The sequence below is a fragment of the Hypanus sabinus genome, chromosome 2 (genome assembly GCF_030144855.1).
Source record: "Hypanus sabinus isolate sHypSab1 chromosome 2, sHypSab1.hap1, whole genome shotgun sequence".
Classification (NCBI taxonomy): domain Eukaryota; kingdom Metazoa; phylum Chordata; class Chondrichthyes; order Myliobatiformes; family Dasyatidae; genus Hypanus; species Hypanus sabinus.
This window is the reverse complement of record NC_082707.1, coordinates 52728119-52800207: the sequence shown is the minus strand read 5'-3', so window position 1 is coordinate 52800207 and position 72089 is coordinate 52728119. Positions and strand designations below refer to the sequence as shown.

At 41.5% G+C, this 72089-nt stretch overlaps 1 long non-coding RNA gene across 4 annotated transcripts; it reads left to right on the top strand.

Moving 5' to 3' along the window:
• The first annotated feature begins 45542 nt into the window (after nt 1-45542).
• Nucleotides 45543-71770, top strand: LOC132378829 (uncharacterized). Of its 4 annotated transcripts, none has more exons than XR_009507206.1 (3): nt 45543-45667; nt 57220-57329; nt 65009-71770. It is a non-coding gene; the product is annotated as an uncharacterized LOC132378829 (long non-coding RNA). The 4 variants fall into 4 exon arrangements; XR_009507204.1 differs by lacking the exon at nt 45543-45667 and adding an exon at nt 45703-45921; XR_009507205.1 differs by lacking the exons at nt 45543-45667; nt 65009-71770 and adding exons at nt 45703-45921; nt 62545-62635.
• Nucleotides 71771-72089: the final 319 nt, after the last annotated feature.

Below are 72089 nucleotides of genomic sequence, written 5' to 3'. Positions count from 1 at the left end.
CCATCATAGTTGATCTTGGATCCCACTCAACCCCATACACCTGCCTTCTCAACATACCCTTTGATGCCCTGACCAATTAGGAAACTATCAATTTCTGCTTTAAATATGCCCATGGACTTGGCCTTCACTGTAGTCTGTGGCAGAGCATTCCACAGATTCCCTACACTCTGGCTAAAAAAATTCCTTCTTACCTCTGTTCTAAAAGGTCGCCCCTCACTTTTGAGGCTGTATCCTCTAGTTTTGGATAACCCCACAATAGGAAACATCTTCTCCACATCCACCTTATCTAAACTTATCTAATCCTTTCAACATTTGGTAGGTTTTAATGAGATCCTCCCCCCCCCCCCCCACATTCTTCTCAATTCCAGTGGGTATTGGCCCAAAGCTGCTAAATGCTCCTCATATGTTAACTCCTTCATTCCCTGAATCAACCTTATGAACCTCCCTAGGACTCTCTCCAATGACAACACATCCTTTCTGAGATATGGAGCACAAAACTGTTGATAATATTCCAAGTGTGGCCTGACTAGTGTCTTATAAACACTCAGCATTATCTCCTTGCTTTTATATTCTATTCCCCTTGAAATAAATGCCAACATTGCATTTGCCTTCTTTACCACAGATGCAACCTGTGAATTAACCTTCTGGGAGTCTTGCATAAGGAAACCTAAGTCCCTTTGCACTTCTGATGTTTGAATTTTCTCCCCATTTAGATAATAATCTGCCCCATTATTCCCTTTACCAAAATGCATTTTGCAACATTGTATTCCATCTGCCACTTTTTTTTCCAATTCTTCTAATTTGTCTAAGTCCTGCTACAATCACATAGCTTCCTCAGCACTACCTATCCCTCCATCTATCTTTGTATCATCCACAAACTTTGCCACAAAGCCATCAATTCCATTATCTAAATCATTGACAAACAATGAGAAAAGTAGCAGTCCTAATATTGACCCGAGGATCACCAACCAGCCAACCAGAAAAGGCCCTCTTTTATGCCCACTCACTGCCTCCTGCCTGTTACTCATTCCTCTATGCATGACAGACAGACAGACGTACTTTATTGATCTCAAGGGAAATTGGGTTTTGTTACAGCCTCGCCGACCAAGAATAATGTAGAAACATAACAACATAAAACCATAAATAATTGAATAATAATAAGTTAATCATGCCAAGTGGAAATGTCCAGGACCGGCCTATTGGCACAGGGTGTCTGACACTCCGAGGGAGGAGTTGTAAAGTTTGATGGCCACAGGTAGGAATGACCTCCTATGACGCTCAGTGTTGCATCTCGGTGGAATGAGTCTCTGGCTGAACGTACTCCTGTGCCTAACCAGTACATTATGGAGTGGATGGGAGTCATTGTCCAAGATGGCATGCAACTTGGACAGCATCCTCTTTTCAGACACCACCATCAGAGAGTCCAGTTCCATCCCCACAACATCACTGGCCTTACGAATGAGTTTGTTGATTCTGTTGGTGTCTGTTACCCTCAGCCTGCTGCCCCAGCACACAACAGCAAATATGATAGTACTGGCCACCACAGCCTTGTAGAACATCCTCAGCATTGTTCTCAGCATGCCAGTATCTTTACTGTAATGCCATAGGATCTTATCTTGTTAGGCAGCCTCATGTGTGGCATCATATGAAATGCCTTCTGAAAGTCCAAGTAAATGGCATCCGTTGCCTCTCCTTTGTTCAGCCTGCTTGTTACTTCCTCAAAGTCCTCTGACAGATTTGTCAGGCAAGATTTCCCTTGACAGAAACCATGCTGACTTTGACTTATTTGTCTCCAGTTCTGGTGATTAATGATCTATGATTCTGACCCCTTCCGTGCCCTCTCCCAAGCTCCCACATCCTTCCTTTTTGAACAATTTGAGATCCATCACTGTTTAAATTGTGAATTTAAAAAAAAAGATAATCAACTTCAATTTATCTTTAATTGGCTTCATTGTGTCTCTAGCAGCATAGCCTCTAATTAATGAATCCAGCTAATAGCAACTACATTGTCAGTCATATAGGGGTTGACTAGACCACTCTACCTCATCAGAGGAGGAGACATCCAAGGTGTTGGGTGAGCTCCTCTCCTTTCTGATAATTGCCCAACTTTCTCTAAGAAATAACATGGTGAATCGGTTCCTGATTTACTGAAATACAGTGTGAAACTTCACATAGCAATACAGTGTAGCTGTGAGACTGCAGGCTATTGATGCTCTGCTTTGTTGATGTCACAACATCTCCATCAGAAATCCCAGAGTGGCAAATTTAATAGTATTTGTTACTCTTGGCAAACAACAAAAAAAATTCCCATTTTTATGTCTGGTGAATTTCTGGAAATCTGCCAATGTTTATTTTGTTAGATAGACTACCATGCAGGATACTTTGATTAGTTGCAGCACTGACGATTTGCAGTAATTCAAACATTTATGTGTGGTCAAATGTTTATTCAGCTTTTGTGGGTAACTAATTGAGTTTTCTGTGCACTTTGACATACTTAGTACATTTTATTAAATTATGGTTTTAATTAATGGTGGAATATATCTCATTTGTGCGTCAAATTTGGCTAATTTAATAGATCAATGTAAGCCATCTGCTGTTCTGAATATTTAATTTCTTTTACACATTACAGACCATGTTGTGGTGAGTTTATGTTACTACAGCATGTTAAGTGTAGAAGATTTTCATCTAAGTGGCATAATTTTACATCATTAGTTCAACCTATTTGGAATAGGATATAGACTGATATCTCTCCCCTTTGTGACCGTGTCTCAAAAAATGGCACCCCAGTTACAGCACTTTTCCCCTTGGCACAGACCGCTTCAAAAACTAAGCAGCAATCATAATACTAACCAGCTACGGACTACCTAGCTGCTATAAAAATAATAGCAGTCAGGTAGCCTCCAGATTGGAGAAACCTCTGGAGATCTTTAATACAATCAATACGATGTACTTTATTGATTTTTTTTTTGTCCGCTGACCCATTCTGATTATCAAGGTGCAGTGAAGCAAAGCAAGAGGTTCAGCCAAAAAAACTTGATTGCTAGTACGTTTGTGTTTCTATTTGGTTAACAGGGAGCAAAGTGAAGTCTCACGAGGTGCTCTGTCTGATTTCCATCATCTGCTTCGGAAAAAAGCACTCTGTCTTGTCTGAAACCACCTCCGCTTCCGCCCACGCTAAGTTACTATAAAAGGTACATGGAGTCTTAACATCTATGTATCAGTTCCTTTTTACTTCTATTGGGAGTAAAGATACCTCACCACACAAAGAGCAAAATCTGATGCTGTTTTGCCATTTCTTGTCATACTTATAAATTTCACTGGAACAAAAGGCACAAGTAATCATTAATCAGGAGATTAATACAACAATGATACTAGTAATGAATACCAATGAAAAATCCAGGTCTGCAGCTATTTTGGCATCTTCTTGATAGAATGATTATTTTTCTGACAGTCATGGCAATTGCCCAACCCACTAATCCATTAGAGTGCTAACCTCTGAGCAACCTTCAGCTGCTAATTGAAGGGTCATAGGAGTCTTGAATTGCCAAAAAGCAGGACTTCAGGAACTGTGAAGGGTATTGTTGCTGGAGGGTAACACAGACAAAATGCTGGAAGAACTCAGCGGTCAGGTAGTATCTATGGAAAGGAATAAACAATCAATATTTAGGGCTGAGACCCTTTGTCAGGACTGTTGAAGGAAGTATAGTGCCAGTATACTTAGTTGAATTCTTAATTGTATCATATATATGACCACAGAGCCTAGACAAGTGAACCTCTAGGGTTCTAAAAATAAAAACTGCTGACAGACATTTCGCAAAGAACAGTTAAGATTTCAGTCAAAAAATGTGTAATTTTAAAATCACTGACAAATCTCCAAGAGAGATTAATTGGATAGGATCATAGAAGACGTACTGGACCAGAGCAGACATTATTGTATTGGGTTATTTAATTTCTGAATGTTCACTCTCCTGGCACATAAAGCACATCACATCACAGTTCAGGTGTTCAGCCAGTACTAACTGCAGTGGATTATTGCATGAGAACACATGTACAGAGTACATTTTTGCATCTGTCTTCTGCTGGTTGAGGGTAGAATTGATTGAAACTTTGCCTGCACCTCAAAGCTCATTGCCTGCATCTGCTAGTGGAAGTCATCTTACAGATTGTGACATCTGCTGAAAGCCACGTCAGGATAGAGCACACTCTGATTTTCAGAAATGCTCTGAGTGACTTGACTCTTGAGCAAAGAGAAGAGGCGCCTCAATGTGCAGAGACCAGAACATCATACCGGCAGTGGTGAAGAAATAACAGAAAGTGATTGCACTCAAAGTCATCACCATAAGTAAAGCTCTAAGGACCTCCATGCAATGCAACACAAGTTTCACAAGCATGGTAAAGGTCAGAAATGATACCAAAAGTTTCATCTCAGTAGGACTTTCTTAGAAACCTAGAGCCCAAGTTGTGAATGTCACACTCTCTTCAACAGTTGTACATGTAACTACAGGCTGTGAATGATGGATGAAGTCTCAGCTCAGGCAGAAGGCAGCCAATAGATTAATTTTCCAAATCATATTTGTAATTGTGGATATTGGCATATAAATGAAGTTTTTAAGGTATCACAGGGCATCAGGAATCTTCCAGTAAGTCACTAGGATTGTTCAGGAACTACCTCAGAGCTTCTGTGATTTAGTAGAAGACAGGTCTGTTGTTCTTGCTCAGGAATGACAGAAATGACAGAATGACAGAAATCTTCACCAGTGCTGTTGCTTAGATAACTGATACTTGTGGCAAGACACTGAAATTCAAAGCTGGGTTCCATGGTCAGATACGTTAAATGATAATCTTCAACTTTCTAGGCTGTGTAGCTTCATCCAATAGGAATCCACTCTTGGCTACCTCTACTGGGGTGCATTGCACAGGCATGATGGGTCAGCAAAGATGATAGAAGGCAAGCAGAAAGAGTATGAGTAGGGCAAATTGATCAACTAGTGCATGACTTCTTTGGATATTTGGACTAATGCTTTGGCTGCACTTGGTCTTCACAAATTATGGTCAAGTTGACTCCAGATGGTCAGCAACACTTTATTAAGACAACTGCAGTGAGACATTCAAAATTTTAAAAAATGCAGCGAGGAAAAACAATCCATCACTTGCAGAGACTGTCGAGCTGAAAAAAAGCAACACAGCGCTTGTTCTTTGGAAGGGAGACATAATTGATTTTAGAAAAGTTAAAAAATGGAAGAATTCATGGGTTCATAAAGAATGAGTACCATGTGATAATAATCGTAAGAGCAGAAAAGACATGGCTGACTACATCAGAAAGACTGATATGTTTGATTGCACAACAGACAACTGGATTTTATATACCGAACAGATTGAACAGTATTTTGAAGCAAATAAAATAGCTAATGAGAAACAAATGCCAATTTTGCTAAGTTCATTGGGTTTAATGGCATACAGTTTGCTTCAAAGTTTGACAGCTCCAAATCAGCAGAAATGAACTTACCGATATTGTAAACGTGATGCAGGAACTCTTAGAAACAACACCATTTTTGATAGCAAAACTCTTTAAGTTTCATAAGTGAAATAAAAAAGAATGATAGTCCATTTAAGAGTATCTGGCTGAATTGAAGAGATTGTTTGAGATTGTCAGTTTGTATTGGGCTCAATGTTACACTAAGAGATTGTTTAGTTTGTGGAATCCTACAAGAAAGCATTCAAAAACAGCCCCTGACTGAAGCACTACTTGCATTTAAACAAACAACTGCAATGGAAGCTGCAGACGCAATTGAGTTGCAGTCAGAAATGAAATTGAATGTGAAGAAAATAGCAACACCTAAAGAAGAAACATGCCTGGCTGAACAAACTGTGGCAGGGGCTCACATACACCAAACAAATGCAGGTTTAACGGTGAAACTTGCAAAAACTATATCAAAGTAGGACTCATACAAAGAGCATGCCAGACAGACTGCTTTGAAAAGAGAAAAATAGAAAACAAAATCAAGTTTCAAAAAGAGCAGTAATCTGCATGCTGTTGATGAAAAACCTGAAAAATGATGAGAGTGACACAGGACTGTAGCCTTGAGAATGAAAATTCTAGTTCTGTTCCACGTTGCTTTTGGGCTCTGCACACTATTAAGTCTATATTCCAAGGAATGGGCGTTGCCACCTTAGGGTTGGGAATTATAGTTGAAGAACCCATTTGGTGCTTCAGACTGTCGAGAGAGGGTGTTCGGTGTTTGTTGTTTTTTTGATCCTGAATGGTAATAATGAGGACATTGAACCCGTTAATGTAGAAGCTTCCTGTAGAAGTAGTAGAGGCCAGTTCAGTTGTGTCATTTAAGGTAAAATTGGATAGGTATATGGACAGGAAAGGAGTGGAGGGTTATGGGCTGAGTGCGGGTAGGTGGGTCTAGGTGAGATTAAGAGTTCGGCACGGACTAGGAGGGCTGAGATGGCCTGTTTCTGTGCTGTGATTATTATATGGTTATATGGTTAAAGAATAGGGACCAACATGCCTGCCTGGAATTCAGCATCTTTGCATCCTGGCTAAGTTTTTGTGGTTGGTCCATCCCACAAATTTTGATGTTTGGACCTCTCCAACCAGTGCCTCCCCACTTCCCTGGTGTCAGTTTAATGGCCAACAATTCCTGATGTCATAGTTTGTTACTGTGGGGGAAAGATGTCTTGAGAAGGCACAGGGATGCAGTTTTGGCCTGAGGCAGGTCAAGATGACCCCTACTCCCACTGCTGATGTGTTGACCTTCACCACGAAAGGTAAGTCCTGTAGAACTAGAATAGGTGCAGACATGAACCTTTGTTTGAACTCCACAAAAGCTGCCTTGGCCTCTGGAGTCCAGTGGAACGGCCCAGTAGATTACCCGAGTAAGTTGGTGAGTGGCACAGCCACTGAACTGAAACTGCGGATGAACCACCTGTAAAAGTTAGCAAAACCGAGAAACTGCTGGAGTTGTTTCATAGCGGGGGATTGCAGTCAACTCAACACAGCCTGGGTCTTATTGGGGTCCATTTGTATGTTGCCATTAGATATAAAAAGCACAAGGAACGAAACTGTGGCTATGGGGAATTCCTCTTCTCAAGCAGGATGGATAGCGGATTCTCACAAAACCGTTGTAGAACCTTCTGGACGTCTTGGATGTGTTCCTGAGTGGACCAGCAGAAAATGAGTATATTGTCTATGTAAACAAAGACAAAGTTGCTTAGCATCTCCTGGAACAGATCGTTGATAAAGGCTTATGATACTGCTGGAGCGCTTGCCAACCCAAAAAGGAGTGACCTGGTGTGTTGAATGCTGTTTTCCATTCGTCTTCCTCACAAATGCTGATTAAGTTATAAGCACTATGGAGGTCCAGTATGGTAAATATTATGAGGGTCTCTTCAGAATAAACCCCAGTCTCACCAACATAATTATCATCAATCAAGATGTGGGAGGGTTGCCTATCATTTTTCCTGTGATTAAATTCCAACTTGCCCATGTGCAATTGCCACTTCAAGATGGGGGAACCTGTCAGTAATGTGTTGGACAACCTGTTCCACATATTCCACGTGGCTGCACGGTGTTTGCACAAGCAAGTGCACTTTCCATTCTACTAAGAGCACAAATAGTGACTATGAATTGCAATCAGAACGTTAAACAATACAGCATAGGAACAGACCCTTCAGCCCACGATGTTGTGCTGAACTGATTAAATGAATAATTAAATCCCTAACTAAACTAATTCCTTCTTGCTACACAATGTCCATATTCTTCCATTCTCTGCAAATTTATATGTCCAAGAGCCTTCCAAGAAATTGGAAATAAATTAGTTACAGCGGTGCTGAGAAACTGAGCCCATTTTCATAGCCCAAAATCTTAGTAAATTTGCTTAAGATCATGCCATGCTCTAAATTCCTGCATTTCAAATTACATGTAAATGCAATAAATTTACCTTCTCTAATCTTTGACATGAGGCATAGTACTATTAATGAACTGAAATGGTTTTGGCACAGGTTATCTTGGCAGAAGTCCAGGTGAAAGAAATTTGCATGAAGTAAGGCAAAAATCAGTTGATTGTTGTGCTTGAATATTTTCTCATATCATAAATCAGGCCATTCCAGTGTAGGCATGTGTGTTGCCTCTAAAGAACCCAGAGCTGTCCCGGAATTTCCATTCTGCTCATTTTTAATAGTGTGTTACACAATGTCACGTCTGCAAAGAAGACTGAAGAACAATTCATTTAACAATTCATAAACACAAGTCCTGATGAAGGATCTCAGCCCAAAACATTGACTGTTTACTCTTTTACATAGATGCTAACTGATCTGCTGTGCTCTTCCAGCATTTTGTGTGTTCATTTTTCTGTTGCTGGATAAATTCTGGCAGAATGGAACAAAATATTCACAAGCAATGTTGCACGCATAGATCTGGTTCAAAAAAAGGCTTTCTCTTTTTTTCTGGATGCGCCTCCTACCTCTATTAAAATCATGCAGGTATTTGGAGGCTTTACCCAGCAGTGTCCAATTGTTATCATCTCCCAGAGCAAAAAAAAGAGTAACGTTTATGAAAATGGATTAAAATTTTAATTGATTTTGCATTTGCTGAAATCTTTAAACTTAATAACTCATCTACTTCTGAACAAGATCCTGCGTTACCTCAGAATTGGGAATTTATTTGAGATTATGTTGGACAATCCACAGCAGGGAGTGCGTTAAGAGAGCTACCTTTTAATTAGGACAGCGACTGAGATTTTAAAGGCAGAGTTTCATAGCAATTTACAAAAAAGAGCTTTGACCAGTGACCAATCGGCATTTGGGATTGATTTAGCAGGAACAAATTAAAGGAAGGCAGTGGTAGTGCGATGGCTATCGTTTGAGTGGACAGTCAGAATGGTCATTTTGAGGCTTTAGTTCTTCGAGGCCTCGGCGAAGAGAGGCTTCAGTCAGAGAAAGCAAAAGAAAGAAAAACTCAAGGTTAATTTTTCTTACCCTTCCCTTCTTTATATCTGTTCAGCTAAGACAGTAGAGATGCCAGGCAGGATAGTTGAATGCTCCTCTTCCAGGATGTGGGAAGGCAGGGAGACCTCCAGTATCCATGACAACTGCACCTGTGAGAAGTGCATCCAGCTGCAACTTCCAGCAATCCGTGTCAAGGAGTTGGAGCTGGAACTGGGTGAACTCCAGATCATTGGGAGGCGGGTGACAGATAGGACATATAGAGAGGTAGTTACACCCAAGGTGCAGGACACAGGAGACTGGGTGACAGTCAAGAAGGGGAAAGGGGTTAAGGAGCCAGTGTAGAGTACCCCTGTGGCCATCCCCCTCAACAACAGGTATATCACTTTGGATACTGTCGGGGTGGGGGGGGGGGATGACGTAAGAAAGGAAAGTTACAATGGTCGGGTCTCTGACACTGACTGCCTCTGTGACTCAGAAGGGAAGGAGGAAGAAGAGGCACGTTGTGGTGATAGGGGATTCGTTAGTTAGGGGAATGGACAGGAGGTTCTGTGGGCGAGAATGAGATTCCTGGATGGTATGTTGCCTCCCAACTTCCAGGGTCTGGGCTATTTCGGATCGAGTCCTCAACTTTCTTAAGTGGGAGGGTAAACAGCCAGAAGTCATAGTCTATGCAGGTACCAATGACATAGGTAGGATGAGTGATGATGTTCTGCTTAGAGAGTTCATGGAGTTAGGTGCTAAATTAAAGGTCAGGACCTCCAGGGTTGTGATCTCAGGATTGCTACCTGTGCCATGTACTAACGAGGTCAGAAGTATAAAGTTATACAGTTTAATATGTGGCTAAGGAATAGTTGTAGGAGAAAGGGTATAAGATTTTTGGATCATTAGGCCTTATTGTAGAGAAGGAGGGACCTGTACGGAAGCAACAGTTTTATGTCTGAACTGGAGGGGACTAATATCCTGACGGGAAGACTTGTTAATGCTGCACAGTGGGGTTTAAACTAGAGTTGCAGGAGGATGGGAACCAGAGTGTCAGAACATTTAGTGGAGAGGTTGTGGAGGCAGATGTTGGAAGACAAAGTTAGGAATCAAAATGTTGAGCATGGTGTGACTGGTGTCCTGAGCTGTGCAGGAAGTATCATAGCAAAGGCAGATAATAGTGCCGAGGATGAGGGAGCTGGTTTACATGCAGAGGCAATGTGTAGTGAGGAGAGGCTGTTGACAGGGCAAAACTGCAGTCAACAGGATGAGGTGCAAAGTAAAGGTGAACAGAATTGAAAAGGGTGAATACAGGACTGAAGGTACTATATTTGAAGGTATGCAATATATGGAATAACATAAATGATCCTTAAGCAAAGTTGCAGATCGGCAGGTATGATGTTGTAGGCATTACTGAATCATGGCTGAAAGAAGATTATAGCTGAGAGCTTAATGTCCAAGGATACACGTTGTATTGAAAGGCTAGGCAATAAGGCAGAGGTGGGGGGTGTTGCTCTGTTAGTAAAAAATGAAATCAAAAAGAGGTGACAGAGGGTCAGAAGATGTTGAATCTTTGTGTATAGAGCTAAGGAACTGCAAGGGTAAAAAGACCCTGATGGGAGATTTATTCAGATCCCCAAACAGTAATGAGGATGTGGTCTACAAATTACAATGAGATAGAAAATGCATGCTGAAATGGCAATATTACAATAGTTACAGGGGATTGCAGTATACAGGTAGATTGAGAAAATCAGGTTGGTGCAGGATTCCAGGAGGGAAAAAATTCACCCTGAAATTTGATGAGAAGCTAAAGTCAGATGTATCAGTATTACAGCGGAGTAAAGGGAATGACAGAAGCATGAGAGAGCAGTTGGCCAGAATTGATTGGAAACGAACACTAGCAGGGATGACGGCAGAGCGGGAATTTCTGGAAGCAATTCAAAAGGAACAGGATATATGCATCCCAAAGAGGAGGAAGTATCTTAAAGGAAAGGTAGCACAACTACGGCTAACAGGAGAAGTCAAGACCAACATAAAAGCCAAAGAGAGGGCATATAATGGAGCAAGAATTAGTGGGATGCTTTCAAATATCAACAGAAGGCAATTAAAAAGTCATTAAGAAGGTAAAAACGGAATACAAAAGTAAGCTAGCCAATAATATTAAAGAGGATACTAAAAGTTTCTTCAAATATATAAAGTGTAAAACTTAGGTGAGAGCGGATATCAGATCACTGGAAAACGATGCTGTAGAGGTAGTAATGGGGGACAACGAAATAGCAGACGAACTGAATAAGTATTTTGCATCAACCTTCACTGTGGAAGACACTAGCAGTATGGAGCAAGTTCCAGGTGTCAGGGGTCATGAAGTGTGCTTGGGAAACTGAAAGGACTGAAGTTAGATAATTCACCTGGAACAGATGGTGTACACACCAGTGTTCAGAAAGAGGTAGCTTAAGAGATAGTGGAGGCCATAAAAACAGAGGTGCAAAGGGACTTGGGAGTCCTTGTGCAGGATTCCTTAAAGGTTAATTTGCAGGTTGAGTCTGTGGTGAGGAAGGCAAAGGCAATGTTAGACTTCATTTCAAGAGGACCAGAATATAAAACCAAGGATGTAATGTTGAAAGTTTATAGAGCACTGGTGAGGTCTCACTTGGAGTATTGTGAGCAGTTTTGGGCTTCTTATCTTAGAAAGGATGTGTTGAAACTGAAGAGGATTCAAAAGAGATTCATGAAAATGATTGCTGGATTGAATGTCTTGTCATATGAAGAGCTCTGGGTCTGTACTCACTAGAATTCAGGAGAAGGAGAGGTGACTTCATCAAAATCTATCAGATGGTGAAAGGCCTTGATAGAGTGGTGGGAGAGTCTAAGAGCAGAGAACACAAAATCAGAATAGAGGGGCATTCTTCTAAAACAGAGATGAGGAGGAATTTCTTTAGCCAGAGCATGGTAAATCTATGGAATTCTTTGCCAGAGGCAACTGTGCAGCCCAAGTCTTTATATACAGGTATATTTAAGGCAGAGGTTGATAGATTCTTGATTGGTCAGGTCCTGAAGAGATGCGGGGAGAAGACAGGAGATTGGGGCTGAGAGGAATCTTGGATCAGCGATTATGAAATGGTGGAGCAGATTCAATGGGCCAAATGGCCGAATTCTGCTGCTATGTACTGTGGTCCTATGGTCTTAGTTGAGACATTGCCAAGAATCTGCCTCATTAAAAAGAATCTCAGATTGCTAGTCTAGAAAGCCATGCAGAGAGCTCAGATGGAAATTTGGTATTTATACCATTTTTCAATTTACTGCTTTGGTCAGTCACATAAATTGAGTTCTGGAGCATGCCATTATTCACATAGCTGACTCTTTATGCATTGTGCTTTTACAGATTCATTAACTACTGACGCTCTTCCTAAAACTTGAATGTGCTTTCTTTTGTGACTCCAGATGAATGTCATCCACAAAAGATAAAAGGGAAAGATACTAAATTAGCAAATAGTTAGCATAATTTGAAATTATTTCCTTTGGTGTACTGTGGCTTTAAATAATTTTTTTCAGGAACAGCTTAATATTTTTCTGCATCAAGGGATTTGCATCTTAGTCTTATTCTTTTTTGGCTTGGGTAATAGTCCACCCATCATTTTTTAATTAAGTTGTCAAATATGTGATGTTTTCCCCAGGCATTGTAACAGTCTTCTGAAATCTTCCAACTTCTCCACCTTCTTTAAAATTGACCTCTGAGGATGAAGTTTATCTTCCCTGCCCTGGCATTTCTGTTCTTGCTCCAGAGTTAAACTATGACTGATTACACATTTGCGAAGAATTCTAAGATGTCAACAAATGCAAGGTGTTATGAAAATACATGCAGTGCTCAATTCAACCCAATGCCATTTCCTATCCCAGTGCAACTGAAACTTCAAACTTCAGCCATCACTATACTCCACGGATCAAGCCAGGATTGCCTTTGTTATCTCTCTCTTGACCTGACCCACTGCTAAATGGGACAATAAAACTACCATTTGCAATAAGTATGAGGAATTCACTGTTGGGTTTCCGACCACCTGGGAAGTGGAAGGGGGTAAGAGCATTAGATACTTCGCCTGCCTCAAGGCTCAGGCTCCGTGGCAAATTACGCTGTGGAATTTAGGACATTCACAGCGGAGTGTGGCTGGAATGTGGAAACACTGGTGGCCTACTCCCATCGGGGCCCCAGTTCCATTCTCAGAGCCATTTCAGGCTGCAGAGCCCTCATAAACCAATGCCTCCAGAACTCACACAGTTAGGGACCCCCAAGAGCACAAGTGTCAGTGGAAAAATAACGTATGCTTGCTGCGGAGTTGCCAATCACCCATGCATCAAATGTCCAGAGAGACCTGGAAAATGGCCCTGCCAGGAAGAAATGATGGGCTTGTATCTGGTAAGCTTATCCCCACCCTGGTCCCTCGACCCAGCACCATAGCCTAACTCACTCTCTCTGTTCTCCTCCACACTCTGTTGGCTCTGCGCACCCAGAAGGCTCTGGTGGATTCTGGTTCAGCAGGTAACTTTCTGGAGTGGACTCTGTGTGTGCAGCTTGGACTCCCTACTGAGTGCAGCTCTCACCCTTTCTGCATGATGGCCATTGACAGATGTCCCTAGGGGCCTGGGATGGTCAGAGCACACACGGAACCTGCGTACATAAACATCAGTGAGCATCACGTGTCCATCCAATTCCTTCTGATCCGCTCACCCAAGACTCCGCTCATCCCGGGTTACCCTGGCTCCCAACTCACGATCCTCACTTTGTCTAGTCTCACAAATTACATGACTGTGTGATTGTCCTCCTCCCAGGCATCACCCCTTCCCAAAGTAGTCTGTTCTCCCTCTCTCCTCCTGAGACCCAAGCCATGAATAACTATATTGCCAAAGTGCTACAGCATGGCTTCATTCCAACATCCCAGTCCCCAGTTGGTGCAGGATTCTTCTTTGTCTAAAAGAAACATGGCAGCCTTTGTCCCTGCATTGACTACTGTGGACACAACAAAATCATCCTTAAGAGTTGTGACCCTCTCCCCTTGAATGCTAGAACATTCAAAACACCCCATAGGGCCTAGATATTCACCAAACTAAATCTATGGATCACGTACAACCTAATCCGCACGTGCCAGGGATGAGTGGGAGACGGAATTCATAACACCCAGTGGCTACTATGTATACCTGGTGTTGCCTTTCAGACTTTCCAACTGTCCAGCCATTTTCCAAGCTTTCATCAATGAGATCATCGGAGAAATACTACACAGGTATGTGCTCCTCTACCTTGATGACATCCTCTTCTCCAAGGACCCCAAAGACCATGTCTGTCATGTCCATACAGTTCAGCATTTTGTCAAAAACCAAATGTATTGTAAGTTAGAAAAATGCCAGTTCCACACCCCAGTAATTTCCTTTCTGGGTTACCATAGATCCAGAGAAAGTGTGTGCCATCGTTGAATGGCCCCGTCTCCACTTCCTCAAACAGCCACAGTATTTCTTCGGTTTCTCCAGCCTCTACAGGGGTTCATCAGTGATCACAACCAAATCACTTCTGGGGAGCTCCAAAGAGGCTTTGCCTCCATCTGAACCCCTCTGGACTTTTGTGGTCGAGGTGAACGCATCTGACTGGATGCTGGGGCCATCCTCTCTCAGAGAGGATTAGATAGGAAGACCCAGCCTTATACTTTCTCCTCACACAAGTTCAATTCCACACCGTGCAGTTATGCAATAGATGACAGGGAGCTAGCTACTCAACATCAAATGGGCCTTGGAGGAATGGAGGCATTGGCTGATGGGAAACACAGTGCCCTTCCTGATCAGGACTGACCACCAGAACTTCCTATGTATTCAATTCAACCCACGTTAAGCTTGTTGGAACTCTTCTTCAAGTAGTTAACTTCACCATCTCCAACCGACTCAGCTCCAAGAACACTAAAGCAGACGCTCTGTCATGGAAGTTTGACCCAGCTGAGACAGTGATCAACCATTCCACCTTCACTGATACTTGCTGGATAATCTGGGATCTTGAGAACCTGATCCCTCAGGCCCTACAGCCCAATCTTGCTCCGGCCAACACTCCTGACAACTGCATGTACGTGCTGGCAGCTGTGCACTCTGAGGCCTTCCAGTGGGCCCATCTCCTCACTGTCTCTCTGAACATCCAGGCACACAGCCGTCTTATCACCCACCATGATCACAGATGTACATCAGTTCATTGCTGCCTGTCCTCAATGTGCCTCAGTCCAACTCCTCCAACCAGTGTCCAGTCTCTTGACATCCATGGTCCCACATCGTCATGGATTTTATCACAGGTTTGCCACACTCCAATGGGACTATGGTGTCTATGACAGTGACGGACCAGCTCTCCAAGGCAGCCTACTTCGTCGGTCACCTAAGCTTCCATCAGCCACTGAGACTCATTAATGGGGTGTGCCATAAATGGTCAGCTGGGAAGGGAATGACTAAGTGAAGAGATCTTGGATGCCATCTGGTTACATCTTGGATCCATTGATCAGACCGCACTTGGATATTGTGAGCAGTTTTGGGCCACTTATCTAAGAAAGGACATCCTGGCATTGGAGATGGTCCAGAGGAGGTTCATAAGAATGAACCCAGGAATGAAGGGGTAAACATATGAGGAGCTATTGATGGCTCTGGACCTGTACTTGCTGGAGTTTAGAAGAATGAGGGAGGATGTCATTGAAACCTATCGTTCTGGATATAGTGGATATAGACAGGATTGTTCCTATAGTGGGGAAGTCTAGGGCCAGAGGGCACAGCCTCAGAACTTCAGACATCCATTTACAAGAGGGATGAAGAAAAAATTTCTTTAGCCATAACATGGTGAATCTATGGAATCCCTTGCCAAAGATGGCTGTGCAGGCCAAGCAACTGGATATATTTAAAGTAAAGGTTGATAGATTCTTGATTAGTAAGGGCACCAAAGGCAAGAAGCCAGGAACGAGGGGTTGAGAAGGATAATTAACTAGCCATGATGGGATGGCAGAGCAGACTTGCTTGAATGGATGAAAGGTCTAATTCTGTTCCTATGTCTTATGGTCTTCTTATAGTCTTTCTCACCTTCAGCCTATTTAAATCCAGCTCTCATCTACAATCTGAGTTCTCTGAGCCAGCTTCAACTAATTGCTCCAAGCCTTCAGTTACCTTGTTGCCTTGTTGTGTTATGTATCTGTTTTCTCTTGTCTTGTGGCCCCTCATGGGTTGTTATTTTGCAGTCAATTATTACAGTTATTCCTCACCGCTAAGTCTTCCCTGCTGCTCTGCATTTGCTTCAGGCCTCCATTACATTTCCTATTGTACAGGTTTCCACTTCCTCCTCAATTGCTTTCAATTCAAAATATTGTTCGGCCCTGAAGCTTTCCATTAAACACACTGACTTCTGGTTAAAATGGTGCTACCAAACATATGTGACAGCTTCCTGGTAGTCAAAAAGCTAAGAAATTGGACTAAAAGCATCACTAAAGATACATTTTCTAAAGTAAATTGTGTTGAATTATTGCTGCAAACAGTGAAGGGGCGAGTGGTAGAGAGGTGAGTTTGGGGGATGAATTGATGCAGATGGAGTTCTGATGTTTATTCAGCTGACCCTGGGAGCAAAGTTGGATTTCTCTGGGCACCTTAAGGAGAAGTCAGGGCCCCAGGCAGAGGAGATTCAATTTCAATGCTTAGACAATTGGCCAGGGAGTGAGGTTGGATGCTCTGGGTGCCGAGCTGATTTGAAGAGCTTGAGAGTGGCTTTGGACTGGATGATGAAACCTGGGCCTAGAGAGAGTCACTGAGCCATGTGGTTTAGGCCTGGGGCCTAGAGTGAGGTACAATGCACTGTTTAGACAATTTAAACACCAGCCCAGATCGGAGGCAAGAGCTGAGTTTGCTTGCTTTCTGTGATCTTCACCCCTCTCTCTAGGGTATGGAGCTTTTCGCTGTTCCATTGTCAATTTAAATGCTGGCCCTGATAGACTGAAAAGACAGGGTGTCAGTCGGGACGAGAGCTGATTGCACTTGTTCTCTATGATAGTCATCTCCATGACACTGAGGCTATGAAGACTGCCCCAGCTGCTGTGCTCTGTACCCACTAATATGATGAACTGGTAAGCAAGGCTTTGGGCCTACTCCAGGGTTCGGATCTGAGGATTCAGTTTGCTGTTATTTGCTTCAATTGTTTGCATGATTTTGTATATTTTTTTCTTTCTCTTGCGAGAGTTGGTCTTTCATTTTTATTTTTATTCTTGTTTTTCTTTAAATTGAGTTCTTTCAGGTTTCTTGCTTTGTGGCTATATGTGAGCAAGTGAATCTCAAGTGTATAATTTATATATTCTTTGATAATAAAGGTTCTTGAACTTGAAATATTGCTAGACCCTGTGATTCGGCAATTTCCACACCCAGTCTAGTGAATTTATCTCTTGGAACGCTTTGTGTAAATCTTGGAACGTTTATACAACGCGTTTAGTCTAATCAAAATTTTACTTCTAAAAACTTATATATCTTTGCAGTTCATCAAGTACACCAATTCAAAATATCAAAAATAGTCAGTAAGCCTGTGTATCAGGATGCACCCCATTACCTTTCTGGAGCTAATGATCTTTTCATAAAACTTCTTGTTCAAGAGATGATCCTGCTTCTTTGAAAATAGTTTTGGCGGGGCTCTGGGAAAGTGGAGAAAATGCTGAAATAACTACTTAATGAATGGGTGGAGCTTAGGATGATGATGCCTAACGGCGACTACAGTCGGCCCTCCTTATCCGCGAGTTCCGCACGCGCGAATTCAAGCAACCGTGAATCAAGAAAACCCAGAAGTGCTCTTCTAGCACTCATTGTTCAAGCATGTACAGACTTTTTTACTTGTCATTATTCCCTAAACAATGCAGTATAACTACTATTTACATAGCATTTACATCATATTAGGTATTTTGTAATGTAGAGATGATTTAAAGTATATGGGTGGAAGTGCGTAGGCTATCGTGGATCGGGATCGAAAAGAATGAGAAGTTCTCTTACTAAGTAAGTCGGAACAGCTACATCCAGTATTATTTAGCGTCAGTTGGTCAAATGTTTGTCTTCGAAAATAGTATATATTTTACCTTTCTTTGCATATAAAACACTTAAGAAATGTATGTATTTCAATTATTAAATCACTGTGTTGCTTAGTAATAATTGTAGCTTCCATCAGGGCAGGGCCTTTCTCACTTTATTCTTTAAAATTGTTCCAATCGTTGACCGATTGTAGCCCAACGCTTTTCCAATGACCGATGGCATTTCACCTCTTTCTGATTGCTTTATTATTTCCACTTTATTTTCAATCGTGATCATGATTATTTTCATGAACAGAAACACTGCAGATTCAGAGCTCCGCCAGGTCCTAAAGACCACCGCTTTGAGACAGGTTAAATAAGGTCAGGAGTCCCGCTGGGTCCTAAAGTCCACCGCACTGATATAGGTTAAATTAGGGACTTGAGCATCCGCGTTTTTTGGTATCCACAAGGGGCCCCGGAACGAATCCCTCGCAGATAAGGAGGGCTGACTGTACTTTGCTTACATCTTTGGAAACAGCTCTATTTTTGTCTTTGATACCTCTTTTTTTTCTCTTTCAAGGTTCTTTTGAAGCCCCTGACCTGAAATTACACACTGATTTTGGTTCTTTGCAGAAATGTGACTTGCTCTCAGGGCCTCATGACTGGCCGCCTTCTGATATGCCAAGGACACAGCCTGGAAGACTAGTGCGCCTTCAGGGTGGCTCTAGAGGCGGACAGATTCAAGGTTGATGCCAGCCACTGACGTGTCACGGGAGTACATGGAAGATCAGAAGCAGTGAGCTGGCTGCTGGCTGTGTGCCCAGAGACCCGAGTTCTTCGGGCACAGAGCTCAGAAAAAGCAACGCAGCAAACTTTTAACACCATAAATTAGCAAGTTGTTTTGTTATGTCTCCCCTCTCGCTGTGAAACGGGAACACCTCTTTTTCCCTATTAGGGAGAGAGAGAGCCTGTGGTGTGCCGAATTACCGGGTGAACGAGTAGTCTTTGGGGTACTGCAAGTCTGTGTTTTTATTGATGCTTTGCTGCACGCTTGAGTGCTTGGTGGAGGGCACTGATGCTTTTTTGCTAGTGGGGGGTTGTTGCTTTGCTGTTGCTTATGTGTGGGAGGGGGGAGTTGGGGGGCCTTTGGGGTTCTAACATTTAACTGTCATTCATTCTTTGGGGCACTCCTCTGTTTTTGTGGATGGTTGCAACAAAAAAGAATTTCAGGATGTATATTGTATACATTTCTCTGACATTAAATGTACCTTTGAAACTTATTAATGTTTCTTTGGAAAATTCTGCAGATTCTGTAAATTGCTGTTAAGAATGAATTAATTTTCCCATTAACTTCAGACAATGCTTAATGTGAAGAAAACATTGATTGCATTCTTGAAAGTGTTGTCAGAAGCCCCAATATAGCATCCTTGTTATAGGTGAACTTTTGCATTGGTCTGCCTTCTTTTAGATTTGCAGGTGTGTAATCTGGATCATTTATGGTTTCTGCCTTCCATTCCAGGTTAAATAGTATTTTTCAAAGTGATGTAGCCAGAATTGCATCTAATATATATCAATGCTTGTACAGCTCCATCATTAATTCTTGGCTTTTGCATTCAAATGTTCTGCTCAGAATTTTCAAATACATTTCTCCTAGCACATGGGCATGAGCAAGATTTAAGTCTTGCTCTATGGGCCTTGAGAGCTGTGACAGAGACCTTGTTTATCAATGCCAGTACCTTACACCCTGACTTAGATGGCTTTCCTTTGTTTTCCTTAGTAAACCAAGATTTATATAAAATTACTTTCAGATATGAGCAATATTTTAAAGTTGAGTCCAGAAATAATTTGGAGGAATTGGTGAACGACCCAACAGAAGTAGGTCAACATAGAAGAATCCAGACTTCAGTTCTTTAATTTGTCAAAATGGCGGAGAAGGAAAATGCAATTTCAGGGAGCCATTTACTTTTACTGTTATTTGTGAAATAACAGTTCTGTCACATTCTGTCAACATACAGTGATTGCAGACCATAATTGAATTCGTTCACTTCTTCCTCTGAATGTGATCCTCTTTATTTTGTGTTCTTGTGCCTTTAGCAGGCAGCTTCAAATGGACGAATAAATAACCTGATTGGTGTGTTTTGATCTTTCCTTTGTGAGTTTCGAAGAAGCTTTATGGCAAGCACAGTACAAGAGGCACAATACAATACACTCATTTTTTGTTACATAATTTACAATATGTATTTTTTCTTCTATGTGATCCATATTTATTTAAAAAATAAAGAAAAATAATATTTGGACAGTTAAACAGATGACAATTCTGGTCTTTTTAACCCATTTGCCTCAGGTGAACAAATAAGTCAATGACATTTCCTCTAAACACAGTACCATCTACAGGGTGGTCATTTAAAACAAAATTTTAAAAGTAATTTTAGTTGCTATCATGTAGATCTGGAAGGAGAATATCGCTCCAATTTACCTACCACAGTTCCACAGCAGATGCCATCTCATTGGCTTTTCACTCAACCTGAGTGAAACATCTGGACAGCAAAGATACCTCCATTAGGATGTTGTTAATCGCTATAGCTTGGCATTCTACACTATCTTCCCCTCAAAACTAATCAATAAGCTTCAAGGTCTTGGCCTCAATATCCCCTTGTGTAATTGGATCCTCAATTTCCTCCCTTGCAGACCCTAGTGAGTTTGGATTCGTAATGACATCTCTTCTACAATTCCCATCGGCACAGATGCACCTCAAGGCTGTGTGCTTAGACTCCTCCTCTACTCACTTTGCGGTGTGGCTAAGCACAGCGTCAATATCACATTCAAGTTTGCTGATGACACTGCAGTTATAGGCCAAATTAAAGGTAATGACAAATCAGCATATTGGAGAGGTATTGAAAATCTGATTGAGTGGTGCAATAACAGTAACATCTCACTCAATGTCAGCAAGGCCAAGGAGCTGATTATTGACTTTCAGGAGGAGGAAACCAGAGGTCCATGAGCCAGTCCTCATTGGAGAATCAGAGGTGGAGTGGGTCAGTAACATTAAGTTCCTCAGTGTTATTATTTTGGAGGAACTGTCCAAGGCCCAGCACAAAAGTGTAAATACAAAGAAAACACAACAGTTCTCTATTTCCTGAGGAGTTTGCAAAGGCTCAGTTGGCATCTAAAACTTTGACAAACATCTATAGATGTATGGTGGAGAGTATATTGACTGGCTGCACCATAGCCAGGTATGGAAACACCAATGCCTTTAAAAGGAAAATCCTACGAAAAAATATTGGCCAGGGCCCAGTCCATCATGGGTAAAGCCCTCCCCACCACTGAACATATATAGATGAAGCAATGTTGTAGGAAAGCAGCATCCACCATCAAGAAACCCCAGCTTCCATGATTTGTACTCTTCTCACTCCTGCCACCAGGATGAAGGTTCAGGAGTAGTTACTACCTCTCAACCATCAGGCTTTTGAACCAAAGGGGATAATTTCACTCAACTTCACTTGCCCCATCGTGAAATGTTTCCACAACCAATGGACTCACTTTCGAGGACTTTTCATCTCATGTTCATGTTACTTATTGCTTATTTATTATTATTCTTTCTTTTTTTTTGTACTTGCTCATTTTGGTGTCATTCACAGGTTGAACACCTAGATTAATGCTGTCTTTCATTGATTCTATTATGGTTATTTTTCTAATGTGGATTTATTGAGTATGCCTACAAGAAAATGAATCTCAGGCTTGTATATGGTGATATATATGTACATTGATAATAAAAATTGGCTGCAGTTTTCTGAAGAACAATGCATTCAGAAGGCAGGACTGTCAGAGATGACAGAATAGGGGTGAAACACATTTTATAAGAATACCCAGAGTATTCTTATTATCAACAGCTAGTCTTGTTGCTAATAATAATTTAGATAATAAGGATGCTATTGGTTTTTTGTTTATGTACTTCGGAGCTCTTTTCTGCTGGCACACAGGACATAATGAATACCAAACAGTTTGCCAGCATACATGTTTAAACAGGTGACTGAGGTCTGTTCATTTGAGGAAAGAGGTTCATCACTATTCAGAGGCAGAAGTGTGTCTCTGTGGATTTCGTAGCTCCAGGAGTTAGATCAATCCATAACTGACAGTTCTGCACCGACATCCAGAGTGAAAAAATACTTCCCATTTTTTCTCTGTGTTATACCTTCGCACCAGCATACACAAAATGGCAAAGGAGCTCAGCAAATCAGGCAGCATTGATGGAGGTGAGGCCAAGACCCTTCTCTTATCTTACATACACCGAGGATTGAATGAAGGGCTCAGATGCTTGCTGCATCTTTTTCTGGTTTTGTTGATTGCAACTTTTGTTAATCTCCATTGCCTTAGAGTGAAGACACTCTTTATGATCCACTACCCTAAACTTCTCTTTTGAGAAAAACCCAAATGCTCTCAGCTTTTGTTATACATTTTTGACGCTCTTGCTGTTTTGTTCCAGAAATCCCAGGTCCCTTCAGCATCTTCCAAGTATGCTTTTCTTTTGAAAATACTTGATTTTACAATTATTCTTCTAATATGATGCATTGTCCCTTCCATAAAAATGTCTTCATGCATGTGATCAAACACATAACGTTTTCTTTGGCTTACTATGCACTTTGGTAGTTATCCTTTTTTTCCTCATTTCTAATGCAATTACACAACTTACACTTTATTGTACATGTTGCCCAATAATTAATGATGTAAAAGCAGCAATATCAGGTTTGATGAACCAGAAGGCTTCTTGTAACAACTTCCAGGATGGACTATTGGCATTTCTTGTGATACCTTTTAACTGCCAAACCATGCATGTTCTCAACAGTGATGAAATGATTAAATTGTGTTAAGAAATAATAATTGTTTAATATACAGCCAGATTGATTTAAATTCAACTTCTGTTTATGTAAATCAGCTGATTAGTGAACCCTTGTTCTTTTAGTCAGATATACAGTATTTGTTTTTATTTTACACTTTGAGTGGTACGAGTATGTTCTTTCTTTTCCTCATACTGACATAGTCTGAGGAACTAATGGTTTTTGACATTATTCAGTCACTGAAGCAAAAGCAGGAGATAAGTGCTTATAAATATTGCAAATAGGATGCAGTGTCACATCAAAGGATAGGAGAAATGAACAATAATAGCTTTAATATAGAGGACAAACCAAAATCATATCAATATTTTGCTTTTTGAAAGGACCAGATGCATATTTTTCTATTTTTAGGTTTACAGTTTTTTCCTTTCTTCTCTTACTTTTTGATTTCCTCTGTAATATGCATTGGCTTTGCACATTCAAACAAGCTCAGCAGTCACATGTTAAAAAGGCAATAGTTTAATTTTGGACAAAACAGGGAGTTTAATATTATTCATGAATGATGGATGCATTTTGGCTGAAGTAGCAAATATCCTCTTTTGGTTTATGTAGGGAAATCTGGATCAAGAATTTCAGCTGATTCCTTCCTTCTTGACTGGCATCAGGAGCTTTGCTCTTTTAGTAGATTGCTTTTCATAATGATATAGAAAATGATATCATTTTCTAATGATGTTTGCTAGATCTGGCATAAGATTGAACAATCTTAGTACACTTGATTATAATAAACCAATTCCACTTCAGTTGCAGGAAATGTCAAGGACTAATGCTGTTAGAGCCACTGATTACACTTCACATTCTATTTATTATGTAATCACTTAATAGTTTAAAAATTCTGGGTTTTATTAATAAAATACTGATTCAAAATATTCCCATTTTTTGTCTCTTAACTAATATATTCTGAACAGGCTAAAACTGAAGACCATGAAGCTAGATTAAGAATAAAGAAAAACCTGTGAGCCTACCATACTCATCACTCCTCCCGCAAACTCTTCATTCTCTGTGATACCTTCTCTCCCACAAGAAATAAAAATGAGCGCATGGTTGTATTATTAATTATTCAATTATTATCCAGTGCTCACTTTTAGTTCCTTCTTTACCTATCATTTTGGCTCCTCTCAACTGGAACCTTCAGAAGTGAGCTAAATTTGGGTTGCTTTTCTTTGTCTTAAGCAGACCGAAAATGGCTCAGTTCATCTGAATTTACTACATTTTAATTTGGAGTTGTACTCATCCCTAGTAATTAGAACATACTGCTTCAGTGAACAAATATCAATAAACCAAGTGATATTTTATTTAATGCATGGGTTCATTTTCTAAGGTTTCAAGTGCTTTTTTGCAACGTGCTACAGATCAGACTACTAAGTGATGATTGAATAGTTAATCATCATGTTTAATTTCACTGCAATGAGCAATCATGCTCCAGAGTAGAAAAATTAATATCAACAGCCGCAGATTAATAGTTGACAGAAGTGCTGCAATAAACATCCATTTCATTTACCTCTTTCGCTTCACTTATCAGCACATTTTGAATTATTACATCGAATGGACTCAATGAGCCAAATTGTACTGTTCCATTGGAAACCATTTTCAGCCAAGCTTGGGCTGTTGCCGGATTAAGCAGGCTTGACACAAGCAGTGATTCTGTGCCAGCTGGACCCAGCAGGTGGCAAATAGGTCACAGGGAAATTGAACTGGAGTCTAAGAGAGAGGGCAGGAGATTATAGAAGGCAGAAAGGATTGTGAGGAAGTTTAGGAGAAATATCTCATGGTCAAATGATTAATAATACCTTTTTTATGACTGGACAACAGGATGAAATGTTACCCTGAACAGATGCCTATTTCAAATATGTGCAGGGTGAAAGAGATGTAGTGTTGAGCTGGGGTCAGACTCTCTATTAGAACGTAATTGATTCCAAGCTGTATTACTGGTGCCAGGTGAGATGAAGGGTCCCCCATCACTCTGCATTGACCAGATAAAATAAAAGGCATGTGTGAGGGCTGTACACAATTCCTTGCTCAGGTACAAGCTGAGGTTAAACATTGAAGGCAATTTTTAAAGAAGATAAATACCCTAGAGTGAACAACAAATTGCTAAATATTTAATGAATTAGTGAGGTCTAGAGATAAATTTCTACTGTTTTATAATCATTGTTCTGTTGATTAGTACTCATTTTCCCTCACATCGCTAAAAATACCCATAAAGAATCAGCTTGAGTTACCTGTAAGCACTTCTCACTAACATATATCTGAACAGCTTATTGTAACATTTACAGCTTGGCAAGGCTATGCAGAGAAAAGAACTTGGCAAAGCTGAGTCTGGGAGAGGTTTTGTGTCTGCAACATGTCAATGGTTGGAGATGTACCATAACAGGTTGTCACCAGATTTCATTTCCTGAAAGACTGAAGTGTGAATAAATATTAAAACGTTTTAAATGGTTTATGTTTCAACCTGCAGTTGTGAGGAAAGATTCATAAGTTCCATAAATTCCATTTCTAAAATTAATAAAATTATGTTTTAATTTTGTTTTGGTGACTCATTCTGGGTCCTCTTAATGTTATGTTTACTTTAAAAGTTTTAACATGAAAAATATTTACAGCAAAATAAGTGTTGCATTATTGTGTTTTATAAAATCATGAAGAAATGACAGACACAAAAAAAAAGAGCTAGGCTAGTCCACAGTGCATTGTTCAACATCCCTGGTCCATTCCCTGGTCCCTGGTCCATCCCTGGTCCATCCCTGGTCCATTCCCTGGTCCCTGGTCCATCCCTGGTCCATCCCTGGTCCATTCCCTGGTCCCTGGTCCATCCCTGGTCCATCCCTGGTCCATTCCCTGGTCCCTGGTCCATCCCTGGTCCATTTTACCTGAAACACACACCACCTATAATTTTCCTGAACAGGAATTAAAGTCTAAGAACAATGGAGATCGCTTTAAATTTCTGAAGGCAATAAAATATGCAGCTCTCTGAAGAAGGGTCTTGGCCCGAAATGTCGACTGTCGGCTTTGAATGACTACTTTGTGTCGGTCTTCAGGATGGAGGACACATCTAACATGGCAAAGAGAGATACTACAGATGCGATGGGAGGTGAGGACCTCAATACAATAGCTATCACTAAAGAGGCAGTGCTGAGCAAACTTGTGGGCTTGAAGATAGATAAGTCCCCTAGTCTTGAAGGAATGCATCCCAGGGTACTGAAAAAAATGGCAGAAGTTAGGGTAGAGGCTTTGCTGATAATTTACCAAAATTCTCTGGACTCTGGGTAGGTCCCAGCAGATTGGAAGATGGTGAATGTCACACCACTGTTCAAAAAAGGATGCAGGCAAAAGGCAGGTAAGAATAGGCCAGTAAGTTTAACATCTGTAGTTGGGAAAATGTTTGAAGCTATTATTAAAGAAAAAATAGCAAGGCTTCTGGAAAGAAATGGATCCATCAGACAGACGCAGCATAAATCCAGCAAAGGCAGGTCCTGTTTGACAGAATTACTGGAGTTCTTTGAGAATATAATGAGCACAGTGGATAGGGGCTAACAGATGGACGTTATTTACATGGATTTGCAGAAGGCGTTCAATAAGGTGATGCATAAAAGAGTTAGTCATAAGTTAAGGATGCATAGAGTTGGGGGTGATGTATCAGCATGGATAGGGGATTGGTTACCTAATAGAAAGCAGAGAGTTGGGATACAGGGGTGTTACTCTGGCAATCAGTGGTGAGCGGTGTGCCACAGGGGTCGGTGCTGGGCCTGTAACTGTTCACAATATACATTAACGATCTGGAAGAGGGGACCGAGTGTAGTGTATCTAAGTTTGCTGATGATACTAAATTGAGTGGAAAAGCAAATTGTGCAGAAGATTGCTGTAGAATCTGCAGAGAGATATAAATAGGTTAAGTGAGTGGGCAAGGGTCTGGCAGATGGAGTACAATGTTGCTAAATGCGAGGTCATCCTCTTTGGAAGGAAAAATGGAACAACAGGTTATTATTTAAATTGTAAAAACAAAATCACCATGCTGTTGTGCAGAGGGATTTTGAAATGATGTATGAATCACAAAAGGTTAGTTTGCAGCTCTAGCAGGCTATCAAGAAGGCAAATGGGATGTTGGTCTTCATTGCTAGAGGGATTCAATTTAAGAACAGGGACGTTATGCTGCAATTGTACAGGGTACTGGTGAGGCTGCTCCTTGAGTACTGTGCGCAGTTCTGGTCTCCTTTCTTGAGGGAGGATATACTGGCTTTGGAGGCAGTGCAGAGGAGGTTCACCAGGTTGATTCCAGAGGTGAGGGGATTGGACTATGCGGAGAGATTGAGTCACCTGGGAATGGAAGTCAGAAGAATGAGAGGAGGTTTTATAGAAGCATATAAAATTATGGAAAGGATTGTTAAAATAGAGGCAAGCAAGTTGTTTTACTAAGAACGAATGGACTTCAAAAAAGTAAAATTTCCATCTTCCATTTGTAACACAATGATATTTTATACTCAGTGAAAATATATAACATAGTTTATATTAGAGTATTTTAGCAAAGTTCACTGCATATTTTCCAGCAGAAATGAAATGTAAAATAACACATATCAAAATACTAATTATTTATGTTGACGTTTTATCGAGTCAGTTGTTCAGTTCACAATATCATAATCCCATTGTATAAGAGAAATTTGATGAGAGCATGCCAGTTACAAGACTAGTTATGTTTCACGTGATGAGATAAAGTTGCAGGCATGCCTGTTCATTTCTATTTGGTTAGCAGAGAGAAAATTGTGCTGGCTGGATTACATTCATGATTTCAAAGTTTTCATAAAATGGGATTTTTTTCTTCTTACTCAACAATGCAAACACTATTTACATCAATCCTGCCTTGGATTAGTCAAGAAGTACTTTTGCTGGAATTAGCATACCATCACAAACTTCTGGAATCCAGTTTCTGCTACAGAGCAGCAACTAATACTGCTCCTAACCTATGATAATATGATAAAAATAATAACAAAACAATGAAAAATGACAGAAGCAAGTTCATACCTCAAAAATTATGCATCAAATACAGAACTTATTTTGAATGAAGTATCATTTGCATAAATGATCATCTGCAGGCAACGATTGAAAATGATGAACTACTTCCAGCTGACAGAAACGTCCTGTTAACCTGTTCTATTGAACAAGTGAACAGGGCAAACATGTGAAAGAAGAAGGATCCTATTTTGTGCAGATTTGGCTCAATTAGGTCATATTTTGCAATTACTGAGGTCTGTAACTCAGGCAAGCAGCAGTCAGGGCCATATATAACCATATAACAATTACAGCATGGAAACAGGCCATCTTGGCCCTTCTAGTCCATGCTGAACGCTTACCCTCACCTAGTCCCACTGGCCCACACTCAGCCCATAACCCTCCATTCCTTTCCTGGCCATATACCTATTCAATTTTATCTTAAATGACAACACCGAACCTGCCTCTACCACTTCTACTGGAAGCTCGTTCCACACAGCTACCACTCTCTGAGTAAAGAAATTCCTCCTCGTGTTATCCTTAAACTTTTGCCCCCTAACTCTCAACTCATGTCCTCTTGTTTGAATCTCCCCTACTCTCAATGGAAAAAGCCTATCCACGTCATCTATCTATCCCCCTCATAATTTTAAATACCTCTATCAAGTCCCACCTCAACCTTCTACACTCCAAAGAATAAAAACCTAAATTGTTCAACCTTTCTCTGTAACTTACATGCTGAAACCCAGGTAACATTCTAGTAAATCTCCTCTGTACTCTCTCTATTTTGTTGACATATTTCCTATAATTCAATGACCGGAACTGTACACAATACTCCAAATTTGGCCTTACCAATGCCTTGTACAATTTTAACATTACATCCCAACTCCTATACTCAATGCTCTGATTTATAAAGGCCAGCATACCAAAAGCTTTCTTCACCACCCTATCCACATGAGATTCCACCTTCAGGGAACTATGCACCATTATTCCTAGATCATTCTGTTCTACTGCATTCTTCAATGCCCTACCATTTACCATGTATGTCCTATTTGGATTACTCCTACCAAAATGTAGCACCTCACACTTATCAGCATTAAGCTCCATCTGCCATCGCTCAGCCCACTCTTCTAACTGGCCTAAATCTCTCTGCAAGCTTTGAAAACCTACTTCATAATCCACACCACCACCTATCTTAGTATCATCTGCATACTTACTAATCCAATTTACCACCCCATCATCCAGATCATTAATGTATATGACGAACAACATTGGACCCAGTACAGATCCCTGAGACACACCACTAGTCACCGGCCTCCAACATGACTAACAGTTATCCACCACTACTCTCTGGCATCCCCCATCCAGCCACTGTTGAATCCATTTTATTACTTCAATATTAATACCTAACAATTGAACCTTCCTAACTAACCTTCCGTGCAGAACCTTGTCAAAGCCTTGCTGAAGTCCATATAGACAACATCCACTGCTTTACTCTCGTCAACTTTCCTCATAACCTCTTCAAAAAATTCAATAATCTTTGTCAAACATGACCTTCCACACACAAATCCATGCTGTTCCTAATCAGACCCTGTCTATCCAGATAATTATATATACCATCTCTAAGAATACTTTCCATTAATTTACCCACCACTGACGTCAAACTGACAGGCCTATAATTGCTAGGTTTACTCTTAGAACCCTTTTTAAACAATGGAACCACATGAGCAATACGCCAATCCTCCAGCACCATTCCCGTTTCTAATGACATTTGAAATATTTCTGTCAGAGCCCCTGCTATTTCTACACTAACCTCCCTCAAGGTCCTAGGGAATATCCTCTCAGGACCCGGAGATTTATCCGCTTTTAAAGGACAGGTGCTTTTCAAAAATTACTCGTGGGTAAAACAAAAAGTGAATGGCACTAGCGGACTTCATAACACCTTAAATGTAACGTTGCCAGGTTCAAAGTAAATTTATTATCAAAGTACATCTAGGTCACAATATACAACCCTGAGATTCATTTTCTTGTAGGCATACCCAGTAAATCCAAGAAACACAATAGAATTAATGAAAGCTACACCCAACACAATGGACAAACAATCAAAATGCAAAAGACAACAAACTGTGCAAATACAGAAGAAAGCAAAATAATAAATAAACAATAATATCTAGAAAATGAGATGTAGAGTCATTTAAAGTGAGTCCACAGGCAGTGGGAACAGCTCCGTATTGGGGGCAAGTGAAGTTGAGTGAAACTGAGTGATGTTAACCCCACTGGTTCAAGAGCCTGATGGTTGAGGAGGTAATGGTCCTGAACCTGGTGGTTTGAGTCTGGAGGCTCCTGTACCCTCTTCCCGAAAGCAGTAGTGAGAAGTGAGCATGTCCTGGGTGGTGGGGGATCCTTGATGATGGAAGCCATTTTCCTGCAATGGCGCTCCATGTAGATGTGGTCAATGGTGGGGAGGGCTTTATTTATGATGGACTGGGCCATATCCACTACTTTTTATAGGATTTTCCGTTCAATGCTATTGGTGTTTCCATATGAGTCTGCGATGCAGCCAGTCAATATACTCTCCACCACACACCTACAGAAGTTTGTTAAGTTTTAGATGTCATGATGAATCTTGGCAAACTTCTAAGGAAGTAGAGGCATTGCCATGCTTTCTTCATAATGGCAGTTATATGCTGGCCCCAGGACGGATTCTCTGAAATGATAACCCCAAGAAATTTAAAGTTGCTGATCTCTCCATCTCTGATCCCCCGATGAGGGCTTTTGGTTTCCTCCTCCTGAAGTCAGTAATCAGTTTCTTGGTTTTGATGACATTGAGTAAGAGGTTATTGTTGTGGCACCACTCTGCCAGATTTTCAATCTCCCTCCTATGTCCTGATTCATCACCATCTTTGATTCAGCCAACACAGTGGTTTCACCAACAAACTTAAAATATGGAATTGGAGCTACGTTTAGCCTCACAGTCATAAGCATAAAGCAAGTAAAGCAGGGGGCTAAGCACACAATCTTGAGGTGCACCCGAACTGCTGGAGACTGTGGAGGAGATACTTATGCCAATCCCATTGGACTGGGGTCTCCAAGTGAAGAAATCGAGAATCCAATTGCACAAGGAGGTACTGAGGCCAAGGTCTTGAAGCTTATTGATTTGTTTTGAGGGTATGATAGTACTGAATGCCGAGCTGTGGTCAGTACAGAGCAGCCTGATGTATGCATCTTTATTGTCCAAATGTTATAGAGTTAAGAGAAGAGCCAATGAAATTGCACCTGCTGTGGATCTGTGGTGACATTAGGCAAATTGGAGCAGATCCAAGTCACTTCTCAGGTAGGTTGATATGCTTCTTCAGCAATCTCTCAAAGCACTTCATTGTAGTGAATGTGCTACTGGCTACTGGACAATAATCACTGAGGCAGGTTACCACATTCTTCTTGGGCACTGGTATTAGTGAAGCCTCTTGAAGTAGGTGCATACTTCAAACTGCAGAAACCAGAGGTTAAAGGTATCGGTGAACACTCGGCCAGGTACCCCGTCTAAGCTCGGTGCATCCTGAAGCATGTTCTCACGTCAGTCTGAGACTGAAATCACAGGGTCATCGACGGCTGTGGGAGGTCGTGAAGGTTCCTCCATGATTTTATGGTCAAAGTGAGCGCAGACAGCACTGAGCTCATCTGGGAGTGAAGCCTTGTTGTCACTTACTTCGCCTGGCTTCACCTAAGAGGTAAGTTTGTAAGTTCAGGAACTTAAATAAAAGGAGGAAAAATTTCGGCTACGAGTAACATGACCTATAATATCTTTCCAAGTTGCAGTTAACAGTAAACAATGGCACACTAATAGAAGTACATTGTTGACAAATGATGCATGTCGAGTATAAATTGGCGACAAGATGAGATCTGTCCAATATAGGATTGCATATTATGTATGTATTTATTAAGAAGATATCAATGCACTGCAAACTGTCAAATTTCATTTTATATCAGAGTAAGTATCTCTTTGGTTTTAGTGCTGGCAGCATGGACATGGGTTACAGTTAAGCCAGACTCCCAGAGAGGAGATGTCATTGCTCAGGGATGTCAGTTTGATAAAGCACTGACTCAAAGCCTCATGGAAACTACTGCCACGTGGCTGTCAGCTGCAATTGCTACATGTCTTTCTACACAAACCAAAATTACTATGTCAGAGATAAGTTACACTGAATTTAAGCTGGAAATCTCAGAAAATGTTGCCATCCTGATGAAGATAGGCAATAATAAAGAGCGACACACACACCTCATAAACAGTCTAGGTATTCTCCAGCCCCTTGGTGTGAACATCGAATTCTCCAACTTCCGGTAATTCCCCCCCTCTCCCTTCCCCCATCCCACTTTCACTCTGCCTCCTCTTCCAGCTGCCTATCACCTCTCTCATGGTTCTGCCTTCTTCTCCTACTCATAGTGCTTTCCCCTTGCATTCCTTCTTCACCTCTCCTGCCTATCCCCTCCCTGCTTCCCCTCCCTCACCCCTTGATCTTTCCTCTGATTGGTTTTTCACCTGGCACCTTCCACCCTCCCTCTTCAGTCCTGACAAAGGGTCTCGGCCCGAAATGTTGATGGCCCGTTCCCATGGATGCTGCCCGACCTGCTGAGTTCCTCCAGGTTATTTGTACGTGTTGAACACACACAAAATGCTGGAGGAACCCTGCAGGACTGGCAGCATCTATGGAAATGAATAGACAGTCAGCGTTTTGGGCCATGACCCTTCTTCAGGATCAGGCAATAATATAATGTTTTTCATACTTGGGATGCCTCCTCTCTCAGGGTACCCTGGGCACTTTTTTTCAGTCATGCTATTACCACAGATAAATATGATTGTTACCAATATCATCAGCAATTATTGATATTCAAGCAATAATCTGGGGTAATAATACCTCAGCTGGAATGGGTTTCATGATTAAGCAGTCTAGTTTTCATATGAAAAGCAGCAGTATAACCAAGGATAGAATTTACCCAACTCACTAGAAATAAGAATTTTGATCAGCATTAAAGATCTGCTCAGGAAAGTAACTTACAGTATGTTGCTCTGGCTTCACACCAGTAATGCTGTTAATTCAGTGGGTCAACTTTTAAATAATACTGTGCCTTATAAAAATATTCAGCACCCAACCCTTTTGTATCACCAGGGATTTTGATCAATTTAACCGATAATTTTTATCTGTGAATCATGTGCTCCTTTTTTTACACAGTGGAGCCCAAAAAAGGGGGAAAACCATAAGGAATGAAAAACTAAAAATTCAAACCCAGAAATGTCAGCAGTTCAAAAGTATTCATCCCCTTTTGCTCAGTACTTAGTTGAACCATCTCTCTTAGCTATTACATCTAGTAGTCTTTCTAGGTAAGTCTCTTTTAGCTTTACAGAACATGATGGAGCAAGATTTGCCCATTCCTCCTTGCAAAATTGCTCAAGCTGTTCCAGGTTAGTTGGAGAGCTGCGGTGAACAGCAATCTTGAGTCTTGCCGGAGATGTTCAATTGGGTTAAGGTCAGGACTCTGACTGGCCGCTCAAGGACATCAATTTTCCTTATTTGAAGTCACTGCGTCATTGCTCTGACAGTGTGCTTTGGGTGGTTGTCCTGCTGAAAGACAAATTTCCTCTGCAGTTTAAGCTTTCTGATGGAGATGAACAGGTTTTCATCCAGGATCTCTCTGCATTTAGCAGTATGCAATCCTAATGAGATTTCCAGTCCCTGTTGCTGAAAAGCATCTCCATAGCATGATGCTACCTTCTCCATACTTTATCGTAGGGATGGTGTTACCTGGAGGCTGTGCAGCATTGGATTTATGCCACAGGTATAAAGTAGAAGTCAAAAGATTCCACTTCAGTCTCATCCAACTTCAAGACCTTTTTCCATATCTTTACAGCATCTTTGAAGTGACATTTTGCGAAGTCTTTACAGGCAAGGATATGCTTTTTTTGACCAGCGTTTCTTCCTTGCCACTCTTCCATAAATACCCTTTTCGTGCAAGGCATTAGAGATTGTGAAGACACAAATGTCATTTCCAGTTGCAGCCACTGACATCTGCAGCTCATTCACAGTGACTTGGTGCCAGAGTAACCTCTCTTACAAGTGTGACTAGGTTTAGAGTGGCCTGACCTAAGCAGTACGGCTGCGATTTAATATTTTTTCCACTTTTTCATGATGGATTGCACTGTGCTCTAAGGAATATTCAGTGCCATTGAGATGATCTCGTACCCTTCTGCCAATTTGTACTTCTCCATTGTCACTTCCTTGACTTGTCTTGACTGCTTCTTTCTCTTTATTTTGGTTTGGTTTGTTGAAACTACATTGTTGGACCTCACTGAGAAAGGAGGCATTCACTATTATGAATGCATTGAAAACAAGTGATCCTCCAATCTTCTACAAAAACAAATTGTGTGAGTTGGTCAGGTAATATATGGTATTGCACCTGAGAAAAGTTAGCATCATAATTACAAAGAAGACAAACATTTTTTTAACGTCACAATTTTGGTTTTTAGGTCTTAATAAATTTTTGACTGGTTTTGGAATTTTTCTTTTGATTTGACACGACGCAAAACATTTTGTAGTTCGGCACAAAAAATCCTACCTCAATATATTTTAAATTTAGAAAATGAGACTAAAATAATTCTGCAGTCTGAATTCTTTTTCAAGGTACTGTATTTTAAATACCTTAATATTAACAGAGTTTCAGTCTCATTTTTTAACTGCATGAAATTTAAATGATATTTTATGAGTGACCTGTTGCAAATATACTTTACTCAACATTGCTCGTTCGAAACTGAACTCTAGTGGGTCCATTCCATTAACATAATTTTTTCTTATTCATGCCAAAAGCATGGTGTACCCATTTCTATTGATCATCTAAGTTGTTGGTTTGTTTGTTCACTGATGATAATGGGCTTAGAACTAAACATATTCTTTTTTAAAAATTTTATACAATTTAATATTAATCCATAATTTTTATACATTCATAAGTACACATTGAGATAATATAAAAGAAATAAGGGACTTAAATAGATAATTATGTGCAGTTGTAGTTCCACCCTATTAGACTAAGCAATGACAATAATTGTTAAGAAAAATAGTAATAATAGCGGATTAATAATAATTCCATGTATCTCTTCTGAATCCTTACTTCTGGTCCAAAATATTATATATAACCCTATGTAACTACCATGGTAGGATTTTATTTCCTAACTTGTTCATGTTTGCTCCTACCACCAAACATAATTATCCAATCCCTGTGTACTTACTTACTTAATTTTTCCATATTTTTCCCCTTTCCCAAATCTTTTTCTTCATTTGTGTTAATTCCCTATTTTCAAAAAAAAACAGTAAACAATCAAACCAAGGGTGCTTACATTATCAATATTACTGTGTTGATGAAAAAAGCAATATAAATCATTAGGAGACTCCTCCAGTCTGCTCGCTTTGGGGTTATAAATTCAATCCATTTATTCCAAATTTGATTAAATTTTTCTTTTTGAATTCTCAAAGAGTGGGTCATCTTTTCCTTTTTAAAATATATTTCCAAAATAATTTCATGCCAATCTTCTAATGTAGGTGATATTGGATTTAGCCACTTTCTGGTGATTGATTTCTTACTTGCCGCTAAGAGGACCTGTAGCAACTTTATGTCTTTCTTCTGATCCAAAAACAGTACATGTCCCAAATAGAGTGTCTCAAAGTTCAGAGGTATGTGGGTCTTAAATACCTGATCTAAAGTTCTATGAATACCTTTCCAAAATAAACTTAATTTAGGGCAATCCCAGAAAATATGGAAATGGTTTGCCTCCTTGGAACCACACCTTCTCCAACACATCACGTTTGTGTCTGCAATTTACACAGAAAAGAGTATTACGAAGTTTCCAGTCCTTACAGGACAAACATGGCCTAGAACATAATGACTTTTTTAGGTACCTTCAAATATGACATTATGTTAACCAGAGTGGTAGATGTACAGATTTATCAACTGTAGAATTAGAATTTTTCAAGATTTTGAATTTGGCTTACGGTTCAATGCCAAGTAACTCAATTTCTCGATTATATAATGTACTTTCACATGCTAAAATGAAAACACATTGTATATTAAAGAGAAGTGGGAGAAAGAAGCGGGGTTGGTACTTTCAGAGGAGGTTTGGGGGAAAATATGCAGCTTTCAGTGGTCTTCGACTAACTCTGATTTGGAGAGAACATTGTTGGAAAAATATTATAAGATACTTCAAGACCCCATATCAGGAAAATATAAAGAACTGAACGTATTCTATGCACATTTTGAACAGGAGGGGAATTGAATGTCACCACTTTCCCCAGCTGTCTTCTAACATTGTTTTTAACAGTATCCCAGATGACAATGAGAAGGCATTCAACAAGGCATTTGATAAGGTACCCCATGCAAGGCTTATTGAGAAAGTAAAGAGGCATGGGATCCAAGGGGACATTGCTTTGTGGACCCAGAACTGGCTTGCCCACAGAAGGCAAAGAGTGGTTGTAGATGGGTCATATTCTGGATGGAGTTCGGTCACCAGTGGTGTGCCTTAGGGATCTTACTCTTTGTGATTATTATAAATGACCCGGATGAGGAAGTGGAGGGATGGGTTAATAAATTTGCTGATGACACAAAGGTTGGAGGTGTTGTGGATAATGTGGAGGGCTGTCAGAGGTTACAACGGGACACTGATATGATGCAAAACTGGACTGAGAAGTGGCAGGTGGAGATCAACCCAGAGAAGCATGAAGTGGTTCAGTTTGGTAGGTCAAATATGATGGCAGAATATAGTATCAATGGTAAGACTCTTGGCAGTGTGGAGGGTCAGCGTGATCTTGGGGTCCAAGTCCGTAGGACGCTCAAAACAGCTGCACAGGTTGACTCCGTGGTTAAGAATTTGTATGGTGTATTGACCTTCATCAATCGTGGAATTGAATTTAGGAGCTGAGAGGTAATGTTGTAGCTGTATAGGACCCTGGTCAGACCCCACTTGGAGTACTGTGTTCAGTTCTGGTCATGTCACTACAGGAAGGATGTGGAAGTCATAGAAATGGTGCAGAGGAGATTTACAAGGATTGGGGAGCATGCCTTATGAGAATAGGTTGAGCGAACTCGGCCTTTTCTCCTTGGAGGTATGTTTTTTATGCAGAGTGGTGAGTGCGTGGAATGGGCTGCCTGCGATGGTGGTGGAGGCAGATATGATAGGGACTTTTAAGAGACTCCTGGACCGGTATATGGAGATCAGAAAAATAGAGGGCTATGGGTAAGTCTAGTAATTTCTAAGGTAGGGACATGTTCGGCACAACTTTGTGGGCCGAAGGGCCTGTATTGTGCTGTAGGTTTTCTATGTTTTCTAAGTGAGATAAATCTGCTGGCTGAGTTCTGGAGGTGCGTGCGCTGCTGAGGTCCTGCGACTCTGCCTTCAGAGCAGGTGACAAGGCAGCCCTAACAACAGCAAGGGCCAAACTGTCCCGAGCCATCATGGGGACAAAGCGTGCACACGCCCAGCGAATCCACAACCACTTCCAGGACAGCGGCGACATGCAGCGCATGTGGAAGGGCATCCAGGACATCACCAATTACAAGACAACATCACCTGACTGTGCAGATGATGCCTCCCTCCCAGATGCGCTGAATAACTTCTACACTTGTTTTGAGGCAGAAAGTGACATGGTGGCGAGGAAGTCCACCCCTCCTGCAAATGACCAGGTGCTGTGTCTCACCGTGGCCGACGTGAGAAGAACCCTGTGCAGGGTCAACCCACGGAATGCTGCTGGACAACACAGCATCCCTGGTAGAGTGCTCAGAGGATGTGCAGACCAGCTAGCAGATGTTCTAACATCTTCAACTTCTCCCTGATCAGTGCCATCGTTCCAACGTGCTTTAAGGCCGCCACCATTGTTCCCGTGCTGAAGAAGTCTTCAGTGTCCTGCCTAAATGACATCCATCATCATGAAGTGTTTCGGGAGGTTCGTCATGAGGCATATCAAGACCCTGCTGCCCTCCTCACTGGACCCCCTGCAGTTTGCGTACTGTCCCAACCGCTCAACAGACGACACAATTGCCATCACCCTCCACCTGGCCCTAACCCACCTGGACAAAAAGGACACATACATTCGGATGCTGTTCATAGACTTCAGTTCAGCATTCAACACAATCATCCCTCAGAAACTGATTGGAAAGCTGAGCCTACTGGGCCTGAACACCTCCCTCTGCAACTGGATCCTAGACTTCCTGACTGGGAGACCTCAGTCAGTCTGGATCGGAGGCAGCATCTTCAACACCATCACACTGAGCACGGGGGCTCCCCAGGGCTGTGTGCTCAGTCCACTGCTGTTCACTCTGCTGACCCACGACTGTGCTGCAACACACAGCTCGAACCACATCATCAAGTTCGCCGATGACACGACCGTGGTGGGTCTCATCAGCAAGAACGACGAGTCAGCTTACAGAGAGGAGGCGCAGCGGCTAACGGACTGGTGCAGAGCCAACAACCCATCTCTTAATGTGAACAAAACAAAATAGATGGTTGTTGACTTCAGGAGGGCACGGAGCAACCACTCCCCGCTGAACACCGACGGCTCCTCAGTAGAGATCGTTAACAGCATCAAATTTCTTGGTGTTCACCTAGCAGAGAATCTCACCTGGTCCCTCAAGACCAGCTCCATAGCAAAGAAAGCACTGTAGCGTCTCTACTTTTGGTGAAAGCTGAGGAAAGTCCATCTCCCACCTCCCGTCCTGATCACATTCTACAGGGGTTGTATTGAGAGCATCCTGAGCAGCTGCATCACTGCCTGGTTCAGAAATTGCACCATCTCGGATCGCAAGACCCTGCAGCGGATGGTGAGGTCAGCTGAGAAGATCATTGGGGTCTCTCTTCCCGCCATTCCGGACATTTACACTACACGTTGCATCCGCAAAGGAAACAGCATTGTGAAGGGCCCCATGCACCCCTCATAAAACTCTTCTCCCTCCTGCTGTCTGGGAAAAGGCACCGAAGCATTTGGGCTCTCACGACCAGGCTATGTAACAGTTTCTTCCCCCAAGTTATTAGTCTCCTAAATACCCAGAGCCTGGACTGACACCTTACTGCCCTATTGTCTTGTTTATTATTTATTGTAATGCCTGCACTGTTTTGTGCACTTTATGCAGTCCTGGGTTGGTCTGTAGTCTAGTGTAGCTTTCGTCTGTGTTGTCTTTTACGTAGTTCAGTCTAGTTTTTGGACTGTGTCATGTAACACCATGGTCCTGAAAAATGTTGTCTTGTTTTTACTATGAACTGTACCAACGGTTATGGTTGAAATGACAATAAAAAGTGACTTGACTTGACAACAACAACCTCACACTAAATGTCAGCAAGGTCAAGGAACTGATCATGAACTTCAGGAAGAGGAAGCTGGAACAACAGGCAGGAGTCCCCATTGAGGGGTTGGCGGTGGGAAGTCCAGCAGATTTAAGTTCCATCTCTGAGGATCTGTCCTGGGCCTATCACAACAGTACAATCACAAAGAAGTCACGCCAGGGGCTCCACTTCATTTGGAGCTTGAGTAGATTTGGTAGGCTACCAAAGGTTCTTGATAATTTCTACAGAAGTGCAGTTGGAGGACATGCTAACTGGTTGCATCTCTGCCTGGGATGGAGGCTTCAATGCACAGAACTGCAGGGAGCTGCAGTGGGTTGTAATCTCAGCCATCTCATTCGTGGGCCCAACCCTCCCCACCATCCAAACATATTCAAGAAGCAGTGCCTCAAGGAACTGGCATCAATCACCAAGGACCCCCACTATCCTGGACAAGCCCCCTTTTCATTATTATAATCAGGGAGCAGGTACAGGAGTCGGAAGACCTCCCATTCACCATTTTAGGAAAAGTGAACCCATGGAATGCATCTGGCCCAGTTGGAGTCCCCATCCATGTCCTTAAGTATGAGCAGATAAGCTAGTGGGGTACTTGCAAACATTTTTAACCTCACTGTCTTGCTTCAAACTGAGGACTCCACCAGATTTTGTAGAAGACCACTATCATCCTGGTACTGAAGTAAGGTAAGATAAGGTAATGTGTTTTAATGACCATTGCCCAGAGGCTCTGACGTCCATCACCACAAAGTGCTTTGAAAGGCTCACACACAGCACACACCAGCTCCAGCCTCCCAGACAACTGTGGCTCACTCCAATTCACACAGCGCTGAAACAGATCCAAAGTGGATGCCATCTCCCTAGCCCTGTATCCATCTCTGGAGCATCTGGACAGGAAAGGTACCTATGTTATATTATCTGAGTCAACACAGAAACAGGCTGGCCCCTCTATGGTCTCCTCTGCACTTCTCGTTGCCTCATTAAAGCAGCCAACATAACAAAAAACCTGATGCACCATCAATAACTCTCGGAGATGGGAGGTAAATGATAGGCTTTTATTAGCATCAAGAAACCACGATTAGTAGCAAGAGACCACCACACAACATCCTGGAGACTGAGGGAGGAGCAGTGCCTCCAATTGCCTTTATACAGGGGTCTGTGGGAGGAGCCACAGGATCAGTCAGCAGGGGGTTGTGTCCAGACAGGTATATGTAGTTCACCACAAAACCCCACCCTGACCATCTGCTCTTCTTCCCTCCCTTATTGGGGAGAAGCTATAAAAGCCTGTAAGCATAGACCAGGCTCAAGAGGAGCCCGATTCTGCTGTTAGAAAAAGAATTTATAGTCACCTGTTTTGGTTTCTAACTCCAAAAACTAATCAAAAGAATAACACCGGAGGGCAGGAGAATTGGCACGTTTTGTTTTTACCTTAGTGAACCGTACACATATGACGTAATGCATTCACATACTTTAACAGATAGCCCGTAATCAATGCTTAATCACACAAAATACTATATTTGTATTATTATTCAAGAATTACTGAAATATCCCATTGTGCTTTAGGAGGGGCTCTTGATCTGACAATCCACCTCGCTGTGGCCTTGCATCTTACTGTCCATCTGCACTACATTTTCTCTGTAACTGCAGCACGTGACTCTGGTTTCTGCTGTTGTTTTTCTGTTGTACCCAATGCACTGAGGTGTGATGTTATCTGTATGGATGATATGCAAAGCACAGTACTAATTTACTGATTTATCAACTTACATTGAATTATGTTCCTTAGAAACACCTTAAACCTGAAATTCTCTAATTAAAATCTGGATTTCTGTACGCATTTCCCCATATAAAGTCTAATTTTGTATAGTTGTGGCTTTTCTATTATACTGAAGTTAGTTTAGATCTAATAAGCTAGAAAGCAGGTTTCTTGTATTTGTACAGTGGAATTGCAGTTGGAATTGGTTTATTATTGTCAAATGTACCGAGGCAGAGTGAAAAGCTTGTCTTGCATATTGCTTATACAGATAAATTCAGTACACAGTGCATTGAGGTAGTACAAGGTAAAACAATAACAAAATGCAAATAAAGTGTAACACCTACAGAGAAAGTGCAGTGCAGGTAGACGATAAGATGCAAGATCATAATGAGGCAGATACTGAGGTCAAGAAACCATCTTACTGGTAATTAACCATACAATAGTCCTGTAACATTGTGGGACAGAAGCTGTCCTTGAGTCTTGTGGTATGTGCTTTCAGGCTTTTGTATCTTCTGTCTGATTGGAGAGGGGAAAGGATGGAATGTCTGGGGTGGGTGGGATCTTTGATTATGCTGGCTGCTTTACTGAGGCAGTGAGATGTGAATGGAGGGGAGGCTGGTTTTTATGATGTACTGAGCTTGTCCATAACTCTCTGAGATTCTTGCTATCATGAGTAGAATCAGAATCAGGTTTATTATCACCAGCATGTGACGTGAAATTTGTTAACTTAGCAGCAGCAGTTCAATGCAATACATAATATAGAAGAGAAAAAAACCAAAATAAAATAATAATAATGATAATAAATAACTAACTCATTTAAATATTATATATTAAAAAAGCGAGGTAGTGTCCGAAGTTTCAATGTCCATTTAGGAATCAGATAGCACAGGGGAAGAATCACTGTGTGTGTACCTTCAGGCTTCTGTACCTCCTACTCGATGGCAACAGTGAGAAAAGGGGATGTCCTGGGTGCTGGAGGTCCTTTCTGAGACACCGCTCCTTGAAGATGTCCTGGGTACTTTGTAGGCCTAGTACCCAAGATGGAACTGACTAGATTTACAGCCCTCTGCAGCTTCTTTCGGTCTCCCATACCAGACAGTGATGCAGCCTGTCAGAATGCTCTCTACTGTACATCTATAGAAGTTTTTGAGTGTATTTGTTGGCATGCCAAACCTCTTCAAACTCCTAATGTTGGGACCAGGTTAGATCCTCAGAGATCTTGACACCCAGGAACTTGGAACTGCTCACTCTCTCCACTTCTGATCCCTCTATGAGGATTTGTATGTGTTCCTTCGTCTTACCCTTCCTGAAGTCCACAATCAGAGATGACATACCAAGCCATGAAAGCATACAGACAGGATGCTTTCAAATGTACATTGATAAAGGCAATAAATTTCTTTAATTATAGTGACCAATTGCATTTACTGAAGATTGAAATTTCATTTATCATAGTGTGACAACACAAACTCTCCTGAACCATAACTCATGCCTTTCTTGCCAATTGGTTCAATGTGCTTTTGTTCAGATTCAGGTGACAAGGGGAGCCTACATATTTCACCAAAGGAAGGAAAGATCTGAATTTAAGTTCTCCCTGTCATGCCTCATACACCTCTGAGCCATCGACTCAAAGAAGATTGACAAGCATTTGAGTCAGTCATTGTCTGCTATGAGGATTGAAAAACTGTGTCTCAGTGGAAATTTAAATCTAATGCAACAAACTAATTTATTATTATAAAGATTAAAGTATTACGCATATGTTGAAAATTTTGTCATTACTGAAGCCAAAATAGTTACTAATTATCCAAGATCTAAAATATGTCTTTGTTTATGAGGATGAACGGCTCATGATCAACCTACTGTATAATTGTGACAATAGAGTAAGAGAATTCTTTCTTCCCCGCTGTTTTTAATAATAACTGAATGAGAGACAGGTTTAGCACTGATTGATATAAGTACCGAATATATTAATGCCAGGATCAAGGCATGTAGATAGATGACCTAGATTTAAATTTTATTGATATCATTTTATTGTCTGAGGGCCACAATGAGATGAAAGAAACTATTGACTGAGCTGATGAGGAAGCATAAAATGCGTAATAAAAGAAAATGAAAACGACGTCTGCTGAGGTAGATAATGACTGTGTGCCAATGCTGTCAAGGAGCAATCAGCCAGGGGTACTGAAAACATTTCCATCACCACTCAGCTTATTACCAAAGGAAATAGCACAGTCAGAATTAGAGTAATATTCTATAAAGGGCAGGAAGATCTGAAAAATACGTTACAACTTTTTTTGCATTAACATGCCACTTAAAATGTTAAAACTATATATTTCTAGCTATATGTACTGTATCTATGTTATCATAGGTCTGATTTCAATGTATAGACCATGTTCGTAATTGTCCAAAAGAAGACTTCCAATAGTTATTGGAGGCCACCTGAATATTAATATGTCTATTTGTCCGAGTAAGGCAGGACAGAGTGGGATTACAAACAGGAGAAAATCTGCAGATGCTGGAGTTCCAATCAACACACTTCAAAATCCTGCAGGAACTCAGAAGGCCAGGCAGCATCTATGGAAAAAAGTAAACAGTCCAAATTTCAGGCTGAGACCCTTCATCAGGGCTGGAGAGAAAGATGAGAAGTCAGAGTAAGATGGTGGGGGGAGTGGAGGAAGAAGTACAAGGTGGGAGGTGACAGGTGAAACCTGGAAAGGAGGAGGCGGGTGAAGTAAAGAGCTGGGAAGCTGATTGGTAATAAAGGGCTGGAGGAAGGGGGAATCTGATAGGAGGGGATGGAAGACCATGGAAGAGAGGGAAGGGGGAGGAGCACCAGAGGGAGGTGATGGGTAGGTAAGAAGCTAAGGTGAGAAAGGAAAATAGGAATGGGGAATGGTTGGGGGGGGGGGGAAATTACTGGAAGTTCAAGATATCAATCTTCATACCATCAGGTTGGAGGCTACCCAAATGGAATATAAGGTATTGCTCCTCCAACCTGAGTGTGGCCTCATCATGACAGTAGAGGAGACCATGGATTGACATGTCAGAATGGGAATGGGAAGTGGAGTTAAAATGGGTGGCCACTGGGAAATCATGCTTTTTCTGGTGGGTGAGTGTAGGTGCTCGGCAAAGTGGTATCCCAATCTACATCGGGTCTCCAATATATGGAAGTACACACCGGGAGTACTGGATACAGTGGATGACCCCAACAGACTCACAGGTGAAGAGTTGCCTCAGCTGGAAGGACTGTTTGGGGCCCTGAATGGCAGTGAGGGATGAGGTGTAGGGGGCAGGTATGGCACTTGTTCCATTTGCAAGGATAAGTACCAGGAGGGAGATCAGTGGGAAGGGAAAGCGGGCAAGGGAGTTGCGTAGGGAGTGATCCATGTGGAAAGCAGAAAGTGGGGGTTGGGGGAGGGAAAGACGTGCTTGGTGATGGAGATGGTGTAAGTTACGGAGAATTACGTGATGGACATGGAAGCTTGTGGGGTGGTAAGTGGCAACTGGAGGAGCCTATCTCTGGGCGGTGGTGGGAGGGTGGGGAGAGGGCAGACGTGCATGAAATTGAAGAGATGCGGGTGAGGGCAGCATTGATGGTGGAGGAAAGGAAATCCCTTTCTTTGAAGCCTCATCCTTAGAGTAGGTGTGGCAGAAATGAAGGAACTAAGGGAAGGGGATGGCATTTTTGCAAGGGAAGAGGTATAGCCCAGATAGCTGTGAGAATCAGTGGGCTTATGAAAGATATCAGTGGACAGACTGTCCACAGAGATGGAGACAAAGAGATTAGGAAAGGAGAGGAAGGTGTCAGAAATGGACCAAGTGAATTTGAGGGCAGGTTGGAAGTTGGAGGCACAGTTCATGAAGTCAAAAGCTTGCCATGGGTGCAGGAAGCACCAATGCAGTCACTGATGTAGTGTAGGAAAAGTGGGGGAATGCTACTGGTGTAGGCTTGGAATATGAACTGTTCCATGTAACTGACGAAAAGGCAGGGAAAGCTGGGACCCATGTGAGTGCCCATCTTTGGTTTGAAGGAAGTGGGAGGAACTGAAGGAAAAGTTATTGAGCGAGAGGACCAGTTCTGCCAGACAGAGGAGAGAGGTGGTGGAGTATTAGCAGTATATGCTAATATACTGTAACTTCTATGTTGATGAAGCCTTTTTTCCATCAGTCTTTTTTTTGTTTCAGACATTTGCAAGTAAGAGCATGGAGCTTTATTTGAAGGAGAGCAGTAATTGTTTTTTACTCACGCATTTTAAAGTTCAATATTTTTCACTATCATATATTGGAAGGTCAAACATTTATTAACTATTTAAGTACATTCTGAATGTAGCTGCACCAAACAGGAATTTGGATATGCCTTGCACATCATTTTCTGTCTTTCAAGTTATCTGCAATTCACAACCAAGTATTCAATTTGCTGTTTATCTAGGGCAAACTTTCCTGTTACCAATGCGAAATCATTGCTGCGGTGCTTAAACTAATGTTTGAGAGATTGGACAATCTTGTGAGCATAAATTCATTGGCTCTTCAGCACAAATTGTGACAAATTAATTTTTTTCTAACAGAGAATTCTTTTTACTTCCGGGCAGCTCCATTTCAACAGAATACACTGTACCTGAACACAATCAGCACTATTAAAATGTAACTCAACATGACCGAGTTTAACAAGGACCTTTCAAAGGTCAACAATAAAGCTGACTGAGCTCTTTGCCAGGTAAGTTATTACCAGAACTTGCTGTTGTAGGAAACTTTATAACTTCAAGAAAATACTACTAAATTTGGAACAAAAGACATTTTACAGCTAAAGAATCAGCTGATACTGTTGCAACTGAAAAGAGCCCGTTTAAACAATGTATTGTCTAGTTTATGAAATGGAGCACACCAGCATTCTTTACCCAAGCAGAAGAGATATGGAAGTGGAAAAATTAATGTCATTATTTAAATATCAAGAAGCAAATGGGACTGAAGGTAACATTTTTTATAAGTTGGTTCCCATTTGATATATTATTTTTCATTTATACGTCATAAATAAGGTTAATTAGCATTTGAAAATAGAACTAATCTCAATATGTGTCATTGATTTTTATGAGGCTCCATATTCAGGGTGGTGCTTAGAGCCTGGGGATAGGGTGAGTGTTTTTGATGGTATGGGACTCCAAGTGTTTGTAAGTTGTGGATGATGGGGAAGGAGCTATGGAAGAGGACTTTGGAAGACTGGATTTCCTGGAAGTGCTCCATCTTTTTCTTGTTACAGATTCTTATTGATAAATAATTGTAACTAGCTTGTTTTGCCTTTATTTCCACTTCATTCAAAAACAGTGCATTGACAGTGGTGTTAGCAGAGGGCTTCTAAAGCAGGGATTTGTTGTGGAAGTAGATGGTAGTTAAGGAAGAAAATTAATTGGAATATATGCAGATTGTAAATGAAGAGAGGGTCTGTGTTGAGGAGGAAGTAGATGAGAGGAGGTGCAAAGGTGTAATCAGTTTTCATATTTCAAGTCCTATTCTGCCCATGGTCACATTTATGGCATTTGCACCACAGCAATGAGGACCTGCCTTCCTCTACATTGCACAACTCGGCCTATTAAAATGAAATGCTCCAACCCTCCTGTACGTTCACACATCATTCAAAAGGCCTGACCTGGTTCCATTCTGGGCAGGCTGGACTTTATTGGTCTTAGTTACACTTTTGATCTCCAAGCTGATATGGCCAACTATAACATTATTTTCACACAAAGACCCTTGTGTAGGAAGGGTGGACAGCATGAATTTGACATCCTTCTCCATTGTAATCAAGCATGTGGGTTAGTTATTCATCACAATCCCCATATTCATTTTTGGGAATTTTTTCTAAGGTTTGCATATTACTTTAGTGTTAAGAATTCTTTTTTCAGGTTTCCTTATTTTAGATACTTTTATATCAATCCTTCTTGGTGATAACTCATTCAGATGAGGTGATAATATTCTTTGTCCCTAAAGAACCATAATCATGTTTCCCTTAGTTTTGTTTGTGCACATATGTTCAGTTTTGTTTAAATGATATTAAAGTTTGCTTTTGCTTTTGTCATTATCAACCCAACAAATTGTTAAGTAATCTTTGTAATTATTTGCCACTATTATACCTATGATGCATTTTCTTCAAACATACAGGTGTCCCCTGCTTTACGAATGTTTGCTTTACGCCACTTCGCTTTTACAAAAGGCCTACATTAGTAACCTGTTTTCGCACTACAAAGAGGAATTTCACAGTTACAACATTTTTTCCCATATAAATTAATGATTCTTCGCTCTACGCCATTTCAGCTTAAGAAAGGTTTTATAGGAACGCTCTACTTCTGTAAAGGTGGGGGGGGGGGGAGATACGTATATCATATTTTAAAAAATCTTTGGCCTTCATTTATATCAAATTATTTTTTAACATACACAGGCTGTTGCTGTAACTGATCTAATGACTCTCATCATCAGTGTACACAAAATATTGCACAAACTCAGCAGGTCAGAATCAGGTTTATTATCACCAGCATGTGTTAGGCAGCATCTATGGAGATGAATAAACAGTTTGCATGGATGAATTTTTTAAGGGTCATATCTGAGAAGCTGATATTAGGCATGGTTTAAGTGACCATCATTTAAGTCAAATCCTGTCTAATTTCAAGTAAAGAAATCCACCTTAAAAATATTTTCTGTCTCAAAAATATTTGAGAAAACAAGATGATGTTCAAAATGAATGCACATTTGTAATGCAGGACGGCAAGTTCAGGGAGTTGGTGTGCATCAAGCAAAATCCCTACAGAATACGTACTCCCAGCATTTTCTTCAAGTAGATTTTGTGCTTTTGAAAGGTGACAAAGAAAGAGCTTGTCATTGTTCTGGCCTATAGATAGTTATTTCCAGAGGGAAGTAAGATTATTTATATAATATATACAGACAGAACTGGGTTGTATGTAAATTATCTCATAAAAACTGCCTCAAGAAGAATTTGGCTCATCCATGTTCCGTGCATATTTGAAATGCCTCAGAGGCAACTCCTCACAAATGATGCACAGAGAATACAAGTTCCTCCTCCCGATGTCAAAGCGAGATAACTTCACTATTCATTGCCTTCCCAAAGATAGCCAGTTCCTCAATTCTGCATTAATTGATGCTGCTGGTGCATCAAGCTTTTTCAAAACTATATTGGCACATCTATCAATTAAGTTTATTGCAGTCAAATGAACAAAGTCTACACAATGATATAATATTGATTCAGCTGATATAGTTCCATGGTTTAATGGTTCACTTTAATATCAGAGAATGTATACAGTATACAAACTGAAGTCAGTACTCTTTGCAGGCATTCACGAAACAGAGAAAATAAAGAATGAATGTTGGAAAACTTTTAGAACCCCAGAGCACCACTCCCTCCCCCATGCACAAAAGTATCAACACTACCCCCCTTCACTCCACCCACCATGAAAGCAATAGCAAACACCCCAGAGACCATGACCTAGAGTTCATTAAAAACTACCGTCCATCCCAAAACTTTGACATGTTACAATCTGCTGCGTTGCTTGTTTGAGGCCCCCGACTCAAAGACCAACTGGTTTTCACTCACCATTAAGGGAGAAAGAGAGCAAGATCGCTTGAGTTCAGGAGCCTCTGACAGCCATGCACACCGCCCGCTGTCTCGATGTTTCAATCTCCCGCGATGCTTCCGTCAGAAACGCGACGAGGAATCAGGTCTCCCACAGAGCTGCACCACAAAGGTGCACATCTTCCAGGCCACACCTGGAGATATCAAAACGCTAGGCTGCTTGTCAACTCATTGACTGTAAGGTGCCATACTTTGAGCTGCTGCTGTAGATTACAGACTCTGACAGGACTCTAACCACTTTGAAAAAGAATAAAGAGACATGAGAAGAGGAGAATTAAACTGTTTCATGGATGAACTGGAAGAAGCCATCCAAGGCTGGAAAAAACACGGGTGCCATCTTTAGTTTCTCCCACTCCAACTTGAAAATGAACATTTTCAGAACAACTAGTGAATTGATCTGAAAGTGATCATTGGCTCATCATATCTGGTTACTGATTTTATATTAAATAAAAGTAAAAGAGTGGCTAGGGAAAAAGTAGGTCCCCTTAGAGGTCAACCAGGCTACAGATGCCTTATGCACAAGAGATGGTTAGAATTTTTAATGAAGATATCTCATCACTGTTTACTGAAGTGAAAAATCATCATTGCTTAAGAGATAAGGGAAACAATAGAGGTGTTTTTCAAGAGACATTATCAGCTTACAGTGCATTAAAGTGGAAAAAATCTTCAGGGCCTGACCATGTGCATCCTTGGCCTTCGCTGTAGGCTAAAGAGGAAATTGCAGAGTCCCTTGCGGAGATATTTCCTTCATTTTTAGCCACCAGTGAAGTTCCCAAATACTGTAAGCTGACTCATGCTGTTCTGTTGCTTTAAGAAGGGTAGCAAGGTCAAACCAGCAAAATACAGGCCAGTCAGTCTTTTGATGGTATTGGGTTTGCTGACCGTGAAATTCTAAACTCAAAGGAAGATCTTAAGGCCTATCAGATATAAGTAGCCATGTGTATTCTCACTAAAGGGAGAACAACTACACAAAGACTAGTTTACTTTCCTGTTTATTCTCCACGGCGAGTTTAGCTGACAATATCCATTATTTGAGTGGTGGGTCCCCCCTCCCTACCAAGGAGAAGATAACTTCCAGCAAACAAAGCAGTTTAAAGCACAGTTCATTTATTTTCAGTGATACACATTTAAATCCAAACAACATTAAACACATTTAAAACAGAGGATTTCTACCTTAAACATTTCCAAATTACAACCATTTCTAAAACATGACACATTTCTTAAACGTTAAGGATAACACATTTCTCAAACACAAAAGATTTCTTAAACTCAGAAGATTTTCAAAATACAAGTATAATTCCTGTAAACTAAAAAGGCATACCAATAAATTTCAGACGAACGAATTGTCTATTGCAGAAACTGAAACTAAGGGAATAAATTTTAGTTCACCCTGTGTTTCTTCCATCTTCTTGATTCCACGCCATTGCTAATAAGTCTGTCTTGCTCTCTGCATTTACACCCCTTTTTTCCCCACGAGTGACTTCACACACATATGGTATTTCCTCACATATCCTTTAAACACAAATGGTCTAAAAGTATCTTGGAGATATAGACCTCAGCTAATGCTCACAGTTCACAATTAAAGCTGTAAAGCTATCCTCTTAGACTACATAAATCTTCCAGCTATAAACACATCAGTTATTGATATGCTGACTGATATTATCCATCTGGTCTTCAAGTTTTCTTGAGCTAAGCAACTTAGATTCAGCTTGTCTGTTTGAAACAAGCCAAATTTAACAGCCCATTGTCTTGTACTGCATCTTGAGCAGTAAGACAGGATGGATGCCATGAGCTAGCACCTGCTTTTCTACAGACAGAGTGTCTCTGCTACAAACTGAGCTGGTTTGCAAAGCTGTTCTCTAGAGATGCTTTTTAAACTTCAAGCTGATTACTGCTTTCCATTTACATTTTAAGAACTGAAGACTGACTCCTATTTACAACCAGAAACTAACAACTGGTTGTTGGAAGTTTATTTGCATCTCTTATGATCTCACAAGTGGCAGCTGCTGTGTTTAGAAAGCAGGTTAGCAAAAAAACAAGGAGTGAAAATCCATCACAGCCTGACTCAGTAGTGGGGAAGGCATTGGAGGGAATTCTGAGGGGCAGGATCTACCAGCAATTGGATAGACAGAATCTGATTAGCTGGAGTCAGTATAACTTTGTCAGCATAACAAAAGAAGTAGATGATGTGGGGGCTGTGGAAATTGTCTATTTGGACTTTAGCAAGGCCTTTGAGAAGGTCTCACGTGTTATGCAATCCAGGGAGAGAGAGTTAAGTGGATTCAACATTGGCTTAGAGGTAGGAAACAGGATGGTGGGGGTTGAAGGCCGCATCTCGAACTGGAGGTTGGTGACTAATGGTGTGTTTCAGGGCATTGGTCTTGGGACCATTGTTGCTCATTATTTATATAAATGGTTTGGATGTAAATGTACAAGGCTTGATCGGATAAGAAAGTTTATGGATGGTGCAATATTAGGTGTTGATAGTGAAGAAGGTTATCTTAGATTACAGGGGGGATTTTGATCAGATAGGGAAGTGGGCTGAGGAGTGGCGAATGAATTTTAGGACAGTTAAATACGAGGTGATGCATTTTGTAAACCCAAACCAGCTTAATACTATTGATGGTAGGGCACTGGGGAATGTAATTGAAAAGAGGGCTCTAGGAGTAAAGTGCAAAGTTCATTGAAAGTCATGTCACAGGTAGCCAAGGTGGTGAAAAAGGGACTTAGCCCTTCATCAGTCAGGACAGTGGGAATAATAATTGGGACATTACACTGCAGCTAAATAGTTGAGGTTGCACTTAGTGTGTTGGGTATAGTTTTCATTACCCTGACATTGGAATGACATGACTAAATTGGAAAAAGTGCTGAAAAGATTTGTGAGGATGTTGCCAGGATTAGAGGGCTTGAGATATAAGGGGAGCGTGGCCAGGCTAGGACTTTAATCCTTTGACACAGGAAAATGCAAGATGATCTCATGGAAATGTTCAAAATTATGAGAGGCAGAGGTGATGGTAATTCTCTCTTCTCCATGGTAGGGAAGTTTAAAATTAGGGGGAATATATTTAGAGTTGGAGGGGAAAGGTTTAAAATGGTCCTGAGGAACAACTTCTCCATGCAGAGGGTGGTGAGTATATGGAATGAGCTGCCAGAGGAAGTGGTGGAGACAGGTACAGCAATATCATTAAAGGAGCATTTGGAAAGGTACATGGAGGGGAGGGATCTGGGCTGATTGCAGGAAATTGGAACTAAGTGGGGGGCATAATTGTCTGCATGGACTCAATGGGCCAAAGGGCCTGTATCCATGCTGTGTTGGCATGTGACTCTGTGACTCTAAAAGTTGTCACTTAGCTGGTGTAAAGTACATGGATTCATTAAAGGGGAAATGTTTGTTCAGATTGAGGTTTGTGAAGACATGGACCATCTTTTTGTCAATGTTGAGAACAGAGACCAATAGGCTTAAAGATTTTGCACTTCTATATTAATTCAATGACTCCTTTCTGTGCTGTATCTTCTCAATTTCACTGTAACATTTCTGTATACAATTTCTTTATTTCACAGGAAGTTCACTATTATTCTTAGCAAATATAGACACTAGTGCTTATGACCTAAAATTATTATGTATATCTTGTGTATAAGAATTTTATTAATTCTACAAGAATGTTTCAAAAACTATGTGCTCTTAATGCAGGAGTAGTAAATTTCATATAGATTTGAATAAGCAGACACAAATGTAAGTGTTCTGCTCAACATAAAAACTCTGAGCAAACAATAAAAATTGAGACAGGGACTCACCAATATTAGTCGATGAAAACTAAAATTAATGAAGAAAGGAATGGCATTAAAGAATGACAAATCCCCATGGACACTCCTATATTTTTAAAAATTCTGTATGTCTCTTCAGTGTTCAAAACACTAGAGGGAAATCAGGGAACTATGAATCAGTTAGATTACGATCTGTTGTAGGATAATTACCAGTGTTAATACATTGAGTACTTCGCAAATCTTCAGCTGCATAGCTTTGAAAAGTATAGCTGTGCCTAATGAATCATTGTGTATTCTGCAATGGCAGCTGAAGGGAATCCACTTTCAAGGTAGATAAACTAATATCAGCTTCCTATATGAGGCCACCATTGAGACTGTGACCCTGTTTAACCAATTTAAATGTATGAGCCATTTTGTCTGCCTGCCTGCCTGCTACCAGGCTTCTGGTATCAAGTTTTCTACACCAAGCTCCAAAAGGAAAAGCAATTGCCAAAATTTGGAGAAAACATTTCATGGATGTCCTCAAAACTTCCCTCAAACTATGTAACATCGTCTCCAGCTCCTGGTGACTGGTGGTGAATCACCTCAGAAGACATCAAACTCACCAGTCTCTGTGAAGGAAGGATAAGAAATGGTAGGAGTGGGTTGATTCGAACACCCTCCCTCCTGACAACACCCTCCTCCCTCATGGTGACTGGTGGAGAATCACCTCGGAAGACATCAAACTCTCCAGATTCTGTGAAGGAAGGATAAGAAATGGTAGGAGTAGAGATTCGAACACCCTCCCTCCTGACAAGCTTCAGTGGTGTCACCTTTGGCAAAGTGTACATCTTGCATAGGACACAGAACCTGGAGAACTGTTGTAGAAACCAATCAATCTTGACCACAAGTGTCTGATTAAGAAGTAATGAAACAGGGCAATGTCTATGTATATTTATTTCAAGGTGTTTGCTAAAGTCTTTATTCACTGTACTAATAAATGATGAAACAAAATGTCACATATCCAAGTTTCTTGAGGGTACATGTAAAAACATAGGTGGCATTGTAAGAAGAGAAGGGCTTCTCTTCTCGAGGAAAGAATGATGATGAGCAAACTAATAGAGGTCTTTAAAACAAAAGTGAATATAGCAGAGTTGTTTCCATTTGGGAACAGTGTAAGAGGAGGCCATCAATAGAAGATGATCACTAAGATGGGCATATGCAAGTTCTAAATAACACAGCGGATGAGAATAAGGGGTTAAAATGAAGAGTACAGATGCATTTTGACGAATGCTGGCGAAACCCACCTGGAAGAAGGGAATGAAAGGTTATGTGAATTGACCTTTGGTTAGTTCCTACTTTGCAGAGTCAGGAGTAACAATGAGATTTGGAGCAGGACCTTTGAAAAAGAGGCGAGTGTCTGTGTTTGTCAGCTTGTTAGTTTCACCTTTGCAGGAGTCCACGAGAGGCACATCTGCAAAATGTTAATAAAGCCAAGGGAAAAGGGTAGGGTCAAGTGGAGAAGTGATTGTCGAGTAGGTAGTGTTAGAGTGGGTGTGTGTGTGGCTTTAGCAAGTGGAAGCTGGGTAAGTGACCTAGGTGAGTGTGAAACTCAAATGTTTCAGGGAGAAGGCACAGGTAAGAACAGTTAAGCTTTGGTTTTGTTGTCTGTAAATCTTTGGTCTTCAATTCAGTGTAGATAGGAAGGTAGTTAAGACGTTAGAATACACCTCCTGTAAAATGTGGGATTTCAAGGTTTCAAGGTACCTAACAGTGACCCTGTGACCCAGTGACCCAGTGATGACTATATCTGTGGGAAATGAACCCAACTTCAACTCCTGACTGACCAGGTCAAGGAACTGGAGCTAGAGGTGGAAGTATTCAGGACTATCTGGGAGGCTTTAAATCTCATAGATGAACCTTTTTCTGAAGTGGTCACTCCCAGATGCAGACAGAAGATGGGTGATCACCAGGAGAAGCAAAGAGAGTAAACTGTCAGTGCCGATTCCCCTGTGGCCATTCCCCTCAGCAACAAGCTTTGGATAGCATGGGCTGGGGGGAGGGGTACAGAAAGAAACAACACCCAGGCCAGTGGCACTGTGGCCACCTCTGAGAACCAGCAGGGAAGGGTAAAATCAGAAAGGATGATAGTGACAGAAACTTAGTAGTTAGGGGGATGAACAGAGACATGAAAGAGATGCCAGCATGGCAAATTGCCTTCCAGATGCCAGGGTTCGAGGTGTCAAAGGTTCAAAAATAAATTTATTATCAAAGTCCATATATGTCACCATATACAACCTTGAGCTTCATTTTTTTGTGGGTGTACTCAATAAATCTATAGAACAATAACTGTTAAAGATTCAATGAAATACCAACTTGAGTTCAACCACACTGCAGAAGACAACAAACTATGAAAATACAAAGAGAAATGAAAACAAAGTGTGCAAATACAAGGAGAAATAAAGAATTATAGTAAACACATATCAAGATCGTGAGATGAAAAGTCCTTGAAAGTGAGTCCATTTGATGTGGGAATATTTCAATGAAGGGGCAAGTGAAGTTGAGTGAAGTTATCCCATTTGCTTCAAGAATCTGATGGTTGAGGGGTAATAACTGTTCCTGAACCTGGTGGTGTGAGTCCTGAGGCTCCTGTACCTTCTTCCTGATGGCAGCAATGAGAAGAGAGCGTGGCCTGGGTGGTGGGGGTCCCTGATGATGGGTGCTGCTTTCCTATAACAGTGTTTCATGTAAATGTGCTCAGTGATGGGAAGGGCTTCACCCATGGGCCATATCCAATACTTTCTGTAGGATTCTATAGCAGAGCGGCAGTAGAATATTTTCAAGGTGGAGGGTGAGCAGCCAGAATTCGTGGTCACATTGGCACCAATGATGTAGGTAGGAAGGGGATAGCAGGTTCTGCTCAGTGAGTATAGGGAGTTAGGGAAGAGGCTGAAAAGCAGAACCTCCAAGGTGGTCATCTCTGGATTACTCCCAGTGCCACATGCTAATCTGGGTAGGAATAGGATGATAGTACAGATGAATGAGAGGCTGAGGGACTGGTACAGGGTCCAGCATTTCAGGTTCATGGAATCTCTTCTGGGGCAGAGGTGACCTGTACCGAAACTGGAGAGAGCCAATATCCTGGCCAGGAGGTTCACTAGTGCTACTCAGGAGGGTTTGAACTAGTTTGGCAGGAGGATGTGAACGAGAGCACCAGGTGAGAAAGTGGAGAGATGGAAAGGAAGGTAGATGTCAGGTCTAGTTAAAAATGGCAGTGGCAAAGTAATAGATGCGATGAGGTGGGTAGTTCGAACCGTGTGTATTTTAATGCTAGGAATATTATGGCTAAATGTGATGATCGTAGAGCATGAATCAGTACAGGGAGCTCTGATGTTTTGACCATTACAGACACTTAGTTAATGTTATATTTTGTAACTCCAGAAATTAATCAAAAGAAAAACGGGAGTCAGCAAACTTATGTACTTGTTTTTACTTCAGTGAGGTGCTCACATATGTGTGATGTGGTGGCATAATGACGTATACCACTCCGGTACCTTTTACATGAACTGTGTAAGCAAACAAGTAATATGTCATCAAATTACTCAAATATTACTGAAAATTAAATGCACTACAGTTGAGAGAGGGACAGGAATGAGTGCTTAATGTCCCCGTGTTTTGATGTTTTTGGAAAAATGGAGAGGGAGGTGAGAGAGATGTGGGAGTTACTAAACAGGGACAATATCACAGCTGCACTCAAAGGGGACGTGATGGAAGACAAATCCACTGAGTACACTGTATTTGGGTGGAACTCAATAATAGGAAGTGTGCAATCACTCTGATGGGATTGTACTACAGATTCTCCATTAGCCACCTGGACACCGAGGAACAGGCATGCAGGCATTTTAAAGAAAGGTGTAAAACAATAGGGCTGTTGTCATAGGGTCTCTAACTTCCCTAATATAAACTGGGACTTTTTTAGAGCAAGTGGTTTAGATAAGGCAGAATTTGTTAGGTGCATCAAGGAGGGTTTCTTAAATCAATATATAGATAGTCCAACAAGAGGAGGGGCTGTGCTGGATCGGGTGTTGGGTAATGAGCCTAGCAGGTGATCAATCATTCAATGTGTGAACAGTTAGAGGACAGTGACCACAAGTCCTTAGGTTTTATGATAGCTATAGATAAGGATAAGTATGGATCTTAATCAGAGCAGGGCAAATTATGAGGGCATTAGATAGGAACGAGGGAAAGTTACTTGGAAACAGCTGTTTTTGGGCAAGCCCTCATCCAACATGTGTTGGTTGTTTAAAGATCATCTGCACAGATTACAGGACAAGTATGTTCTGGTTAGAAGGAAGGACAAGGATGACAATGTAGGAGAAACTTGGATGTCGAGAGAGCTGATGAATTATTCAAGCAGAGAAAAAGAATGCAGCTCTTAGAAAGCTAGAATCAAACAGAGCCCTTGTGCATTATAAAGAAGACAGAGAAGAACTCAAAAAGGGTCATGAAAGGTCCTTGACATGTAGGATTAAAGAGAACCCCAAGCCATTCTATTCATACATCGAAAGCAAGAAAATAACTAGGGAGAGGGTAGGACCACACAAAGATAAAGGGGGAAGTACTTGCTTGGACATGATGGATGTGGGTGCGGACCTTAAGGAGTACTTTACATCAGTATTTCCCAAGGAGTAGGACGTGGAAGATTGGATGATCTGTGCCCATCAATATGTTATGGCTTTTCGAGATAAAAGAGGAGGGAGTGTTGGGCCTCTTAAAGAGCATTAAGGTGGATAAGACCCCAGTGCCTGATGGGATATACCGCAGGTGATTGTGAGAGTCAAGAGATGACATTGCTGGGGCCTTGACCTATATCTTTATGTTCTCTCTAGCCACAGGGAAGGTCCCAGAGGACTGGTGAGTAGCCAATGTTCTTTTATTCAGGAAGGGAACCAAGGATAATCCTGGAAACTATAGACTGGTGAGTCCACGTCACCGGTTGGTAAGTTACTGGAGAGAATTCTTAGGGATAGGATTTATGAGCACTTGGAAACCCATGGCCTAATGAGGGAGAGCCATAATGGCTTTGTGTGGGGGTGAGTCCTGTCTTACTAACTTGATTAAGTTTTCTGATGAGGTGACAAGACTGATTGATGAAGGTAGCACTGTGGAAGTTGTCTACATGGATTTTTAGTAAGGTGTTTGTCAAGATCCCTTCTGGGAGGCTCATCCAGAAGATTAAGATGCATGGAATCAAAGGTGAATTGGCGGTTTGGATTCAGAATTTGCTGCCCATAGGGAGCAGTGGTCGATGGGACTGATTGTAACTGGAGATCTGTGATCAGTGTTGTTCCACTGGTATCTGTACTGATACCTCTGCTCTTTGTGATGTTTATCAATGACCTGGATGGAAATGTAGATGGGTGGGTTCGTAAGTCTGCAGATGATTTGGAGATCAGTGGTGTTGTGGGTATCATTGAAGGTTGGCAAAGGGATATAGATCAGTTGCAGATATGGGTGGAATTTAACCTAGTTAAATGTGAAGTGTTGGATTTTGTAGGTGAAATAGAAAGAGAAAGGTCTTTGTTAAGGGTAAGAGTCTTAACAGTGTTGATGAGCAGAGGGATCTTGGGGTCCAAGTTGATAGCTCCCTGAAATTGGCTACACAGGTTAATCGGTGATTAAGAAGGCATATGGCATCTTTGTTTTTCCGAGTTGAGATAGTTCAAAAGTCAAGAAATTATGTTGCAGCTTTATAAAACTCACCTGGAGCACTGCATACAGTTCTGGTTGCTCTATGATAGGAAGGATATCGAGGCTTTGGAGAGGGTACAGAAGAGGTTTACCAGGATGTTGCGTGGATTAGGGGGCATGTGCTATAATGAGAGTTTGAATACACTTTGTCAGATCTCCCCTCAGCATCCACTGCTCAAGAGAAAACAAAGGTTTATACGATTGAGGGGCATACATAGACAGACAATATATTTTTCTCAGGGTTGAAATGAGTAATATTAGTGGGCATGCATTTAAGGTGAAAAGCGGCAAAATCAAAGATGTGAGGGGAAAGTTTTTTTTAACACAGAGCATGGTGGGTTCCTGGAATGCACTGCCTAGGGTGGTGGTTAGAGACTTCTACAAGATGCTTAGGTAGGCACGTGAATGTGAGGAAAATGGAAGGATATGGACGTTGTGTAGGCAGAAGGCATTAGTTTAGTTGGTGATTTGATTACTTTTTTATTTGGTTTGGTACAACATTGTGGGCTGAAGGGTCTGTTCTATATTTGACCTCGATGACATTGAAAGGGGCTCATGTGGTGCAGTGCACTGGTGTAGACTGCCAGCCTACTTATTTACTGTGTATCCTTGGTCATTCTAAACAATCCTATGAAATATTGAATTAAAAAGAGATAATATTAGATTAAGGAAAATAGGGAAGAAAATCTGAGGGAAAGGGATTTTGATTGAGCAAATAGGGTACACAGTGAACCTTAAAATTAAAATAAGGAGTATGTTCTAAGTAGAAGAAGGTTAGAGACAGTATAGATTCAGTACATCGATGTATCAAGTAATAAGCTTTAAAAGGACCTATAATCACAGGAGATTCTGCAGATGCTGCAAATCCAGAGCAACACACACAAAATGCTGGAGGAGCTCAGCAGGTCAGGCAGTATCAATGGAAATAAATAAACAGTCAACCTTTCGGGCCGAGACACTTCAACAGGACTGTTAGCAGATGCTAGAATAAGGTGGTGGGAGGGGAAAGAGAGGCAAGCTAGAAGGTGATAGGTGAAGCTAGGGTGGGTGGGGGAGGGGTGGATGAAGTAAGGCTACATCCACACCAGACCAGATAATTTTGAAAACGCCAGTTTCACGTCAAAATGATAGGCGTCCACACTATGTGTTTTTAAAAATATCTCCGTCCACATTGAAACGGAGTTTTCGGCGAATCTCCTCCTACTGCGCATGTGCAGGACACATCTACCAAAAACAAGCGACATGTTTGGTGTCGAATCTCACTGTGAAAGATGGTGCTTGTTTGTTCAGTTACAGACTAGAAAAACTTAAACCACGTGCAGCTGTTGGCTCTTGCACAGGAAGACTTAAAAGTAAAAAAAAACAAATACTGAAGCGTATGGAGGCAACCGACGGGGAGTTCACGGACTGTATGACTTGGCTGATGACGAACATTGAAAAATTGACTAACTCTGTTGCATTTATAAAGCACCTTGTTAAATGTGTAAACCATATCTGTATCAGTATTACCTTGTATTTCCATACAATGTTACATTAGACTGTTACACATCTATTGTCAGAGAAGTACTTGCATAAATAGGTAAAACCACCTTCAGACAAGCAAGGACAGAAAACAGGGCAAAGTGAGTATACTTATTTATTCAGTAAGTTATTGGTCAAAATATTTGGTGAGTACATTTCTAACTCTTCTGGCTTCAGTCTCGTTGCTGTCTGTTCTGAAATTGTTAGGTTGCGTTCAAGAAAACAATGAAGTGGCGATCTATCGTCTGATAGCGATTTCAGATTTCTCCAGTTACCCCATCCACACTGATCTGACCAAGCGGCATTTTCAAAATTACACACCCTGGAAAGCATTTCTGAAAAGCTCTGGTTTTGGGGGACGAAAACGCCATTTTAGTGTGGACAGAGGGTAAAAAGGAAGAGAAAAAGCTTCGGTTATGGATTTATCTGATGTAATGTGGACATAGCCTAAGAAGCTGGAAGGTGATAAATGGAAAAGGCAAAGGACTGGAGAAGAAAGAATCTGATAGGAGAGGAGAACAGATCTTGGGAAAAGGGAAGGAGGCGGGACCCTTGGGGAAGGTGATAGGCAGATGAAGAGAAAAGGTAAGAGGCCAGCATGGGTAAATGAAGAGGAGGAAAAAATTACTGCAAGTAGGAGAAATTGATGTTAATGCCATCAGGTTGGAGACAGAATAGGAGGTGTTGCTTCTCCAGCCAGGAAGTGACCTCATCATGGCAGAAGAAGAGACCATAGATCAGTAAGTTAGAATGGCAATGAGAACAGGAATTGAAATGGTTGGCCTCTGGAAAATTCTGCTTTTTGTTGATGGAGTTTAGGTACTCGACAAAGGGTTCCCAATCTAGGTTGGGTCTCATCAATGTAGGTGATTCTGCATCGGGAGCTCCAGGTACAGTAGATTTTCAGGTGACGTGTTGCTTCACCAGGAAGGACTGCTTCAGGCCCTGAATGGAGGTGAGGGAAGAGGTGAATGGGCAGGTGTAGTTTTTCTTCCGCCTTCAGGGATAAATGCCAGGAGGGAGATGAGTGGGGAGGGATGGATGGACAAGAGAATCATGGAGGGAGAAATCCCTGTGGAAAGCGGAGGGTGGGGTGGAGGTAAAGATGTATTTGATGGTAGGATCCCATTGATGAGGGTTGAATTTGTGGAGAATGACATGTTGTATGCAGAGTCTTCTGTGGACATGAGGAACTATGTCCCTGTTAAGGTGGGGGGAAGATGCGGTGAGAGTGGGTGTCTGGGAAATGGAGGAATTGCAGGTGAGGGCAGCAACAATGGTGGAGGAAGGGAAACCCTGTTATTTGAAGAAGGAGGACATCTCTGATGTCTAGGAAAGGAAAGCCTCATCCTGGGAACAGATGTGGTGGAGATGAAGGACCAGAAAAAAAGGGGATGTCATTTTTAAAGGAGACAGTGTGGGAGGTTAAGGTAGTTACCTAGTCAAGGTAGTTGTGGGGATCTGTGGGTTTATAAAAGATATTAGTGGACAGTTTGCCTCCCTTGATGGAGTCAGAGAAATCATGAAAGGGGAGAGAGATATCAGAGGTGGACCAAGTGAATTTAAGGGCTGGGTGGAAGTTGAAGGTAAAGATGATGAAATTTATGAGAGTGTGAAGCAGCATCAATGCAATTATCAATGTAGTGCAGAAAGAGTTATAAACAGATACCTAAATTCCTAGTTAGACCACACCTGAACCATTGCGAGCAGTGCCAGGAATTGAGCAGGATACATTGGCCGTGGAAAGAGTAAAGTGTTGATCACCAGAATGTCACTTCAGGGTTAAATATTTTAGGAGAGGTCACAGAAGCTAGGATATACTTGTTGAAATGTTCAGGTCAAAAGGGGATTCAACTAATCTTTTCAAGTTATAAAATAAAGTCTGAAAATTAGAGAAATTAGAGCCAGGCATTACAGGATTAGTTAGGGAACACCACTACATGCAGGTGCCAAACATCTGGAGTCATAATGTCCCAAGTTCCTGCCAGTTTTATCCTGCTTAAATCCCCGTGTTTATACCTGTACAAGTCCTTGTCAGAGACCACTGGTGAGTGCAACATTGGCTCTTCTTCTGGATTCACAACCTGCCGATTATAAAACTGACTTTATAATGCCTGAATGCACAGCTCAAAATATTTTCTACTTGGAAGTTGCTAACATTACAACAGATCAGATGTAAAAAAAGAGATCTTAAGTATAGTATGAAAATCAATGATTTCTTTTTCTGACAGTAGATCAATAACCTCTCATGCCCTGAAGCAGTTGAAATAACCTACAGTTATTAAACAAAAAATGAAATATTTTTATTGGATTTTTTTTGCTTGAAGCATTTTTCCTTTGTTGATCAGTCATTACATAGATTTTAGAAAATAACAAAGCTAGGACTTCTGTGCTTTTTCCAGGCAATATTATTTGGATAATATTTATTACTTTTCAAGATAATGGGAGCTATTTTTGGTACAGTAATTTTGAAAATTCATGGCTACTATCACTCTTAACTGTTTTCCTAATTCTGGGATACATAACATGTAAATTTGGTCTTTTTTTTCATTTTAACTCTATGAATTGTTTTATGTTAACATCCTTTAAAATACAATTCTATCAAAGCTCTATCACATTTTTTAAGCTACACCTGTCATTTCATTTTCATGTGTAACCTATTGTTATAATTTACCACTGACTGCCTTGTTAATTAATTTCTCAGTCTCTTCTCAAGATGATTCATGCTGTGTAATGTACTGCCTCTTGGGAAGTTGAGATCCTTAATTTATCAGAAAATAATTATTTGGCTCAAAAAGGAATAAAAGTGCAGTTTATGTGCATTTCAACACAGTGGGGGAAAATAAGAAACATTTCAAAATTAAGCTCACATACAATACATGACTTTTTATTCTTTGTTGTTTCTTCCAAGGATTTACCTGAATTGTATTTTTCACTTGAAGCTTAAAGTAGCAACATCACAGTTGAGAAGAAAGCTGTCTTTACTGATGCCAAACCTGTGTGGAGCACTATCAAGAATGTTAAGCAACACACACAAAATGCCGATAGAACACAGCAGGCCAGGCAGCATCCATAGGGAGAAGCGCTATCGACATTTCAGGCCAAGACCCTCAGTCAGGACTAACTTAAAGGAAAGATAGTAAGAGATTAACAAGTGCTACACCTGCCCTTACACTTCCTCCCTCACCACCTTTCAGGGCCCCAGACATTCCTTCCAGGTGAGGTGACACTTCACCTGTGAGTCGGCTGGTGTGCTATACTGCATCCGGTGCTCCTGGTGTGGCCTTTTATATATTGGTGAGACCCAATGCAGACTGGGAGACCGTTTCGCGGAACACCTACTCTCTGTCCACCAGAGAAAGCAGGATCTCCCAATGGCCACACATTTTAATTCCACGTCCCATTCCCATTCTGATATGTCTATCCATGGCCTCCTCTACTGTCAAGATGAATCCACACTCAGGTTGGAGGAACAACACCTTATATACCGGCTGGGTAGCCTCCAACCTGATGGCATGAACATTGACCTCTCTAACTTCCGTTACTGCCCCTCTTCCTCTTCTTACCCCATTCCTGATATATTTAGTTTTGTTTTGTTTTCCCCCCTCCTTTTTTATTCTTTCTCTCTCTGCCCATCACTCTGCCTGTTCTCCATCTCCCTCTGGTGCTCCCATCCCCCTTTCTTTCTCCTGAGGCCTCCCGTCCCATGATCCTTTCCCTTCTCCAGCTCTGTATCTCTTTTGCCAATCACCTTTCTGGCTCTCAGCTTCATCCCACCCCCTCCGGTCTTCTCCTATCATTTTGTATTTTCCCCTCCCCCTCCTACTTTCAAATCTCTTACTATCTTTCCTTTCAGTTAGTCCTGACGAAGGGTCTCGGCCCGAAACGTCGACAGCGCTTCTCCCTATAGATGCTGCCTGGCCTGCTGCATTCCACCAGCATTTTGTGTGTGTTGCTTGAATTTCCAGCATCTGTGGACTTCCTCGTGTTTGCCGTCAAGAATGTTAACACTAGCTTATAGTTTTCAATTGTAGAACATTATCTGAGATTTGTTAACTGCACAAGGAATGCTCATAGAACATACTGGAGAGCTTCTCACTAAATAAACTAACTGATTCATTGTAAGTATCAAGACTTCCACTTCCCGAAAATAAACTGATATTAATGGTACTCTAATCTTTGGGGCAGATTCTTAACTTCCTGCCTCAATGACATTGCAAACTCACTGTCCATTACAGAAATCAATTGGCATTCATTTAATTGATTTCAATCTGCAATACCAGTTTTACATCATGATGGCTTGCTGAAATTTAACCATAACACTGAAGAAACGCACAAAACATTAAACTGATGCAGGATACCATTAGAAAAATACTATGCATTTTGACCAAAGTGCCATATTCAAGAGGTTGTGACTTTTAGTCCAAGTGGTTTATTTATTTATTGACACGCAGTGCGTAGTAGATCCTTCTGGCACTTTGAGTTGCACTACCCAGTAATTCCCCAATTAATCCTAGCCTAATCACAGGACATTTGCAATGACCAATTGAACTCCCAACTGGTATGTCTTTGGAATGTGGGAAGGAAACTAAGGTACCCGGAGGAAACACACGCAGTCACAAGCTCCTTACAGGCAGCGACGAGAATTGAACCTGGGTCGCTGGTACTGTAAAGCTGTGTGCTAACAACTATGGGACCGTGCCACCCCAAATTAGATACTCTTCAACTCGGTTGTGTTTTACTGTGTGCACTTCCATTTGGAAATGCTGTTTGGCGTAGATGCTGCTTCTCATCTTATCCATTGTTTAAGCAAGTAGACTAACTAGAAGTTGTCATGGTGGCACAATGGTGAACTTTCCGGACCTCCGGCAGCAGGGACCGTGGACTAAAGAAAGAAAACAGCATCACTTCTCCTTGAGTGGAATAAAGCTAATGTCGATGGTGAAAGGGACATAGGCGCATAGCTAAACATCGCTAAAGGCCAACATGAAGGTCAGGTGCGCGATCAGAAAGGAAACTGGTAAGTTAGACTTTACAAGATCTTGACTACAGGAGTAAGAAACCACTATTGAAGTTATATAGGGCCTTGGTAACACTGCACTTGGAGAATTACGCAGAGCTTTGGTCTCTTTGTTTAAGAAAGAATGCAGCAAAGTTTTACCATTCAAGTTTGAGGGACGATATGTTTCCTCTATGACAAGAGACTGAGCAGACCAGGACTGTATTCTCTAGAGTTTAAGAAAATGAAAGGAGGCCAGACTGAAAATATCACAATTCTAAAAGCACTTGGAAAGCGAGATACAGGCAGCTGAGGAGGAGACAATGGCGCCTAATGGCAACTCTTTTGCTTGCACCTTTGGAAAGAGCTCTATTTCCATCTTTAATACGTCTATTTTTCCCTTTCAGGGTTCTTTTGAAGACCCTGACCTGGAGTTACACGCAGACTACGGTTCTCTGCGGGAATGGGACCGGCTCTCGGGGTTTCACAACTGGCCATTGTTCGATGTGCCAAGGGCTTGGCCTAAGAGCTTCGCTTGCCTTCAGGGGTTCAAGATCTCATGGCTCTGGAGACGTGTGGACTGACAGTTGGTGACTCTGCAGGAATCCAGTGTGTCGTGGGAGACGAAAGATCGAAAGCAGCGAGCAGGCTGCTGGCTGTGCGCCCAGGGACCCGAGTTCTTTGGGCACAGAGCTAAGAAAAATGACGGAACGGACTTTTAACATTGTAAACCAGCGACATGTTTGTCATGTCTCCCCTCTCACTGTGAAACAGAGACATCTCTTTCTCTCTTATTTAGGAGAGAGAGAGCCTGTGGTATGTTGAATACCGGGTGAACAAGTAGTCTTTGGGGTACTGCAAGTCTGTGTCTTTATTGATGCTTTGCTGCATGCTTGAGTGCTCGGTGGGGGTGCCGATGCTTTTTACTCGCTGGTGGGGGAGTGGGGGAATCATTGCTTTGCTGCTGCTGCTGATGTATGGGAGGGGGAGCTGGGGTGGTCTTGGGGTTCAAACATTTAACTGTCATTCATTCTATGGGAGCACTCCTCTGCTTTTGTGGATGGTTGCTAAGAAGTTTTTCAGGATATATATTGTATACATTTCTCTGACATTAAATGTACCTTTGAAACCTTTGATATTTTCTGTCTAAGGAGTCAAGGGCCAGTGGACTTAGTTTGAGAATATGGAGTAGGATGTTAGGACTGAGAAGAGAAATTTCTACTCTCTGAGGATGATAAACCTTTGAAATTCTCTCACGTTGTCACGTGGAGGCTCAATCAATATGTCCACTCAAAACAGAAGCTGGCAGATTTCTAGGTATTAAGGGAATCAAAGCATATGGAGACAATGCTGGAAAACAGTGCTGAGCTGAAAGGTCAGCCATGACCTTGATGAATGTTGGGGCAGCCTCCAAGGGCCCTTTGCCTTTCTCCTGCTTCTATTTTTTAAGTCCTTATGTTCATTTTAGTTAAAGCACTCAAGACAGATACACAATGATCTGGAACTGGAGAACCAGAAAGGAGTGCATTACAGGGCTGAACTAAATGCAGGAAAGCAAAGCAATGGACCAAGTATCAGAAAGTATTGCTACCAAATGTACCAATATTCTCTTTCAAAAATTATTCTCCACTATAGAATAGTAAATATTCAAGTGAAACCAAGAAATAGCATCTATTCCCCTCACGGGCAACTCTGTGAATTCTGTTCTTCATACTAAATAATTCTGTGAAGTGGAAAAATTTCCTCTAAGTCTTGTAGCTCCAGGCCATTTTCTCAATGGGTTCACCAAACATCCCAAAATCACCCAGTATTAGGAAATTCACTAAACTACATTGCTGATGTTATCACTGACTCACCCCCTATTGAATATGTAATAAAACGGAAAGTTTGGGAAATGCTCAGTAGGTCAGGCAGCACCTAAGGAGAGAGATACACGAGGTTAATATTAATATTGTTTCAGATTTCCAGCATCCATAGTATTTTGCTTTTGAATATTGATTGTGTTATTTTGCTAATTTCTATTTATATCATATTACGTCCTATTCAAAGCTGAATAAATAATTCAGAGATTGAATATCCATCTGGGAATAGTTTCAAAGCATGCCGATAGTCCTGATGAAGGGTCTTAGCCAGAAACATCGGCTTTTTATTGCTCTGCATAGATACTGCCTGACCTGCTAAGTTCCTCCAGCTTTTTGTGTGTGTTACTTCTGGTTTCTATATCTGCAAAATCTCTTGTGGTTTAGATCATCCTGAAATGATGTATAATGGTTTATGTCAGTATAGTGTTAAATTTCATTCTTGAGCAGCCAATATACTTTCTGCAATAAGTAAGTTACTTTATCCTTAATATGCTGGTTATCACCACCTGCAAAATTTATATGATACATGGAAGCCATTAGAACATAGACTCTAGAACAATACAGTACAGGGGAGGCTCTTCAGCCCACAATGTTGTGCTGAACTAAATAAGCTCCTAATACCTAATTAATCTATTATGCCTGCACATGGCCCATATCCCTCCATTATCTGAACATTCATGAGCTTCTTAAGTGCCTCCACCATTACTCTTAGCATCACATACCAGGCGCCCACCACTCTCTGTGTAAAGACACCTACCCCACAAGTCTCCTTTGAACACCCCCCTCTCAACTTAAGTTAGACATTTGTACCCTGCAGGAAAGGCTGTATGCTCTATCTAACCTTTTAAAAATTTTATAAACTTCTTGCAGGTTTCCTCTGCCTTCGTCACTCCAGAGCAATCAATTCAGATTTATCGAATTGAATTGACATTATTTCTTACATCCTTCACATACACGAGTAAAGATATTTACGTTACATCTCCATCTAAATGTGCAATCGTGGTAATTTATAGTAAATAGAACAGTCAACGTAACATAGAAATACACTCAAATCAGCATGAGTTAATCAGTTTGATGGCCTGGTGGAAGAAGCTGTCCCAGAGCAGGTTGGTCCTGGCTTTTATGCTGCGGTACTGTTCCCCAGATGGTAGCAGCTGGAATAGATTGTGGTTGGGGTGACACGAGTCCCCAATGATCCTTCGGGCCCTTTTCTCATACCTATCCTTGTAAGTGTCCTGAATCATGGGAAGTTCACAACTGCAGATGTACTGGGCTGTCCACACCACTCTCTGCAGGATCCTGCAATTAAGGGAGATACAGTTCCCATACCAGGCAGTAATGCAGCCAGTCAGGATGCTCTCAATTGTGCCCCTGTAGAAACTTCTGAGGATTTTTGGGCCCATACCAAACTTTCTCAACCGTCTGAGGTGAAAGAGGCACTGTTGTGCCTTTTTCACCACACAGCTGGTATGTACAGACCAGGTGAGATTCTTGGTGATGTGTATGCTGAGGAACTTAAAGCTGTTCACCCTCTCAACCCCAGATCCATTGATATCAATAGGGGTTAGCCCATCTCCATTCCTTCTGTAATCCATAACCAGCTCTTTTGTTTTCTGACATTGAGGGAGAGGTTGTTTTCTTGACACCACTGTGTCAGAGAGATGACTTCTTCCCTGTAGGCCACCTCATTATTGTTTAAGATTAGGCAATCAATATAGTGTTGTTGGCAAATATAGTTAGCAGATTAGAGCTGTGGGGGGCAACACAAGTCGTGGGTATATAGAGAGTAAAGGAGGGGACTCAGTACACAGCCCTGAGGAGCTCCTGTATTGAGAGTCAGAGGGGTGAGGTGAGGGAGCCCACTCTTTTCACCTGCTGGCAATCTGACAGGAAGGGCAGGGTCCACCTGCACAAGGCAGGGTCAAGGCTGACATCTCTGAGCTTCCTGTTGAGCCTGGATGGAATTATGATGTTGAATGCTGAACTGTAGGCCAAGAACAGCATTCTCACATAAGCATCCATCTTAGAGCAGTGGCTATTACATCGTCTGTTGATCAGTTGTGTCAGTAGGCAAATTGTAAGGAGTCCAGTTTGGGTGGTAGCGTGCTGTAGATATACTCCTTGACCAGCCTCTCAAAGCCTTTGCTTATTATTGAGGTGAGTGCGACAGGACACCAGTTGTTCAGGCATGTTGGTCTTTTTTGGTACAGGGACAATGGTAGATAATTTGAAGCAGGAGGGCACTTTACACTGGGAGAGGGAGAGAGTAAAAATGCCTGTAAACACAGCTGCCGGTTGTGCTGCACATATCCTGAGTACTCACCCTGAGATGCCTCCAGTCCCACAACCTTGTGACTGCCCACCCGTTGGAAACATCTGTATAACCTCAACCTCAGGGATGACTAGATTGCGGGTTGTAGCGGTGGCTTTCCTCGGAGGCTCAGAGTTAGCGGTATCGAAACGAGCGTAAAAGTGATTGAGCTCATCTGGGAGAGAGGCCATGATGTTGGCGGCACCACTATGCTTGGCTTTGAGACTGCAATGGTATGCAACCCTCGCCACCAGCCATGTGTGCTATTCATTGTGAATCTTGTCCCTGTATTGTTGTTTTGCAGCCTTGATTGCTTTGCGCAGATCGTAGCTGTTTTTCTTTGGCTTCTGCTGATTGCCGGTGATGTAAGCTCTATGTCACGTGGTAAGTGCTGCTTGCACTAAACTATTGTTCCAGGATTTCTGGTTTGGGAAGACCCTGACAGAGGTGTAGAGGACAACATCATTGATGCACTTCTGGATGAAGCACATGACTCCATCCGTGAACTTGGAGACATCCTCGTTATGGAAGACATTCCAGTTGATGTCATTGAAGCAGTCCTACTGCATGGAAACTGATTGGTCGGACCAACAAGGGACTGTTTTAGCTATGGCCGCCTCTTGTTCTGATCCAAACTCTCTTCACAGAACTTGCTCTCGAATTTAGGCATTCTCTTGGTAAACCTCTCTGCGCTCTTCCCAAAGCCCCCACATCTTTCCTATAATGGGGTTATCAGAATTGAATGCAATACTCTAGATGTTGCCTAGCCAGAGTTCTACAAAGCTGTTACATAACTTGCTAGCTCTTCAACTCATTGCTTTGACTAATTAATGCAAGCATGCTCTATGCCTTCTTTACCACCCTATCAGCTTGTGCGAGTTGTTACGTATCCCTTAACTGGATCACATACCAGCAAAGATAGAGAGGTCCGTTGAAGTCTGATGGTACTATTTTTAAAAGTCTTTATTTTATAAAGGGACACAAAAGTAAGGTTAATGCAAACATGCAGATAATATACGTCGTCAATGCTCCATCTAAAGCGTGGGTATAGTAATAATCATCAATAAGAAATAGTTCTATCGTTTGTCTAGGGGATAATACTGAGTCCGATGGAAATATAAAAGTCACTCAGAAGTCTGCAGGCTTCAGCCTTTTGGGGAATTGCTGGGTTTCACTTGTTAGAAAGAGAGACTTGTAAAAAAAGAAACTTGCCCAGTCGTTTATGAAGCAAATCCATTGAATCGGGAACGTTGGTTCCCCGTTGTTAGTTCGAAGTCCTTTTCGGTGTTATCAGCCACCCGGTCCCTAGGCAAAGGAGAACGGGACGCACGTGGCTTTAAATGGCTTCCCGCTAGCACGGGAGCACTGAGCGATGGTGTGTCTTTCTGGTGCGTCGCTGGGATACCGCCTCCTGCAGTCCCCTTTTATCTTGACTTGCAGAGTTGTAGATGTCCATCAAAGTAGGGTGATGCAATCCCCACCCCCACATTGCCCGAGGGGGTCCGTGTCCCTGGTAGATGGTAGCAGGGAGTTGCAATTCACACAGGTGACTCTAAGAACAATGGTCAAAACCATTGCATTGTCTCTCATTTCCTGGGTCTGAGACCCGAATTAATAGTGATCTTGCAATTCTCCGGAAGGAGGGGGCTGCTCCCGCCCCTTCCACCCCTCAGAGCTGTGGTACATTCATAACAGTGTGACCACTTTCGGGGAACTCTGAACTTGGACCCCAAGATCTCTAACTAACTGCAAAGTTATGTTTTCTTTCCAATGAAGTGGTGGAGAGACACAAAAACCTCAGAAGTCAATTACTCTGGGAAGCTTGTAAGCTTTGCAAGCATTAGTGTTCATGCAGCAGGTTGAGGCGAAATTAATTGTTGACCATTCGGGTGGAAATCCAACATCAGGAACATTGTGCTCATGCCATCTGCTTGCTTCTGGCAAGAGAGGATGAAACTTTGCTATTTCCCTTTGAGCAGAGTGTCTCAGGGTTTTCCCCGATGCAAAGTGGACAGCCAACTTCAAATTGTTGATAACTTTCCAGATCTACCCTGAAGGGAGCATGATATAGTAAAGCTCATTAGATTACTAGAGGTTGTGCAGCATATTATTTCAGCATGGACTAGATGGGCCAGATGGCCTGTTTTTGTGCTGTAATGTTCTAAGACTCTATGCTACTTTCTTCAGATTTCTACTGTTTACAGGTAAGCCTGCTGTTGTTTGACAGAATTCACTGGTAAACTTTGTATTGCCAAACCCAAACTTGACAGTTCAGATTTAGTCCTTAAGCAGTGATCTCAATTTCATTGTCACACCACCAGAGTCCAAGAGCAGGTAAGAATGGGTTAATGGCAGGGGAGGATGGAAAACGTGTGTGAGGTAGGGGAGAGTGGAAGGAAAGGGCAGTAATTCAAAGCAAGGGAATAGGCCAGCAAGGTCAGGCTCATGTGATCCATTATCCTTGGTTGCCCTGCTTGGAAGCAGGAGGGTTTTACAAAATCCTTGAAGCAGGTAATACAAAATCCTGCAGCATCTACCACACCACTTACAGGACTATGAACAACCAGAGAAAACATTAAATTCTTATAAGAACTTTGCGTTGATGAGAACAATATCCAATAGAAAAAAAAGTATGAGGCCTTGATAATCCCATCAAAAAGTATTTGTGGAAATCTTTTTGCTTAATGAATGTTTGGTTGTGAGTGCACAAGAGAGGGCAGTGCTGGGGTGCAATCATTTAAGCATGCTGAGTGACGTTATTGATTTGCACATCTACTTATTAAGCAGATATCAATTGTATGCATACAAATTAATTTGTAATGATGTTGTCTGGCATAATTCAAGGCATACTGTGTGCACAGGCAGTGGGTATCATGTTGCATTTAGGTGCTATTCACAGTATGTTTAATATGAATTTAATGATAATAAAGTTAACTATTGATATTTTCTCCACTCATAAGTTTGTTATAAATGTTGTATTAAAATATTATTTCTTACTATTTTCTTTGATATCTGAACAACCTAGAAAAAACATCACATTTATTAATTGTGATAGCTTCACACTGATTCTTCAATGGAGTTTTATGACTTACTACAGTTAAATAATGTTTTAGTTGAACTGTTTTTTGGCAAACGTTACTGCTGGGATGTCACCTACATAATGAAGTGATCCTTCAGACTTTCCCCCTCCCCTTCTCTAATCTCTTACTATCTCTTCTTACAGTTAGCCCTGACAAATGGTCTCGGCCTGAAACGTCGACTGTACTTCTTCCTATAGATGCTGCCTGGCCTGCTGTGTTCCACCAGCATTTTCTG